This window comes from Diadema antillarum, unplaced genomic scaffold (genome assembly GCF_040938485.1).
Source record: "Diadema antillarum isolate AM-2024a unplaced genomic scaffold, OU_Dant_1.0 seq00000063_RagTag, whole genome shotgun sequence".
Taxonomy (NCBI): Eukaryota; Metazoa; Echinodermata; class Echinoidea; order Diadematoida; family Diadematidae; genus Diadema; species Diadema antillarum.
In genome coordinates, this window is record NW_027271166.1 from 80,148 (window position 1) to 144,111 (window position 63,964).

The 63,964-nt window shown below is 39.3% G+C and overlaps 2 protein-coding genes across 2 annotated transcripts; one reads left to right on the forward strand and one right to left on the reverse strand.

Moving 5' to 3' along the window:
* Nucleotides 1-11,311: 11,311 nt before the first annotated feature.
* LOC139725839 (short transient receptor potential channel 7-like) lies at nt 11,312-52,945 on the forward strand. Its single transcript, XM_071636918.1, has 14 exons — nt 11,312-11,360; nt 39,730-39,982; nt 41,698-41,931; nt 42,728-43,018; nt 43,784-44,011; nt 45,712-45,876; nt 46,552-46,837; nt 47,551-47,796; nt 48,276-48,528; nt 49,011-49,251; nt 49,991-50,197; nt 50,766-50,828; nt 51,503-51,578; nt 51,915-52,945. The coding sequence occupies exons 2-14, from the start codon at nt 39,785-39,787 to the stop codon at nt 52,943-52,945; spliced, it is 3,519 nt and encodes a 1,172-aa protein (XP_071493019.1). The 5' UTR covers nt 11,312-11,360; nt 39,730-39,784.
* Nucleotides 52,946-56,860: 3,915 nt separating this feature from the next.
* LOC139725840 (uncharacterized) lies at nt 56,861-58,015 on the reverse strand. Its single transcript, XM_071636919.1, has one exon. It carries the CDS (start codon nt 58,013-58,015, stop codon nt 56,861-56,863), a length of 1,155 nt encoding a protein of 384 aa, XP_071493020.1.
* Between the last annotated feature and the right edge of the window lie 5,949 nt (nt 58,016-63,964).

A 63,964-nucleotide genomic window follows, 5' to 3' on the forward strand; every position in this document is an offset into this window, starting at 1 on the left:
AATGACTGAATACTCACCAGCCATAATACGACATGACAAAAGAAATGATATGGAATGAGATAACGAGGGAAGCAGAGAGTAAAAAGCAATAAAGAAGAGGAGGTAGCATGTTAATATTCTAGGGAAAAAAAGTGTCATTTAACAGTCTTGCTACTAACTTTTTTCCCTCTACCAGCTTGTTTGTTCGGGGTGCTAAAATCTTTGATTTTTTTTTTGTGTGTGTGGCCTGAAATTAACACACACTTGAAGATCTGCTTTGAATTTAGTTGCCCAATCGGGCCACAAAAAGATAGCCTTTTTGAAATTTTGACGGCCCGACATCTTTTAATGGTCCAGGGCCACCGGGCCAACGCTGTAAATGCCGAGCTGCGGTCATGCATTGGGCATCATTCATTTACAAGCACAATCTGTGACAGAACTACAAAAGAGATTGATAAGCTAGAAAGCGGACGAGTAAAGCTACAGAAGACAAACCACTCAGAGGTAAATGGATACACACTAGCAAACACACTCACACACAATACACACATATATATTTTCTAAAACTCCCCCACAAGTGAAACCAATCAAGCAGAGTGCCGGCGGTGTATCATAATACACTGTACTTTATTGTGGCCTCGTAGTGAAAACTTTGCGCATGCGCATTCTTCTCAGTCATATCCACCGTCTGCATGCAACCGGTTTGTAGCTTCCACTAATTCAATGGTCAGAGAGAAGCAAAGCCCAATCCACGTTTTAATCATCTAAAGTAGGAATCCATCTACTGATGAGACGACACCAGACTATATATATCTGCACTTACACCATATTCTTCGCGTCCACTGGAATGAAATAAGGCGATAAACAGATGACCTGCGTTGTGCGATTTTTAAGCAAATTCCCAACGCCTTTATAAGTTGATCATCATCAAACCATTGTGAGGGAAAAAAATACTATCATTTTAACGAAACGTTTTGCCTGTGATTGCAGCGCACGTCTTTATCGCGCTTCTGCAAAAGTGAATAGAACGTGCCTATATTTATCGCGTAATTAAGTTACGATATAGACCGTCGATCAAGCGTATGCACTCTCTAATGGGCAATTAGCAGAACAGAACATGACCGTGCGGCTGCTAACAAATTAATCCATGCTGTAAAATGTAGCCTGTTGCCTCCTCCTCCTCCTCCAACAGACCGAACTGATGCAAGTCATTTTTTTTTTTCATCTCCCCTTTCCCGGCGTACAGCGTGGAATTTCATGATAGCACTGTGTGGCATGGGTCAGACATGCGGCGCCGTGCGACATCATTCCCCCATGTGGATTCACAACTGTTGTTATAATACTCTGACCGCTACTTGGATTTGGATGAGGATTCTACCATCAGTATCCTAGAGGTTTCTGTGTTTCTCGAAGAAGCTTGGAATCCTGTGACGGGAACAACCACAGCGACCTGGCCAGAGTAAAGACGATCGTGTGCCATCATCCTGTAAAATGCCTTTCCCTCGACTTCACGGGTTACCTGCACACGTTGCAGCAATGTAAGTTATCAAAATATTTTCTTCCATTTACGTGCTGTATCATATAGGTCCTATGTATATGTTTATATATATATATATATATATACATAAAATACATCATCAAAATATGAAAGTTCTGCGTCGGTGTGTAATAAATAGATATCAAGAGTAAAGACAGTCGTATAAACACAACAGGAGCCTTTTTTTTTAATACGACTGTCTTTACTCTTGATATATATATATATATATATATATATATATATATAGTGTTTGTATCTCAGAGATACACTCAAAATCTGCGGAGTTCTAAAGACAACGTAGAAAACAAAAAAATAACGTTGGTAGAGCGAGCATTTGCCAGCACAGCTCCCAAATTGTGGAATGACTTACCATAAGAAGTCACGATACCGTCAGTCTCAAGACACATTTTTTTCACTTATTGTTGCATTATTGTCAAGTATATCAGAAACTTTTGCAGCGCAGAAGTATTTCCAGATGTGCATAGGTTTTGCGCTTTAATAATTGATTATATATCTATATGAATATATAAATCTTAATATGCTTACAATGTCTGGTTTACATTGTGATTTCGTTTATGGTCAGACATCAAGTTCAGATATGCGTCAGTGCTGGGGAAATTGATTAATTCGCCGAGCTGTGCATTTGGCTGTTTAATTGCAAGGTCAAAACAGGTATAGCAAATATGATTGGAGTGGACGCTTCATGAATAAACAATATACATGTGTATATATATATATATATATATATATATATATAATGTTTTAAAGAGCTGTGGAGAGTGCACGAAGAGACAAAGATGAACAATAGTTTGTGAGAGAATGAGATTCAAAAGCGGGTTTACCCATATGATTATGTATGTAAAATTGTTATGATTTCATTTATTCGGTTCATACATTTTGTATATATCTATATAGGGACTTCACACATACAAACACACACAAACGTCCACACACAGACACACACACACACATATTATATATATATATATATATATATATATATATACTATATATATATATATATATACTATATATATACATATATATATATATATACTATATATATACATATATATATATATGTATATATATATACTATATATATACATATATATATATGTATATACTATATATATACATATATATATATATATATATATATATATATATAAGCTTGTTTAGATTTTATGTATTCGTTTCATGCAATCACAAACACACACACACACACACATAAAATATACATGTATCATGTAATGTAAGATATGACGAAAGAGAAAAAGAGAAAACACAAACAAACACCTGGGCCCCATTTCATAAAAGATGTTAGGATGACAACTCTTGCTGGAATGACCACTTTCCACAGCAAACAGCCAATCAGGAAGTTGTATTCTTGTCGTTACCATGACAATAGTCATGCAAAGAGTTGTCCTCAAATAAGCTCTTTATGAAATGGGGCCCTGATATCGTACTGTTTCGTTTAATTGTGTTGTACTGTATTGTATTGCATAATGTATATATATAAGTATATATATATATATATATATATATATATATATATATATATATACTATTGTTTGGTGATCAGGGATGAACATCGTTACATTTTGTGCATGAAGTAGGCCTATACGCTAGATCACTGCCAATGGAAACACTTTGGGCACAGGGGGGCTGCTACTACACTTCACGGACGCATTCGAGATCAGAGTCACGTTTATTTTTTCATCAGACATTCAATTGCTAACTCTCTTGGGGGAGTCTGCGCCTTTGAGTGTTTCTATTAAAAACAGATATATGCAAATGCTGTGGATCATCATTATGACCATCATCATCATCATCATCATCAGACTGGTACATAATGCCATGCGTGCCAAATATCTCCGTCCATCACCAAATCAGCGTTTGCATGTCGACTATTTCATGCCCAATATTTCGTGCAAAGCAATCAAAATAGTTTCAGAGGGTTATCCTCCTCTGTACTTATGGGCAGGGTAGTCTTTGGGAAGTGACATCTGGGTACCGTTTCATGAAAGTTGTCAGCGCTGACAAGTTGTCAGTCTCTGACGATCACCATGGTAACAGTCAGTGACCAGAGCATCTTAGCCAATCAAAACCAAGGATTTTGCTAAAATTGTCAGCGCTGACTGAATTGATGAAACACCCCCAGATATGATTCAGTTCAGTTCAGTTCAGTTCAGTTCGTTTTATTTTTCTCCATTGCAACATAATCAATAACATATATGCACAGCGTACGTAAAAGTGAAGAATTTCAACATAAGTAATGAATGAAAAGGGAGGCACATTATACTTTAGAAGGGGATCAAACAAGCATTATAGTGATAAATCAGAGGATGGAGATGTGGGACCCACTGAAAAGCAACGCTTGTAGATTGTGGGCCCCCAGTTGCAATATACAATGTACTTACGGAAAAAGGAAGACATTCGTGGTCACCAAACCCAATTCATATTTCTTAAACAACTGAACAGATTAAACATGAATGCATAATAAGTTTGTATTTATTCATAGGGCTGACACACTAAATGAAACGCCAAAATCAAGCAGAGATGAGACTAACAGCACAAACAAAGACAAGTATACATGAACTATCAAAAGACACACCGAAGTACGAACAAGAACACTCCAATTGCAACAATACAACAAAAATAGGGACGCGTGTTGAGAAAGGAGAAAAGAAAGAAATTTTGTTCCTTGGCACGGAAACAGTAACCAGCAAATCGTGTGTTCTATTACGACTTGCTATACAATAAAAGAAAAGGATAATGGTTATTATCTCCATACATCTCTCCTTATACATTGTGCTCTCTCCAGTATTTGATGTTCTGCACTCACATAAAAAGACGATGTGTGTGCCATCAAGCCAATCTTGCAGCGTCTTTCCCATGGTCCATTCTTTTCTTCTTTTTTTCGGATTCATCATAAGAGTATGCTTTCAACAAAACCTCAAGAGTTTGTGTTGTTGGTACAGGGGATGATCGACGCTCTATATACGGATTGCTTGAATTCGATTTCTGTGTGCATTCTTATTAAGTCGAACTGTTTTACCCATTGTTTTGAGGGCGGTGAGTTGGCTCAGTCGGTAGCGCGTCTGCGTCACGATCACGCGGCCCAGGTTCGAACCCGAGTCTGGACTGAGCAATGTTGTGTGTAAGCATACCGTCCCCTCTAGCAAGAGGCAAAACGCTCTGTCCCTTGGATAGGACATAAAATGGAGGTCCCGTGTATGAGAGAGTAACAACTCATGCACGTAAAAGATCCCGCTTCATTCATTCATCGCAAAGAGCAGGGTGTTTAAAAGTTTGAAAGAAAATAGTATAATATGGGCAGACACATCATTCAGTGTGATAACTTGCAGTGGAAAAATAGAAGGAATTCCACAAAAAATCGCTTCTTTAGCATAATTAAAGAGCACTTGACCAGCCGCTTTCAGAAAGCAGGGGGAATAATTGCTACCCTTATCTTATGTCAGTATCAAGTTGATGGAATGTGTAATTTTCATGAAGAATGAATTTTTATGGAATTCCCTTTCTATTTTCTTTGTATTCTTGTCCACTCATACGTCATAACCTCTAGTAATCTCCTCATTCAGCGGTTCCAACACAAAAACTTTAAAAATTCATAACTTTTGCATCGATTGTCCGATTTTCCTCAAACTTTCACCGATGTGTTCTACTATTAAATGTTGCTGCTTTCTCTCAATCCACATTGCTCTTTGGGTTTGGGTTCCCTTTAAGTTAAACAAGACCAAATCTGTTTATATTTTGTACAAACCGTATTTTCAGACGACCTTGTGACATTTTAGTAAATCTGAGGTAATGACCACCAAGAATTCTCATACAATTTGTGGAAAAACTAGATGAATATTCTGGTGTGTGTTCATGAGGACATTGAAACGCAAACTAGATTTTCAACACCAGAAGTTCCTGAGTCATTACGAAACAAGAGAATCATAATTGCGTTAACTGTACATGGATTACAGTCATGACGATGCCCGGTCCATGTCACAATACAACCCCCCCCCCCCCCCCCCTCCTCGCCTATTTCAGGAAGATTGTTACGATAAAAATATAATGCTATTATGTTTGCATGCTATCTGAAGGGAATAGATCAAAACGAATTTATATTCATTTACGCACACACGCGCTCACACATCATGATTGTATAGACATATAAATATGATTATTGAGTTGTCCATGTATACATATATATATATATATATATATATAAAGTTTAACGTACGAAAGTTGAAGGTATCAACATAGATTGGCTTTACGATACCTCTTTCCTACGCCTAGGGCCGTAAAGGGGATGGACCGTTACCATACTTTTTGTGAGATGTGAAGCAATATTTTTTTTCTTCTTTTCAATGTTTTTTATACACACTGATGAAGATATGGATAGATTACATTTAGTCTATTAAAGATAATTATCATTTGGTACACGTATCACAGAAGAGGCAGTGCTATATAGAGCTATGTTGTGTTTTGGACTTGCTGTGTGATAAAAACCGGTCCCCTTCATCATAGGGGAACTGCTTACCTCTATAACATTTCAAGCATTAAAGAAATGAATATTAAGATAAGAATTCCTACAATATGAGACATTTCGCTCAATTCTATTATATATAATATAATGAGCATGAATAATTGAATTGAATTGAACAGAATAGAAAAGTACAACTTTCTTGACGTTCATGAAAAGAATGTCAATGAATACTTGCTTCAGTAAATTCTCTGATTGAATCGTATTTAGCGGAAGCTCCGTCGAATCTTTTGATTTCTTTTCATGAACAACCACAACATATTCTTAAATTAAATTTGATCATGCTCAACAAAAGCGTGCGGTATACGTCTTGGTCATGTTGGTATATTGTATAGTAAAACCTTTGCAGCATTTCGTTTCACCGGCCGCACGTTGGTGTGTCGCCTAGGGAACATTCTGCTTAATCAACCTTAATCATCACAAGTCATTAACGTCGTTTGTTTGCTTCCTACCCCAGGGGGATTAATCAAACATTTTTGTTCACCCTTTGTCGCGCAGTCATTATTAAACTCCGCCCACTTTACGTGTGTGTTTTTTAATTCGTTTTTCTTGGAAGTATGCAGCTGGGGCGCTCTGATCTCCTTTCTGAATTACGATAAAACGTCAATTTATCGACCTGTAATGAGTATACACCATGCAAAATTAATTACGTTATGTACGTTTGGCCATCATGCGCGGTTTGGCGTTACGTAATCCAGATATGGATCAACGCATGAACACTCTATAGAGCCTGGAGATTAGGCCAGCACATTAGCCGCGGATGAAAAAAACAAAAACAAAACTAATGGGCATGTTAAGCCTGTCTGCTCTGAGGCTCAAAACAATGCTTAAACACTAGGACCCTAAATTTGACTTATGTAATTTAAAGATCTTGTCAAACTAACAAACGAAAATTAATTGTCGTCAATTATTAAACAAGATTTAAGATGATGAGATGGGAATTAAACGAGATGCGGAAAGGCTTCGGTGTCCATTATTCCGCAGCAAATAAAGAACAGTTTATCATTATGTCTCGATAGAAGACATATTGTAAGATGAATTCAGATATTTCTAGTTATTCACTTTAATTCATGTTTATTGTTATTTCGGTTGCACATAATTATGAGTTAATTTCATACCATTTTCAAGTTTATAATATAGGGATACGGTCTTCTTTATCCAGGGTGGCCTCTTCAGTGTTGTCACTGCTCTTTACCAGAGAGAGTCCTACCATTACTATTATGGCCGGCGCCACGTTTTCAAAAGTGTGTGTGGGGGGGGGGGGGGTTGGACACTTCCGGGTTTCATGAGCTAACAAGCAAAAAACAACAAACAAAACAAGAACAAGAACAAGAACAAGAAAAAAATGGTCTTCAGCGCATAATTTCTAGTGCCGCGCTTACGGGGTAAAAAATGTGTGTGTGGGGGGGGGGGGGGGGGAGGAGCCAATGGTGACACCCTTTGGGCAAAAACACCTTGTCCAAGGACGTAAGCACTATGTCACAGCGCCCCCACAAAGTTGACCTTTCATATACAGATTAAACAGAATGGCTGCAGTTTGATTGGAATCGGACAGTGAATTGCAAAGTTTCAAATGTTTGAAAAATCAGAACAACACAACCCTTTCCATTGGTTATAAGCTAAAGCTAATCTGGAAAGAGTATAGTTTCCCTCGCAGAAATCATGTCTTTCTGCACTTATCTGAAGTTTAATATAATTATCTCCTAGATGATCTTTTAGTTTCTACACAATCAACCTTTCCACCAATCAACCTTTTTATACCGTATATGAACAGTTATGATTAACATGTGACTTTCAATACATTGTATCCACCTGTCATACATAATTTGTTAGCTCTATGTCAAGCAAACCTCTTGGTAGAATTCTTATTGTCAGGAAACAAAAACCGATGTCTTTAAAGATTTCATAGAATCTGAATATATTTACATACCGGCAGATAATTTCAGATGATAATTATGCACAATAAGATTGGGAAGGCTTTAAACAATAGTTTGCTAATGTGTCAAAATTTATGTGAAAGACTTTCACTGGGATCCATAACTTCAATTGTCCTTCGTGAATACATTTTAACACTTTCAATAAAATACGCGTTTATTCATGGTTGTTCTTGTAAAATTCTGATTATCAGCAATAACGTTTCACAAAAAGCAATGTATATTTAGACATTGCTATAACTAGAGATAAGTTCAAAATGTAGATACGTTTGACTTGATGATTTATAGTGAGGATCAGTAGACGGAGAAATCTAATTAAAGGCAAACAAAATAAAACTTTCAATAGTTTTCATAATTTGAATATTACGTACTGTAATGGGGAAAAAAGAAAAAACAACAACACGTGCAGAGTATTGGGAATTAAGTGCATTAGGTGCAACGTGTGCTTTTATTATTACTAGATATCAATTAGAACTGCGTTGACAGCATAGCTGCTGAAAAGTTAAGTTTTGAATGGTGTATCGGCTATTGATCTTTGCCGATAGAGACATGACCAATACATATTCAAGCTTATTCTATATGACACACGCACACGCACACACACACACACACACACACACACACACGCACACACACCCCTGTACGCAATCTCCACTTCATATCGCGCACGAGGAGAGTTTTGCATTTTCTTCTTCGATAATGTGCTTTATGTTTTGGAACTAGTTGATAACCTACATAGATAGGTCAATATCATCCGCATGATATTGTAATTATACTCTTTATCTGACAAATGCAAATAAAACCTCTCCTTCGGGGCCTCATAGATCTAATTTTTTATTCAAGCACTTAAAACCTCCCGCATTCACTTCATTTGTACAGATGACGGGAGACTGGCGTGTGTGAATATGTATACTGAAGTGCTGACTCGTTCGTAACCATGGAAACGGGTCGAGATGTTTAGAGAAAACGCGTGACACTGTTTGGCGGAGCGGTACGCTATGTAGGACGGAAAATGAGGGGGTAAAGAAATAAACTAATCGATTGGCCCTGTTGATAAAAAAAGAGTCATTTTGTGCTTTAGCAGAAGCTCGCACATTGTTGAGATGTAATTCTCGATTTAGGGAGAGATTGAACGAATGTAGTCTCGTAATATTTCATTCTTTTTTCTCTTACTTTGTTTTTCCCTCATCCCCTTTTCGTTTGCCATTTTTTGTTCTTAGTCCCTTTTTTCTTGCTTGTCAATCATTGTTACGGCATTATGTGCTTGATCTCTTGTTTCACTCACTCATGATTAATCAGCTGAATTATTTAGATGCATATTTCATGTGTGCCCCAGTGAAAATACATCTAAATATACACTAAGAATCAGCATAATTATGTGTATGTTGCTTAAAGTAAAAACAAAAAATCCTTCGCATATAGTGTCCTTTTTTGGTCAACATTCATGCTCGTTGGGATTTTTGTTTTAATGATTGTTATTGAGACCCTTTGAGATCAGATTTTTCTTTACATTTTGTTGTGAGGGAAAAAAAAAATATAAGAGTGATTGAAAACATTCGGCCATGAGTTCATGCATCGGTAACCCATGTACTACCATGATTTCGTTTTGCTTGCATTGCAATAATTCTTTATCAATATTTTAGTAATCACCAGCACACTGTTTGCTTGGTGGTGTATTTCAGTGAGAGCGCACATGCTTTTAAACGAGGAAAGAATTTGCACACCTGTTTCAGCGAGCAAATCTAATGCGTTAATATGAAGTTCTGCATGGGCATGTCATGAGTTGAAAAACCAACTTAACGGTGGACAATCAGTGTACATGGTCAATATACTCAATGCGCGACCAAATATTGGCTCTCCTAATTAAGTGTTCATCCTCGTTCACGGCAATATTCATCCATTCCAATCCTGCTCTCCATGGGTACCCTACAAGATCAACACATCCCATCGTTAAAACCTTCGACGTGCATCTAAATGTCGGGAAAAAAAAAGATGGATTCCAGATGTGTGAGTGGTTTGGTTGGTGCATTTCATATTGCTGTGATAACTCGGACTTGAAATTCATGCTGTCAATCCCTCGTTTGAGGCGAGACCCCACTTCCACGAAGCTGATATGGGGTGCTATACCTTGCTAAAGATTTTTCGTTTGGGAGTTGGGAGTCGAAGTATTTGTCCATTGCAAATTAACTTTCTGCTCAGGCGTGATCAAACCTGGAGGCCAAGCCAGGGTTTAATGACTCCAGCAGCTAAGGTATTACGTAAGAGCATGATAAGGATATCTGCCTGTGGCAGACCATTCAAAGTGAACTCAATTTTCTCTATCCTTTCTAAAGTTTTCAATTTTATATTCTATTGAGAAATTCTATGGTCATCCATTTTACATTTCGAACGAAAAAAATTGACCCATAAATAACGAAAATACAGGAATAAGAAGGAGAGCATTGTAGAAGTTTGTCGACACACACACATCATGGAGCTACATAGCCCACGCCAAAACCAAAACAATCTCCTCCTCTCGCGGGTGCCCCCCCCCCCCCCCCCCTGGCGCTGTGGCGATGACTGATGCTTAGATTAGGCCAGGGTCAAGAAACAGGTGTTTTATATATTTGGTTTTTAAGTCATTGATTGCCAAGATATACACTGGCATTATTTACGGGGGTGTAGCCTCTTCAAACGAGAGATTGGCGTCATGTAAACTCCGTATACGCGTTAATGTGTAAAGGAGAAGATCTGAAATTCACGGGTATAAAAAAAACAACAACAACGCACCAACAAAATCTCGCACCTGTCGGGCTTCTTGAGCCAGTTGCCATGGTGACTAATTTTTACGCCCTGAAACGATATTCATGATGGCGCATGAATGTAACTGATGCCTTGAGAAGTCTAAAACCTGTTGCCGTAATATGCTGACAAGTCAGAAAAGAGTTTCGTGCATACTGGTGTAACTCGACCAGCAACAGCACATGACTAAGTATATATATACTGTTATCTCTTCGTCACGCAGAAGACATCCCAGTATATACCTGCGGCGACATGCCTGTGGGAAAAAGTACAACGCCTATTTCCGGGGAAAATAACTGCTGCTCTTAATGGACTTGTGATGTATTCACACCGATCCTGCTACATTGTATACCTAACAGGAAAGGTCAAATATTACGCAGATAATTAATTGACTCTGAAATTCACTCTTGTCGAGAGAGGCCATCGGAGAGGGCTATACGAGAGGATCTCATACTGGCATTTTCACTGTTCATCACACATTATGCCTCTCTTGTAACTTTTGTTGTTTTTTTTTACTGTGATTTCATTGAAGCAGCACAGCGTAGCGTCACTTTTGGCGATTGCATTCAAGGTAAGGCTGTTTTCCTTAAAAAAAAAAAGAAGAAATGAAAAAAAAGTGGTATCTCGTTTTTATTCTGTGTTATGAAAGAAGAAAAAATTGCAGCTATTGCAACGTATAGCGTTTTCAGTTTTATAACAGCAAAAATGTAGGCCTATACTCACAGCTAATTAGTTGTTGTTTGGTTGCTGCCATACATGACAACCTCGTTTATCGCAAGTTGCAATTGGTTAATGTGCGTACATATAGGTCCCATTCCACCGACCACCGGAGGCTCATCTGATCCCAAAAATACCAAAATTTCGGCGTTCCGATGAGTTCGGATGAAATATGAGCCGACAAGAGGAATTTTGGGACCCCGATTTCTAGCAAATCCAACAAAGATCTGACGTTGATCAGGGTAATCGGATCAAAGGCTGGTGGCCGCCCGATATCTGTCATCTGTTCATCTGATTGTGATAGGAGTGTTATCTGACACTGACCCAACACTTCCGACAATCGCAGGACACCAGTCCGACTAATCGGTATGTAGTCGCGTGGTAATCAGACTCGGACCAGATACTGGGCTGATCTGCGCCAAAATCGGAAACCGTGTATAGGAAGCGGGTCAAAAAGACTCTCCCAATCAGTACACCTCCTGCCGATAGATCAAAGTGAAATGCCAAAATATTCAGATAACAGAAGGAAGGTAAAAAATTCAAAAAAAAAATGTTTGCATCATAAACAGATACCTGTCTTATAACGTTTTATTTTAGTTTCGTAAATTCAACTGTACTTTCCAATTATGAGGGAGCCCTTGGTCTCAACAGTAGCATTAGGGGTGACGGGGACCAGAGTTTCCCCGTCCTCGGGAGCCGCGGGCGTAGAAGTGCATAAGTACGATAGTCCACTGGCATTTTAGTTAGGGACGCAGGAGAGTCTGCTGGCACTTACAGAGGAATAAATTCAAATGTACGCCTGGATCAGGTAGACTGGTAGATGCAGCAATATTAGTAGAGAATGATAGTGAAAAAAAATTTGACGAAAATTGGTCAATCAGATGAAAACTTATGAATCTTATTAAAAGTGTCGGTGCTGCTATGAGAAGCCTATATACAACACTTTGTGACGTCGCCTATGGACAAGGACGTAAGGAAATTATGAGAAAAATATAACTTAATTTCACTTTTGTGGCATCTAATAATATCACTTTATTTACCTCACTCAAAAAACGCGCGGGGATAAATAGTTCTTATTTTCTCTTAAAATGTCAGTAACAAGTTGAGGGTATGTGAACTTTTCACAGAAAAATAATAAAACTTCAGTTTTGTGGAATCTGTTATATCGTTTTGCACACGCGACGTCACAAAATGCTGTAGTCCCCTTATCCATCATACAGCAGCACCGAAACTTTACAATTCATTCAACTTATGAACGGATCGCCCGATTTTCCTCAAGCTTTCACTGATGTGTTCAACTATATTCATTCAATCCACATTTTTATTTGCTTAAGGCATGGCTCGACACTAACTTTTTTGTTTGGTGGCCCGATGGGGCCACCAAAATCCTTAATTTCAAATTTTTGGTAGCCCGAGAGAAAAATTTGGTGTCCCGAAAAAAACACAATAAAAAACATTAAAAATCCTTTTTTTTAATGAGTCAAATATTTCAGTTTTATGATAGTAAGAATTAGAAGTTGGACATAATTATCTGCTCATAAATAAACTTCAACAAACTTGCAACACTCACTCTCAGGCACTCATTCAGTCCTTTTCATCCATCCTTTAAACAAATTTAACTGCTAATTTCCGGCGCAAAAAGTTACGAATTTATTGACATACTTTTCAAAAAAATTTATCGGCCCGAGGCGGGCCACCAAATTTGCCCTTTATTAAAACTTGGTGGCCCGACTTTCATTTTTGGTGGCCCCGGGCCACCGGGCCACCGGGCCATCGTTAGTGTCGAGCCCTGCTTAAGGTCTCATTCCACATTGAAATGTAGAAGGGGATTTGGTCGTCGACTCCCAATCTTCACACTCAGGGTGTAGCTAACGGTTATTATTATAAAAGTCTGCCAAGGCGCCCGTGTATGGTTAAACGTGGGATCACCATCCTTTTCATAGACTGTTTGCTGTCGGATATCACTAGGTTTATACGATGAGTGTACGATGAGTGTCTGGTGACAGCTGATTTGATGAGCTATCAACCCTTCGATCTCACAACGGACAGTAATCGGAATGCAGAATATTGTTTACCCTCCGATGAGTGTTGCATTCGTGCTAGACGACTCCCTAACACGGCGTACTCAATTAAAATATCAATGATAAAGGGAAGGCTATACTGCACATTCATTTCATAGTTCATTGACTATTTCTAAATGTTTAAAATGCAAAATCAAAAATTTATTTTGCCACATAGTAAAATCCCAATTAAGCGTATAGCTCATAATCAAATCCTATATAATTAGAAAGGAAATCACGTGGAGGTGTAAGGAAGCCGGAGTGGCAAAACATTTGCTCATAAGACAGTTGATCCGGTCCTATTTTTCTTGAAGGACTTAGGGTTAGGGTTAGGGTTAGGGTTAGGGTTAGTGTTGTGATAGGGTTTTAGGCTTAGTTTGATGTGCGGATTAGGATTAGGGTTAGGGTTACGTTTGTGAGTAAGAACTTATGTTTGGCTAAGCGTGCAGATATTTCATAGGAGCAACATTGTGGCAGAAGCTAATGCCATGGAACCGCTAAATACTTAACCTTTACTGATTAGAATTGAAGACTTTACATATCTTTTTTCTTTCTTTTTCACCCAAGGAAAAGAAATGTTTTAAGAATAAGTTATTTCGATCGAACATGTCATATACTTTGAGTCCTAATACACGGAAACTCTTCAGATGACAGTGGCATATAGATTGTCGCGGTTTCAAATTACTATGTACGTATTAACACCCTAAAATCACTTCTCAGTCACTAAAAAAAAAATGTACTATTTACCTACTAGTCACTATTCATTTTGTGTGGGTTTTTTTTTTTTTTTTTGCAAGGACACTGTTCTGCGGTAGAAAATACACACAAACTTGTCGAGGGACCAAATCTCAAATAATTAGATGATGATCACCGACATGAATGTAGTTTTCGAAACAGCAGTAATAATTCCAGTGGTCTCATAATGTTGTCTGATAACATTGTCTGATTGGAAAGGCGAGCCAAAATTATATGCACTGCAAAAAATTGGGTGTTAGATAATCAACACCGAGCTGGTGTTAAACTTCTTGTGCTCATTAAAAGTTTGTGGTGTCAAATTAACACCTCCGGATGTCACTTCAAAATATAAAACTAATTTTTAGATAGGTAATTATTTATTGTTTTTCTTGTTGATTTTGAACTACCATATAGACGAACAAGAACTTTCCGATAAAGTATATGATTTTCGAATAAAAAAAGAGTTGTAAGCACATTTTCACCACAGTAACACCAGTTGGTGTGGTCTCCTATTGAAGCTGGGCTGGTGTTATACCATTGGCATCAACACCAAGTAGTGTCTTTGTTGAATCAACACCAGCGCAGTGTCTAACTATCACCAGTTACAGTGTCAAATTAACACCAGGAAAGGCCAGGTAAACACTTTTCAACACCATCAAAATGTACTTTCTACATCTGTTGGCGTGGTCCTCTATTAAAACTTGATCGGTGTTAGATTTAACAACCATGGTGTTAAATCTAACACAGCTCTTTTTACAGTGTGCGCAGAATCCGATCAACACTAATTCCACCTGCCTCTTTCGTTGTGGATTTCCTAACCGGGTCTTTGAGTTATGAATAATAGTGAATCTCGCGCATCATCAAACTCGAAATTCGTGATCAATAAGAAGTTTCAGATTGCGTTTTCCCTTGTTTTCGGTATGCCCACTCTCTTATTGATCTATACTCAAGATCATGACTAATCATCGACGTGTCACTGGACAACAATACATCAACCTCGTTATCCATAGTAACAAAGTCATAATGACGTAGCCGATAGAAGCCTATTGAACGCTTCCCATTGCTGTTTGATTACCTGGAACGAGAAAGGAAAGGGGAATCAGTTCGGATCACACAAACATGCCTTTCTCTTGGGCACACGGAAATTAAAAAGATAGTCTCGGCACTGATGAACTTATTACTTTTTAGGGTTGTTACTTCACATTAGCCGCACACAATTATAGGTGATGATGTATTTTAAGAATGGATTTGTATTTTTGCTTTTTTTTTTCCTTCGTGATAATGGAAGAAGAACCTTATGTAGAACAAAGTGAACGTAGTTACGACATTCCTCACCTGCCTGATGCTTTTTGCTTTATCTTTTTCTCAAGTTTGTTTGAAGTAAAACGTGAGACATTCGTTGTAGGTTTGTAACTAGTAAAGGATTCTTTTTAATATGAAACCATTTCATTTATCTGCGCCCATAAAGTGAAAATATATCGGCATAGTTCAAAGCATTGTCGTGAAAATAGATGTTACTGAGCGATTATTTGACGAATATTGTGGGCCATGGGCTCAAAGGGCAAAGGTCAAATGTCATGTGAAAATATTCAAATTCCCACATACTTTCTCTCTTAAACAATTTAGCTATCCATCCAAATTCAACCTGGTTTAAGGAAAGTAAACAGTCAACACGTGTGGACAAACATGTCTTTCATTTTTTCTTGTCAATTATGTGAAACTGTCGCCTCACACTGTCAAGACGTAGACCTACTCTAGACCTATTGGAAGAAACATGACATTTATGGCGGAGGCATATCAGTCGCCATAGCGACATTTCTAGTTGTTGTTTTTTTTAATTTTCCTCAACGCATTATCAGCTTAAGCAATTGGTTTTTGTTGATGTTCGCTCTGTTTAATGTCATTCCCTCCACATTATTAATTTCCACCTTGCTCGCAGCTTCATGCGGGCTCATGGCGCCAAATAAATGAGTATGTAATCGGATTGGGTATTAACTTACCACGCACTTTTATCCAAATCAATCCAATGCAGTGTCTCTATGGCCTTGAAACAGGCAGTGTGCCTGGATGACTGATATGTATAGAGCTTTACCATGTTAATGGATACCATATATATATATATATATATATATATATATATATATATATATATATATCTGTTTTAATAACAGGCAAACCAATAACTAGATCAAAATGGTGCTAAGTCCACTTCAGGTGGTACTCCATTTAATTTTTGTAATTGTATTTCTGTTAAAAATGAACTGAATGAATAAATGAATGAATGAATGAATTGATGGATGGATCTTTTCAAATTTCTGTGCGTAAAATTATGTCACTCGATTTCATCTGCGCAATGTCTTATGCTACGAACGATAGATTGATAAGCACCGAATAGAACCTTGCCGAATCACAATGTGAATTTAGAGCTCTGTGGAGGCTAAACAATAAAAGTATGTGAAGGATTGTACGCTGTGTGCTGAATATGTATCAGGTAGGTTGGGGTGGGTCTTCACGTTTGGTGATATGAAAGAGGAATTCTTTGTGTGTGTGTGTGTGTGTGTGTGTGTGTGTGTGTGTGTGTGTGGTGTGTATGTCCGCATGAACATCATGGGTGAGACAGTATGCGTAATCCTAACATGTACATTTTTATTAAATCATCTCCTCAATGTTGTCATACACCAAGATTTTAGGATCCATGTCCAAACAACGTAGCATAAAAAGCTTTAAATTGAGTGTAGCTCAACATTGCTATAGGGTTATATCATTTAATGCATTTCAATTCGTTTCAGATTAAAATTACATTCTTTAAAATAATGAGTAACTGACATTTCAAAGTATGATTACAAGTATACAAACAAGGGCAAAGGAAAACAAAAAAAAACAAAAAACAAAGCCAAAAAAAACCCAACAACAACAACGACAAGACACGCACACAACAAGTTAAAAATCGCGATGAATGTGGAGTTAGTGCCCGTTTCATGATGATGGCGCTGTTCAATGAACGCCCAAACGACCTTACACAAGCATTCCGTTATTATAACGAATATTGCTTGGGCAAATCCGTCAGATGTACATGGCTTGGAATGCTCTATAATCTATAGGTCTCATACAAATTTGGATTCATGAGTGGTCCCTCTGAATCTCAGCTCTAACTCCCAGCTCAATACAACCTGTCATTTCTTATGTCATTTCTTATCCTTTAGACCCATTATGCCAATTTAGAATATTGTATTTCTTTTTAAACACTGTGACTTATTTCGACCATAACTGGGGGGCTTCTGAAATAAGAAGAAAAGACGATCCAGTGGGCCATGTAATGAATCCGGTACATTGCTATGTCAGTGTATAAATCAACTATTATGTTAGGCATTCTGAAGCCCGCCCCCCCCCCCATGACTTCAATAGACATTAACATAAAAACAGCCCCCAAACCGAGCAGGTTAGTAGAGCTAATGATCATACGCTGATAATATTTCGACACGATCTGCACAAGCAATGCATTCAGGCTGCGACGGCGCCAGGGAGAATTTCGTTTTCGATTTTCTTCTTCGTTTAAATAGAGTTGCAGTCACAGTTGCAAACAGCAGTTAATATGTAGCATTTTTTGTTTGTCTGTTTCCATGTAATTACTGATGGTTTTATATTTCCATATACAGTGGTCTCATTGTCAAAATGTGTTTTGATTCACCATTTCATCCTATAAACAGTTTAGTTCACGCATTTATTTAGGAAGTCTTATACTAATCGTGTATTACCGATGTATATGTATGTATATATATATATATATATATATATATATATATATATGTGTGTGTGTGTGTGTGTGTGTGTGTGTGTGTGTGTGTATTCATACGTAATTAAACGCAGCGAAGTACAATTGTAGGAAAAACATTATTGTGTAGATAATCACAAATCGACTGTCTCTACATTGAATATCTCTATCATGTCTATCATGACTGACTGTTCTTATACGAGGCATGTGTTACGACTAAGATTCATCTCGCTGTGAAATTGTTTAAAGTATAAAAGTGACTACTGAGCTAATTAGAGGATTGCCTTTGATGCTCCATTAAGAATAAATTGCACAAAATAAATCACTGAAGTGATCGTGATAATTCGATGATCAGTTGATGTTGATCGGAATTGATCATGATCATGATTATGATCAGTAATAACATCGCCCCTAAGAGTTATGACAATAATACTGCCGATCACGTAACTCGTTAATATAGTAACCACCAAAAAATTAATCATAATGATAAATGTATATAAAATCATGGACATCACCGTTGTAACTGCAATTTTTCAGGTTATGATCAAATTAATAATCATTGAATTCATCAAGTCTTTCGCTAATGCTTTTCTTATCATCTTAGTACTGATTATAACAATTTTATTTGGCAAAACAAAAGAAAATCAGCGCCATCAATGATGAATTTGTTAATGATTGTTTCCCATTCAAGACAAACAAACAAATGCATCATTTATGTCATGGACGCTTTGTTTATACATTATTTTGTTAAGTTCTGAAAGATGTGGGATAAAGCTCAGAAAAAAAAGAATAGAGTGGATTAAAAAATATATATATACAAGCAATACTTTCCCCCACCCCATCCATCCCTTTAAACGTCAGTGTGAGAAAATTCCTCTTAACCAAGCGGATGTTGCATGCCGAGTTAAATAGCTTCCCCGCCATGCCCGCGCGCTTTTAACTTATTGATGCACGCATCAGCGGGGGAAAAAGATGTGCTTTCCTGAGAATTTGCCTCTCCGACATGGCTACGAATATTTCCAAATAAGGTGACAACATGCTCGATCACGAGCGTAGGATTGTAATCTGCTCTTACGACTAAAGAAATCAAACAGACATAAAACTGGAATAGAAAAAAAAAAGCACATGGATGAAATGATACATGGAAATCTGCTTTTAAAACTCTTAAGATTCCGGCGACAATATAATAAACTTCGTAATGATGACGTCATCACTATAAAGAATATTGCACTATCGCATTCGTGTCTAAAGGTAATTATTCAAATATGTATACGGTTTAAGAGAAATGTACTTCATCATTCATACCAGCTTATGATTAATACCGTTGCTGATAATTGTCGTCATATTTATGGATACATTGTGTACACGATCTTTACTATAATTCCCACATTTTAATGACACTAATGATAGTGCCCATGTAGAACAAGTAGAAATGACATTGAATTTTGTAACAAGCAGATACTGTTGACATTATCATTATCATCACTTTTCATTATCATTCTGCCTATTGTCACTGTATGATTGCTATCATTACTGTAATATAGTTCATTGTCATTTTATATAAATTTACGCCTCCATCCCTGGGTCCGGGATTAGTTTTCTGATCAACTCATGGGCACCCTCAAGGACATGAAGAAGTTTTATTTTTTTCCCTCTAAAATAAGCAGTGGATCCATTACCAGGATATACTTAACTAACAGTGTACGTTCCAAGGACAGTAATTCTGCAACGTTCTTACATCAAACCCATCACGCAGTATAACTCACTCCGGCTGGTATCTCACGCATTAATCGCCGCTGCTGCGGCTGGCAAAGTCAAGCGATAATGACACCGTACAGTCAGAGCTTGCTGGCATGGTCGTTTTAATGTTTTACTCTTTAAAAGGCATCATCCTTCCAGCGCCCCATACACACTTCCCACCATCTGACATTGATTTAGAATTAAACTAATGACTACTGGAGTCAACAAAACAAGCGCATTTAATTCAAGATTTAATGGGGGAGATGGAGCGAGAGAATCTGAGAAAGAGCTTTGAGATATGCAGGGAGATAAATCAGAAAGGACTCTGAAAGAGACGTAGGTACTAGTATAGAATTTGTTTATAGATCCTGGAAAGAGAAATAAGGATGAAATTGGAGAGAGAGAGAGAAGAAAAGGGAAAGAGGGGTAGATGGGGGAGAAAGGGAGGGAGAGAGATGGTAGTTAATGGCAAGCACTTACTGGTACATTCTATTTTTTGTATACTAGTATATCCGTGTATATACACTGTTCGTGCGCTCGCAAACGTATCATTTGGGAAATTACTCGTTTCTCGAGGAACACGTAACATGCTGTCGGCAGCTGGATGGAGGTTGTGTCGTCACTCAGAGACTAAGGGTAGTTTGACTGGTAACCGCATATTTCTCCGTGCTAAGAGAACGTATGGAAAACGCATCACACATAACTGAGAGAGGGTTCTTGTCTGCTTCTAATGTTGGGTAAGGAAATTGTTTTTTGATTTTACGCGCTGAGGGGTTTTTATCATTTCTCCACCGATATGTTGGTGGGAACACACTTATACGCGAAAATACAGTCACCTGATCAGATATACGTGCGCAAGGCAAGCTACCGACGGGATCTTTAATGTTGGACAATATCAGAATGTAGTGACTTTATATTGATGCCAAATAAAATGTGTGGTTCAGAATGGCTCTGTATTCTGATGTGACATACCCAGTTTAGGTAAGTTTAAACTATAATGAGCTTCATTTATGTATAGTCATACTTATTCACTATTTGCGCATAAGTATACACTTAAAGATAAAACAGATATCATCGTGAATTGTTGATATACTTCTGGTCAAGACGTAATTGTAATTTATTTCGATTCAATTCACCATTTTTTCCCGTTTTTGACGAGAATATAGACATTTCACAGTCTTTGTTAACAGAGAATAAGGCTTCATAAGTAAAACAAAGCAAATAAGAGGCCAAGTAATCTCTTTATGTAGAATTCCATATGGATATATAATTTCCAAATCATTCTGCAAATCTATTCGAGTGATCCTATATGATATAAACCTGAGAACTCTCTTACACACTCCTATACGCAGTGTTATATAATATTTACAAGTACATTGATGTGCTATTATAATCATAAACACAGACACCAATTTTAGCATAATATATTATATGACATATGATATGTTACATAAATGTTGAGATTATGTAAATTTGTATATATGCGTGCATGCATGTGTGTATGTGTGTGTGTATGTGTGTGTGTGTATGTGTGTGTGTCTCTGTGTGTGTGTGTGTGTGTGGGTGTGGTGTATGATACAAAGATAATCTATGTGTATTTGTATACTGCGTGAAACTCACAAGATAACGTGAATTCACAATAGACACGATAGATATGTCATTCAGTTACAATACTCCGAAATGTGCTTTGTTAGTGAATTGTCTTTTTGTTTATGCGAATACAAGGGAGCTAGCACTACCATCATTCCTTTAATGCCGAATAGACAATGTCTTTTGGTCAATTATTAGATCGATTAAAATGGGTGATTAAAATCATAGCAATCATTTTCATAACCTCCTTAACGCCAACGAAGGGGCTAAATTTACCTTTACAAAGGGAATGGTATACAAATGTATACTCAAATGTTCATGTGGATTGAATGAATGCAGCTATAGTAGTAGAACGCATCAACGAAGTTTAAGGAAAATCGGTCAATCTGTAATTTATGACTCTTTAAAGTTTCGATATTGCCACTGCTTGATGAGAAGACTACTACAGTTCATGACGTCACGTTAGCACAACGATATAAGGCAAAAATAAAGTGAATAATTCCTCAATATTTCATTTTTTTATGAAGAGTATATACACATTTCCTAGATTTGCTACTGGCATGTAACATTATTCCCCGTCTTGTTAAAGAGGAATAAGTCAAATGCTCTTTTGTTATGCGTGAAAAGTGAAAATATGCTTAATCTTCTTTATTTTTTCTTTATATTTTTCCATACATGACGTCACAATATTATATACTTTTCATCCAACAATGGCTGCATCAAAAGCTTATCCATAACTCTTCAACGGTTTTTCTGTTTTTCCTCAAACTTCGCTGATGTAATCTACTAATATTGCTGCACTCTCTTAATTCACATATATATAGGGTTTCATAATCCTTGAGTTTATAGTGAGTAAACAGCATTGTGTAGAAGACTCTTCAGGATATTGAAAACACATGCACACTACTAGGTATAGTAATGATGATGTTGAATTAAGATAATGATACGATAATAATGTGGTTTCAAATGCAACGGGTGGATGTTTACACATCAAGTGCTTTTCGAAAGGACTTTGCCATTCCCAACCGCAGCCAGACACTTTTGCACTTTTTGGAGGGCAGTATGAAAGGATATAAAACCGCCAACCTACATGTAGACGGAGAATTATAATACACTATAGCAGGGCACTAACAAACCTGTACCAAAAAAAAAAAAAAAAAAGCTAATTGATCATAAAAAACGTAGGGCCTATACCTACATACCGTAATTATATTAATATGCCACTGAGATCGAAATTAGTATTTGCACTGTAACCTGAAAATGACAATGACGACGAGGGTAATTATTTTAAAACTTCAATTTCGAGGACAAACTCATTATTAAGGTCTGCGCATGCGCATAGTGCTACGTACGTGGATGACTAACGCATATAAAAGCGTGCAATATTCGTCCAAAACATGGGTCACCCGTCACACCAGCGCTTGTCAGGGCCATTAAGCTTCTTGTAATATAATGTCCCGTGTCCAACACACAATATGCACACACTTGCACGCACGCACACCCCCAAATAAAACAATAATAATAATAATAATAATAATAATAATAATAATAATAATAATAATAACAACAACAACACACACACACACACACACTTTTTTTATAATGTTCTTTATTTGAGTTTCATTCAATGTCAAATCCATATTAACAATAAAATTAATACGTCCACCAACAAAAAAAAAAAACCGCAGCTGTATTCTTTTTTCTTGTGCTGCTAAATCATTTTTCAAACATACAGTACGATATATTTGATTCTTTTTACCAAATCATACCCTGTTTTTATAAGAGAAATGACTTGAAAATCTGCATAATTCTCAGAAAAAGCTATTTTGATCAGCCTATAATCAAGCCAATCCAAATGTGCCTTATCACTCACACACCGAATAAGAAATGTGTGCTACTCAATCACTTTTTAACTTAACTTCCTTCTTTTTTTTTTTTTTTTTGGCAGAGCACACGCTATATACATAAATACATCAGATAAAGTATAACTCTTAAAAGGGAAAAAATTCTTGATCAACTTGATCAGATTGCTCAATATCCACTTCATAACATAAATTCTCTTACACTCTCTTGAGAATACAGCATTTCCTGAAACATATCATAAAAAAGCATTCTTTACTTAACCGAATAAAACTCATCATTTTTTTTCTATCTAGCCTATCAACCTACCCCTCCCCCCGTACAAAACAAAATAACCATATGTGTATGTCATCAAAACAAACCATATTCCTGCCTAGCCCCTTAACCATTATTAGTATTCTATTATTCTACTATTGCCTAACTACATCTACCTAACCCTAACCATCCCCACCTATTTCCCCGCTAACCATTACTCTACTCTTACCTAACTACATCTACCTATAACCCCAACCATCCCCACCTATTTCCCCATTAAATACCCCCCCCCCCCGTAGCCTTCCCTCAACACACACACCCATATATGCACTAGACATCAACCAAAACAACAACAACAACAACAACAACAACATACCCACCAGTGCGCACTCACGAACACCAACATTTGCACGCCAAATTACACTATACATACTTGTGGTATCTTGGTTACCTGTTTCTTTGACAGTTAGGCACACACCAAATTAAAACCGAAGCTAACTAAACATTTTACATGGGAAAAAAAAATGACCACCATAATGCTGATACATATACCGATCCCTAAACATTAATACGGTTAAAACCTTTACTGACCATATACATCTGACTCTATGAAAGTTTCAACTGCTCCCATTTTTGCAAATGAAAACCAAGCTCACCTGCTTTTATAACCGCAACGTTCTTTTCCTCCTCTATAAAATCCAAAACAAATTTCTTTATCTTTTCCCTCTTGGGTAACTTATTTTGTTCTCTTGACCGAAATATTACAATTTTCATCAAAATTATCAAGGCATTCACGCATTTGATTCGATTTGAACTACCTCGTAAACCCGAGAAGATATCTCTCCATTGTAATTATTCTAACTCAACTAAATCATGATACTCAATAAGAATCTGCCATATCGGCTTTACTTTCACACAATCAAAAAATATATGTGAATAAGTTTCCCTTTCTAATTGACAAAAAGAACAAAGATTATCATTCACAAAACCAAACTTAAACAAATGTTCCCTTGTATAATCACCCCGTGTAACAACTTAAACTGAAATTCCCTATGTTTACTAAGTAAAGTCGTGCTTCTAGGTCTGATAAATAAATTTCTAATTTCCTTATCACTGAAATCATACTTCACTTCACCATATCACACACACACACACACACACACACACACACAAACAAACACGCACTTATGCACTTATGCGCTTATGTAAATACACATGCGTTTGCACAAGATTATAACATGACAAGGCGTTCACGTTCACAATGAGTTGCGTGCATGCGTGTTATATAGGGCCTATTTAAAGGGATTGTATAGTTTTGGTTGAGACCTAACTTCAGGTTTCTAAATTTTTTTAGTGAGATAATGAGAAACCTCTTATGAAATATGAAAGGGTATGTAATTTCATGAGGAATTAAATGATTGTTTGATGAAAATTGGTTTTGAAATGACTGAAATATCCAAAACAGAGCGATCCTAATAAAATGTGGGACCCACCTTTTATTACAATGTATTACGATCGCTTTGTTTTACCTTGTTTTCGGATGTTTCAGCCATTCCAAACCAGATTTTCATCAAATAAACCTTGAATTCCTCTTAAAATGGTATGCTCTGTACTATTTCATATGTGCTTTCTTGGTATCTTGCAAAAAAGTCAAAAGCCCAATTCTCATCTCCACCAATACTGTACCATCCCTTTAAGTTATGGGGACACTGTATCCGTCGTTATCTTTCATACATGGTAATATTGTACAAAGTAAAATGGGCTCCGGAACAGACGTGCAATGTCAAAGCTGAAGCTATTGATTGAGATATCACTCAGATGATATCTATGAATATGACACGGCCTATCGCAGATAATCATATTGATGTATCATATACCCCGATCAGCCACTCTTAAACCTTATTAAACAGCAAAGTTCACACGCATTAACGTGAGCCCATTAAGCCACTCCCCTGCCTGGAAACCGTTGACAAATTGGTGGATAGTGCATGGACGAATGGTGAAACTTGGCATGTATTGTTGTTGTTTTTTCTTCTTTTGCCATTTGCTGGACGAACGGTCACCATCACTAGTCAAGCATGCACGCTGCGTTAATGCTTCCATTGGTGATTGGTATCTAAATCGTTTTCCATTGACGTGAAAAGGTTCAAGGAGGTTCCATCTTTACTTATCTTTTCCTCCCGAGCAAGATAGCTATATGAACTTGGAGGACGTCTTTGTTTTTCTCGATACTCTGATTATCACCTCACATCAATCCAACCTCACCTCAATTTGAATCGAACTTGAAGTAATCGTTCTGAATTAGTTCATACATGTATAAAACGATGAGTAAAGTTCTTTACAATAAGAAAGTGTTTATCTCGCGTGTCTTTTACCTTGTGAGAACGTCTGATGGAGTGCCATGCATTGCTTTCAATAGTTGCTGCAACAAAACACAAAGTGAAGAGGTATATTATGTTGTTTGCAAATAAAAATGGGACTGGTCTACTTACAGGTTTTGACAAAATCTATGAAATCATGTGACCTACGTTTCTTTTTCTACAGACATTAATGTGACAACGTAGCTATGCTGTTTTAGGCAAGACTTTTCTGACGCCATTTGCCGAAACCTTCTCTTATTGTACGTACTAGTATACGATTTTGCTCTCCGAATGCATGTGGCGCTTCCATATTATATTACTTCCTCTCCTCTCTCTTTGCAGTGAAAGAAAAGTACAGCGATATTTTTAGGTGGATTCCCCACCTCGGTCATAATCCCATTATACTTTACGATCGACATATCATATTTTTGAAGCCCTCTGTTGAAAATAATGATGATTATATAGGGGTAAAAAGCAGACCTATCAGACATGCGCGTCTCTATTCAGGTTAATGTACATTCATTTTTATCACTTACGCCCGAGTAAAATTTCCCGCTACATCCGACATTACGAGGAAGCTGATATCGATACCTCATATCATATTTTTGAAGCCCTCTGTTGAAAATAATGATGATTATATAGGGGTAAAAAGCAGACCTATCAGACATGCGCGTCTCTATTCAGGTTAATGTACATTCATTTTTATCACTTACGCCCGAGTAAAATTTCCCGCTACATCCGACATTACGAGGAAGCTGATATCGATACCTCAATATCGGATATCTCCGGCGCGATTAAAACGGACAAGAAAAAGGGACGAAGCTTGTCACCATCACCGTGTATATAGTAATTGATCGCACGCATCTGTGTTTGTTGATAGTCATCTTAAAGGCAGCGGTTTTGTATTCAGCAGTACATAAACAATGTCTGCAGACTTTTTCTCTTTTCTTTTTCTTTCTTCGCGTTTTTCCCCCTTTGGGAACGACAATGGCCATCAATGTAACAGAGATTGTATTAAAGCACCTCTAACTCCTCATTTCAATATCTATGTGTCTATGTCTATGAATTTAGCTACGATAGATGCGCCACACTACATTAAAGAAATGATACTGCGCATTTTCACTACAAAATTAGAGTAAACGTATGGTCAACGCTTGGTCAAACCTGTCTATAACGACTGCTCCGGGGAAGCACATTTTCCTGTGGTCGTTACAGACAGGTGGTCGTCGTAGACATGTTCGATGCATATAGCCATTGTGACATACACGTTGGATATAATTATGTGCTTACATGCATGTTCTGCACGATATACTACATTGTAATTATGGTAATACATACACAAAAGACTCGACATTAACTTTTTCTTTTAGTGGCCCTTCAATGAAATTTGGTGTCCCGATCGGGCCACCAACACACACCTTTCCTTAAAAAGTGATGACCCGGCATCCATTTTGGTTGCCCCGGGCCACCGGTCCACCGCTCATGTCGAGCCCTGTGTACACCTTTACAAAATAAGAAGTGTTGTACACCATATACACCTTTACAAAGTAATAAGTGTTGTACACCGTATACACCTTTATAAAATAATAAGTGTTGCACACCGTATACATCTTTATAAAGGAATAAGTGTTGTACACCGTGTACACCTTTACAAAGTAAGTGCTGCACACTATACACATAAAAATTTTAGAATCATTCATATTATCCAATCACTCTGCCCCGAAAGCAATCACCGGTTGCTTTAAAAGAAAAAAAAAACTTGCAGTCGACAAAGTTCACTGACATATTTTGTTGATGCAACAGCCAACAGAGCTACAATAAGCTTCGTGTCCGGTTGGGCAGTCATTGATTGGGACATGGCTGTCGAGCAGAAGCCAAATCTGGGGTTGCTGGTCGCGTTGGGCAGATGGTTGCCTTGCTCAGATTATGATCTACACGTTTTCTTTTGCTTGGGATTTCCACGTGGTTGCAATAAAAACAGACATACATTTTAGATAAATATGTTCTTACGTGTACTCAGTGGGTGCATATGTGTATGAGTGTGTGTGTGAGGGGGGTGTGCGTGTGTATGTGGGTGTGTTTGAACAAATGTTTGGACAAATTGATGAATAAGGTCAGCTGTGAATAAAAAAAGATACATAACGCATAATAATGATTCACCCCTTATGACGTAAATCAATCGCTTGGTTAACATTACTGAGTGAAGTCTTTCACGGTGCCAATCTTTAGCACATTGTAATGCACGGATGGTCGTGTCTCACAAGTGAGCTACATAGTTTACGCATATAGCTCGAGCAACAGTGATAGATCACTTAGTATACTCCCCCATCTCCCTTTCCCCCAACCCCGGAGGTGACCTGGAAGATGACCCTCGGGTTTCCAGGGAAATTGACATGGATAAACAATGCCACGAAGCTCTCATCATATTATGTTTGTTTTTACTTTGTTTGATTTCATTCTCATTGTCGTGGAAATGTTGTGCAATTAGTGAAAGTTGCGATAATTTCAGGTGACCGCGGCATCGATTTCAATACTCACATCTGATTGGTTGTGTCTTTGCTGTTGCTATGCAACATCTGCGACATGTTCGTGACTAATAAGGATATTGCAAATTTCTTCAAGTTCATGACAATTTAGGGCCTGAGTGTGGGGTAATTTGATAATCTGTAGAATGTTCCACAGAAATTCTATCTGAGTATATAGCCATAATGCATATTGAGAAATGTTGGGGAATATGTCGCAAATAAAAATGCAATGTAATGTATGTATGCAATTCTTAATAGATCGTGGTAGTTTCTCCAACTTTCAAATTTAGACCAGTGAAAAGATTGAATGTTTTGAATGAAATTGGAGCAAAGAAGCGCTTACTTACACATCGGGAGCCGCGGAACTGGGGGTCGGGGGCCGAAGCGCCCCCCCCCCCCCCGGCTTTAAAAATGAAAATGAATAAAAAAACACACACACAACAACAACAACAAAACTCATGACTTTCTGAGGGTTCCGCCCAGAAACACTTCTCGTAGAAGCGGCGGGGTGGGGGGGGGGGGGGGAGGGAAGGGTGCGCCATTGACCCAAGATCAAACCACAAGCACTACCCTGGACTCCCCTCCATTCACACACACACACACACACACACACACACACACACACACACACACACACACACACACATATGTATATACAAACACACACTGAAAACGTATGAGTATGTCTCAACTCAGTATTACATGGTACTGTATTACATGAACATTGAGATGAATATAGTATGCCTGTACTTCCTGATTTAAAAGAGAAAATAAAATGCTATAGATTACAGTTCCTCTTCCTTTTTCTCTTGATCCGTAAATTCAATGTCATTTTCATTCTATCTATTGATCTTTGACTGTTCATTCTTTTTCCTTTCCAAAGTTCCGTTCGGATTATCTGATCGACCTACTCTTTCTGTAATGGGTGTACTGGAAGATGATGCGCTAAGATTACAGAAAAAAAAAACTATGCCAGAGCAATACAGACGATATATAAAAGCTGAAGGAAAGGTCAAGGTCGTATGCATTCAATACTATTTCCGGGAGCCGAGGATCACGTGATTTTCTACACCTGGCGTGTATTTTTGTGTCAAAGCAAGTAGCTTCAGACACAATCAAACTCCGTGTGTGGCTCAATTTCAGAACTTATGCGGATGGGGCAGGCCTATCTCTGGAAGGTGCTCATGTTCTTATTTTCATTAAGGGTTTAAGACACTTAAATCAGAATGAAACAAAACAAAGGGCTTTTGGAATCTTCTTTCTTCTGACAAAACTTGATGGGGGGGGGGGGGGGGGGGGGGCTGAGAGAGATAATCTATTCCTAAATGGTGCATTGTCTTCCCGGAGTGTCTAGTCTAACACCTTCAATTTTTCTCTTAACCTTGTGATAGAATCTGGATTTACAAACACGCCTGGATAGGCATTATATTGCCTTTCAAAATCGCAAAATTTCGGTTTATTTTATCAAACATGGCTTTCGCGTTTTGATTCCTCCAGGGAGGTGAGACGAATCACCTCCTTGATTCCCCTAGGAGTCGCTCGATTGTCTGCAGGATCAATGCCTTTTAATCGACAATAACTGCGGTGATCAATCAACATACCAAGCAATCAATCAACGACAAAAACAGGAAACTGTCCAGATTTTGACCGTATACCTTCTATGCGTGCGCGTTGCATAATAATGACGTCCCCCGTATAGTACTGTCGTGTCGTATCGCATAACCATTTGACACACAGCTTCAACAGCTGTATTAATTTTGATAAAACGGTATTGTGTAAATGTGATGATAAATCACGACTGGAAAAAAAAAAGTTTGAAATTATGGATGATGGCTTACCTGATTGAAACGGCAGTGTTTTGGGAAGGGAAAAAAGTCAAGGCAAGCATTGTCGCAACAACACTACAATAAACTACAACTGCATCGCATTAACACAAGTTGTTGCAGTCGGTATGGTCCTGTAGAAAGAGTCTTTCTCGCATTAGTTGTCTTACATTTTAGTGAGAATAGTCGCAGTGAGCAAATATGAGAGCGATGATAAAAACTGCGCTTTCCCATATAATGTGCACTCACACATCAAGAAAAGCAGAAAAGAAACAATAACCTGCGGCTTCTTTGTATCTCTATCTTCTTCTATCATCTTCCTTTCATTCTCGTCCTACCTTCGTTTCTTCCTCCTCTTTCCTTTCCTTGTCCTTCTCCTTGTCTCGTCTTCTGGCCTCTTCCTTTTCTTCTCCTCTCTCCTCCTCCTCCTCCACCACCTTGCACCTCTCTTTTAACGTCCGTCTTTTCAATCTCATCTTTCTCACCTATACTCCTCTTCCTTTTCATTCTTCTCCTCTTCTTTTTCTCTCCTCCGCCATGCTCCTTCTTTTCTTTCCACGTATCCTAATACCCTTTTATCGTATAAGCATTTATTCATTTATTTATTTATCTATTCATTCATTTATTTATCTATTCATTCATTTATTTATCTATCTATTCATTGATTTATGTATTCATGTATTTTTTATTTATTCATTCATTAATTTATTCATTTATTTATTTATTTATTTATTTGTTTATTTATTTATTTGTTTATTTATTTATTTATCTATCTATCTATCTATCTATCTTATCTTATCTTTCTATCTATCTATCTATCTATCTATCTATCTATCTTATCTTATCTTTCTATCTATCTATCTATCTATCTATCTATCTTTCTATCTATCTATCTATCTATCTATCTTATCTTATCTTTCTATCTATCTATCTATCTATCTATATATCTATCTTATCTTATCTTTCTATCTATCTATCTATCTATCTATCTATCTATCTATCTTTCTATCTATCTATCTATCTATCTATCTATCTATCTATCTATAGTATTGTTTTCACTGGGTGGCTCCATCAATGAGTTGAACTCTTTTATTCATGGAGGCCCTGCATATGGACAATACACATATGTATTCATAAACATCAAAACAGCATAATTTCAACAAAAACAATTATAGCGCACGTAACATACATAATATATACTACATGTAGTTCGTGCAGAATGAAACAAGACATACCTAATCGTAGAGAATATGTCGCTGCAAAAAGCGTGTATTTTATCAACGCCCCTTTCCTTCTATCACCGTTAAACCTCTCTCATTCTCCCCTCCCCTCTCTCCTTCTCTCTCCACCGCCTCTCTCTCTCTCTCTCTCTCCCTCCCTCCCTCTACCATCCTTCCTTTTTCTCTCTCTCTCTAACTCCCATTTCTACTTTGATGTCTTTCCCGTGTATTCCTCATGTTTTCCATTTCTATTTCATTTTTCATAATCCCAATATCATTGTTTCTACGTGGTTGCCTTTAATTCTCCTCTATCCTTGTTGATCGCGCTGTGATTAAAAGCATTTCCGCGGTCATGCGAGCGAGTATTTACAATCCACTATACCTACGTCATTTGTGAGATTATACATGATAATTATCAAGTTAGCCGCACTCAAGTGGAATGTTCGAAATGACATATGAAAGAAGCAATTTCCATGATTATGTGCTTGTGATTATGCTCTTGTGATTGTATGTTAAGTCTACCAAACGTTATATCCATTTGCACTCTTTAAAGGGATCGTATAGTTGTGGTTGTGTCCTAACTTCAGGTTTCTAACTTCGGTGATGTAATGAGAAACCCCTTATGAAATATGGAAGAGCATGTTATTCCAAGAGGAATTCAACGTTTATTTGATGAAAATTGGTTTTTGGAATTAATGTCTGAGATATCCAAAACAAAGCGATCCTGATAAAAGGTGGGACCCATCTTTTATTACGAACGCTTTGTTTTACCTTGTTTTTTGGATGTCTCAGTCACTCCAAAACCGATTTTTATCACATAAGCTTTGAATTCCTCTTAGAATGGTATGCTCTGTACTATTTCATAAGTGGTTTGTTGGTATCTCGCCAAAAAGTTAAAAGTTCAATCCTCATCTCCACTAACACTATGAAACCATCCCCTTTGAATAAAGGATATAAAGGAAGAATACTCGATATGACGTTTGAATACAAAACAGAAGCAGAAAGCCGTGGGCAAACCGAAAAAAAAAAACCAAACATGATATAATGGCGAGGTTTATTGTGTTTTGTTTAAAAAACGGATCCACACACATTCTGAAGCTACACTCTTGTTCCTGTTTAAATAACAAATATTTAGTACGAGCAAAGATAGTGGGTATAAGTGCTGATATTAACTTGCTTTGGGCGGAGGTTTACCCCTTCCATCAAATTCGACCTTCGCCGTGTTCGCAGTGTTCATATAAGCTGCCACCATGATAACATAATGGTATACAGGGAAATGTAGACAATAAAATCGCAGTCCTATCCAATAATGTCGTCGCGTTTTGATCACGTTTTTCTTCTTCAATCTTGAGCTTCCGCAATACCAAAATGATACGTGGTATATTATTAATCCGGCATGGCCTCGTGATTAACACGGCTTCATGCGCATCGCCCCGAAAAGAAATGAATCTTGTAGATTTTGTGTCATGGCCATTGAGGGTATAGCGAAGAATATGAAGAATTTTCGTGTTTCCAACATGAGTCTAACCTCGCTTCGTTTATAGCTACACAAGAAAGTTATAAATTGGGATCCCAAGTTTCCGTAGAATAGGGTCATCTCTTTAGACTGACAAAGGTATATAATGATGTCATGATATTGTTATGTTTTATTTGAGTATTTCATTGTTTATTTAATTATTTGATTATCTAGTCATTTAATCATGAGAAATATAAAGACGAAAGTATTATGACTGTATATCATGTATAAATTATTGAAATTTGTGTTATTTGAAATTCTTTACTCATGTAAGCGTTATATTATGTAGGCCTATATTACCTTGTATTCCTTTATATGGGAATAAGATTATTTGAAATGAATTGAATTTAGAATGCATGCATTTTCATGCCATATTCTGTAAAGAGGAGAAAGAGTTAAATGAAGTTTAGATGAACTTATTACTTGAAATAAATTGAACTGAGACCAAAGAGATGCATACCACTATAGCCTTCTTGAATTGGTGTATATCACCTGTATATGGTTGATGGAATCAGTTAGATTCCATGTTGGCGGTAGAGGTAAACGTATGCCGGGAAATCAATGTTGACCCTTTAATCATCCACAGATTGTACCATGTTTACGTCAGAGGAAACGAGGCGAGCTCGGAGCTCGAATACACGAATTATCATGTGGGATCAATCTAGAAAATGATGGCTTATCTAATGTATTTTGAGTGTGTGTGTGTGTGTGTGTATATATGTGTGTGTGTGTTTGCGTGCGTGTGTGTGTATGTTTGTGTTTGCATGCGTGTGTATGTGTGTGTGTGTGTGTGTGTGTGTGTGTGTGTGCATGGGGGTGGTCTATGTGCCACTCTATAAACGGGATATCATCGCGATTTAATTCACGAGTGCGATATCATGTAACCAAATGCTGACATTTTTTTCTTCTTCTTAGCATAACATTTTTAAAATGTCCATATAATTTACAGGCAGTCTATATTACTGAATTGCATTCTATTCATGAATTTGATTCTATGGTGTTTATTTTACTGAAAAGTGAAAAATATGAAATGTATATATATATATATATATATATGTATATATATGTAGCCAAATGCACGTAGCCGAGTGCATGTTGCACAACATTGTGAATACCCGAGGATGCGCTGCATTTAATTCCATTAACATCACGAACTTGAACCTGTGCATTATTTGTTTTATGAAACGGGTCTATGAACCATGCTACTATAATTAGTATATACATCAGCTATTCAAAACTTTGTATTTCACTACAATGGGGCTGCTCTCCGATTGGTCGTGGAGACGACCGTGTGAATCAAAGCGATTGTATAGTTTGGGTTCGTGGCGCGCGCAGAGGTATAGATGCGCTGCACAGAGCAATCGGTAACCTTGAATCTTGAAGTTATCAATCTCTGTTACAGCTTTCCACAGGAAGCTATACAGGGATCGTGCTATAGGATAACCCGTCGTGCAGTTACTAAGTATGCTTTTTTATTTGACACTTTTTTGCAGTCCCGTGTATTAGCGAGAGATAGAGAAAAAAAATGAAGAGCACAAGTATGCCTACTCATTTCAGAGCTTCTGATTGGCTACATACATTCATTTAGAAGTAACAACATCAGCAGCTGCAGTCTATATGCTGTGATAGCATAAGTAGGTATAGGATAAGAATCTGTAGAAATGACATGAGTACACTATAGCTCTGTATGCGTGCACATTTTAATATCACCGTCATCGTCGCAAACCTCAACGTTCTCATGGTTTTGTAACTATGAATGCGTTATGTAATTCTGATTACCTTGCATAATGGATTGATGTAAACCATATAACTTTTCTTTTTCAGTGGACTCTATGCATTTGCCTTTCCACTTTGCAGTCAAGCATAATTATACTCTAATAGAACGCACTTTGCGTAAAATATTTTGATTGAAGCCGACCGTGGAGTATGATGTAGTCGTAATGACGTCGGCTTATAATTTGATTTCGGGATTCCTTCACATCCAGATTTGTCCTGCACGTGAAAAGCTCTTTCCTCAGAACACACAAGTTGCGAGATCGCACCACCCCCCCCCCCGCCCTTTACTATTTTTCTCCATCGTCTATTTAACGACAGGTTGGTTACAATGGTGGCGTCGATATGCTTTCACCAATTTGTTCACACCAGCTGTTGTTGCAGCAAATTGGATTTACCCAACAGAAATTCTCTCGCGGGGAATTTGTCTTTCTTGTCCTTCATACTGAAACCTTTGTGTTTGTTTAATATTGCATTCCAGATGTAGTGGAAATCAAAATTTCGTTGATTTCTATGCAAACCGTTATACAAAAAGATGAAAATAAACTCGCACGACTATAATCTTATACGACAGTCGTACAGAAAATAAGGAAGTAGGCCTAATAAATGCAGACATGTGTGTGTCTGTGTGTGTGTCTGTGTGAGAATGTTAGCGTACAGTGTACACATCACACATTCACACACACACACACACACACACACACACACACACACGCACACACACACACACACACACACACACACACCCGCACACACACACTCACATGCACACACACCCGATTGATTATCTTCGTATTTAGAATATAGTAGTACTAATATCTAATTCTCCTATACGTACGAGCGCGATGACCTTCAACTTCCGAAAGCAACGTTTTAAACAATGTGCAACGCTGTTCATTTTAGGCGCAGTTTTGATTAAAGTTTTTAGCTCTGTGTGTGCATATGTTATAAGAGACATTTTGCCGTGAGATGAGACTGTTTTATTAGCTTCTTACATGGACAGTCTTTCCTCTTTACAATTTCCACAGGCGTTTAATGTAATTAAAATGCATAAATTATTGAATACAAATAATGCAAAAAGGAAGTTATGATATACAATGTTGTTAATTTTAGGCGCCGTTTAGCTCTGTATGTGTAGGTATTATATTCTGAGCAACATTAAGAGGTGACATAAGAATATCTTTAGCTTCTTAAATGGACGATCTTTCCTTTTTATAATATCTACAGACGGTTATTTTTTAATCTTAAATAGTGTGCTGAACAAGAACTGTGGTGAAAAAAATGAGTTATGACATATAGGCGCAGATGATACTTTGAAAGCAAAATGAAACCCTCAAACATCAAAACGTGTACCCCATTTCAACAGAAGCAATGACTAGCAACAGGGTACAGAACGCACACAAATTTCACTCGGAAAAGCGTACCAACAATATCGGCATGATTCTTTATAAACAGCAATAAATCACTTGCTTGGTTCATTACCACCAACAGGTAGTGGCGTCACAGTTTGCTTTACAGCGTCATGAACATGATTTACATTGGACTTATTGCTTCGTTTTCGTCACGACTGTACGTTGTACGTGTTGTATAGGCAACAGCAAACAGACCACAAAAATTGACATCCAGTTGGAGAGGGAGAAAGAGAGGGGGGAGAGAGGGAGAGAGGAATGAATACTAATATTTGATGAAAATATTGCCAATTTGAAAGCATGCGTATAAATACCCCGCCCCTTTGCCATACGCGAAAATACTTCCTCATGCGAAAAATAGCTTTATTCGTTGTTCACCTATAGTTCTAGATTTATACGAGTATGCGCTTCTCCTCCTTTTCCTATTTTAACCTCTCTCTCTCCCTCTCTTTCTCTCTGTTGCTTTTATAGAAAGAAAACAGCAAACAAACAAACAAACAAACAAACAAGCAAACAAAGAAACAAACGCACAAACAAAGAAACAAAGAAACAAACGAACAAATAATTCGCATGTCTTTGTGATGAAGCAAGCCAATATCATTTGCGCGTGTATTGTTGACAAAGGTTTCGAGTATACAGCTGGGACTGGGATTCAAAGAGATTTTGTGACGAATACCCTTCTTTCGTTTCTCATTTTTCGTTAAGTTTGTTTTCACTTTAATTGACGAATAGAGCTATACAAAATCTCATTAAATTGATAGATAATTTGCAGGAGAATACAGCAAGCTACAAAAAAAAAAAAACAGCACTAAACTAAAATAATCTGCAATATGATCTGGGCTGCAAGTGTTCCACTTTTTTTTTTAGAACTATTCTAAATACTTCTCTGATGATAATCCAAAGTGATGATCAGAAAAATTGGCTTTTATTGTCCAGACAGACACCAATTGCGAAAGGCATTTTATACCTTTCCTTTTATCAAAATTGAAAGTGCTGTCCAGAGAGTTCTCCCACATCCACCACCCCCCCCCCCTCCCCGTAATTACCTCCAGCTCGATCCATCGATCAATCGTCGTGGTAAGCGAGACTTTCTTCAATCTAAGCCAGTGCGTATAGCGTAACGGTTTCGCGTGACCCAGATAGAATATGATGGCTTTTGAAGTGACAGAATGGTACACGTGCTTTCCATTTGGCAGACCAAGAAGAGAGACTCACGACACGCCACATTTTGCACCCGGTGCTTACCCGGTGATTATCTGCATTTTTTGCATCCTTTCTTTCGAAAAAAAGGAGGAAAATTACTTTTTTATGTGACAGTGAATGTGGCTGCTGCCGGCTTAAGTTACATCAGTGAACAGAGCTGCCCCCAGTTATGACGTTCGCTCGGTCAGGGAAACGCACCACTGATTTCCCGGCGCCATTGCGATTTTGATATACAGAGGATCTCATTACTTACTTTTAATATACCCAAATACATCACGTCTACACCAACTTGGGGAAAGTCGTACAGTATTATAGTTACATTTTCAGGAAATTTTGATGGAGGATATCGGCATAGCGATCACTGATCTTATATTAGATATAGATGGCGCTTCACATTTTAGGGGAGGCGCTCAGCACTAAAGAGGCACTCATGCCTGACTGACAAAGCCTGAGGGGAAGCAGCTTCCCCTGAAATCCCTCGTGGTGAGGTCCCGGGCAGGCGCGTATTCCTAAAGGCCGTGTCACACCATAACGCGGGCTTGTGGCGAGGAGGTAGTTTCCAGCACGTAGAAGATTTTCAGCGGGCAAACAAGAATGTTTGCAATTTTCATTCATGCCTTGTCATACCGTACGGGGGAACTTCTGCGGCTTGACTTGCGGGGAAACAAATGTACTCCAAGTAGCTCTCCGCAGTTGGTCCGCACCTGACAGTATCTAGCGCGTAGTTGCCCGGAGGTGCTCACGCAAGTCCGATTTAACCGCAGCCAAGTTTTGAGCATGACCAAAACTTTTTTCCGGGTGAGTCGCGGGAATGCCCGTAGAGGTCCACGCAGAACGCCAGTAGGAGACCCTTAGTGGCAGTACTTCCCAGGCAATTCCCACGCAGGTACTTCGCAGTCCCGTATGCAGCCAAGATAATGAAATTCTGTGAGATTTCAGCCATTCCATTAGAGGAATTCCTTCACTGAGTTGTCAGCCCCCACGCGACTGGTACAAAGGTCACACAGTATACTCGCAAGTATAACGCGTCCAGCAAGTAAGACACATGCGCTGACTCGCACAAATCCTTTTCCACCCTCAGGAATGTCCGGCATGCTAGAAAATCCCTACACATAACAAGCCCGAGTAGCTTGCCCGGAAAGGTGTGACAGGGCCTAAACACGGTTGCGGGTAAAAAAAATATGCGTGCGCACCTCCGGGCGACTACTTTTGAGATACATGCTAGGTACTGTCATGTGCGGATATCTACGGGGACCTCCGGGTAGTCAAAATTGTTCTTTGCAAGTCGCACGCAAGGCTGGTGTGACACGGCCTTTAATTTAGGAATGCCGGCCCGGTGCGGGCTCGCAGCTCTTGGGGCGCTTTCTACTGCAACACGGGAAAAAGGCGCTTCGCTATGGTGAGATTCAGTGTGTGTGTGTGTGTGTGTGTGCGTGTGTGTGTGTGTGTGTGTGTTGTGTGTGTGTGTGTGTGTGTGTGTGTGTGTGTGTGTGTGTGTGTGTGTGTACTGGAGAACGGTCAGCTAGGCTGGAAGTTTTCCTTATAGGTACTTGGGAGTGGATCCGTGTACTACAGGTGCAGGGTTTGGTTCGAGAAACAAAGTGAAAATAATGATTCCATCTGCTCAGAAGTCTTTTTTTAAGTTGTTATTGCCGGCGTTTGTTTGTTTGTCTTTCTGTGAACGATGTCATTCAGCAAGTTGCAAACGGATTCTTCGTGAAATTTTCACGAGAGATCCGTCTCCATGGTAACAGACTGCCGCCTGATGAGTTTTTGGTGGTGATCCGAATCAAGACCTAGACCCAAGATTGTTTTTTTTTTTTTTTTTTTTTTTTTCAAATCAGAGTGCGTGCACAGATCTATGCCATAAGTGATCCTGTACGGCCTTAATGGCGGATATTTGCGATCTCTCATGCCATGCATGTGGGCGCTTCTTGTCTATGATGCAAAGCACCTTAGAGCAACATCGTGGAATTACATTTCCATGCAACGGGAATGTCATGGCTCCTATTGCTAACATTTTTCTCATCATCATTATCACCAATGTTCGATTAATCGCAATCATCATCTCCTATTACAATTACACATTAAAAAAAACAACTATATGAACAATCAGCACTAAGTGTTTCCCTTATGACAGCGTATGAGGAGTAAGAAAGAGTGCAACATTGCCATAGCACACTTCACAAAATATAGGACGTGATGGCTAAATGTATAGCCTTGAAAATAACAATGTATATTAATGACGTATTAACATATTTTGACTTCATGTATTATATTTTTGAAGGTAGCAAAAACAACAACCACAACAACAACAACAACAACAACACCAAAAGTTAATGACCTTTCGATCTTCGACCTCTTTTATCTTAAACATTGCAGGACAAAACGACGGGAGGGCGAAAAGAAGCAGACGGGCGACCGCGCGCTGAGCAACATGCGTCGGCGCGCGTACGACTCGTTCCTCGTGACCTCGGGCGCCAAGGAGCACGACCTCCTGTCCAAGGACGAGCTCAAGTTCCTCCAGGCGGCCGAGATCGGCGACTTCCCGACCGTCAAGGCCATGCTGGAGAACGAGGAGAAGGCAGCCAAACTCCTCAGGTGCACGGATTACAAGGATCGCACTGCTTTGGAGGTAGGCCCTATATGATATTATGTGGACATTCTCTAATTAATACACGCACGTGCGCGACAATTTCCTCCTGTATACGGCGTGAGTTAGGCTTTACATACCGGTATGCCTTATGTCTCCCCCCCCCCCCACCAAAAAAAAAAAAAAAAAATAAAATAAAATATAACGAGACCCTCCGCAACGATAACTTTACAAAATACATGTAGTGAATATATCCAAATACAACTTCAGGGCATGAATCAATTTCAATTTCAATTTCAATTTATTTTCATATTTCTCGATGAAAAAATACATCAAATATAACAAAATTAAATGAAGTACATGATATCAAGCTGGAGACATACATAAAATATTGCAAACATATAAAACATATAGTGGTCGATCTATGTAGTTTGGAATCTTCAACTTATTACCCACATCTTACAGGAAACCCCATCCAATTTGCTTCAGTGGTCAAAGAGATATGAGGAGATTAAAATTGTAGAGAATGTCTGGTAGTCAGGAATCCCTTCCCTCCATGTCCTGTCCATTGTGTTCACACAATAATATGCAGTTCCAAGAGCATCCAATTAAGTGCTAAACTTGGAAGAATCAGACCCATGACATGCTTTACAACAATCCACATTTCTCTATGATCACTTAACCAAATTCAATGGAGTTTTATGCAAAATATGGGCAAGATGTTAGATTTTCAGACCCTGAAATACCATTGAGACAGTTTAATCATATTGGAAGTTATCAATGCGAAAATCCGATTTTTTTTTGGGGGGGGTGGACATACTGTAGTCTTGTTACACGAATCCTCACGTTGTTGGTAGAGCAAATATATAAACAAAAAACAGAAACCGAGAGTGAAGCTTTCTTCCCGCTCGCTTGACTCGCGAGACTGATAAACCTCCTCCTTGCTTCTTTTCCAGTTACATGTACTATTGATAACGAGAGGGCCTTTACGATGCCTTGTAACGATCGGATGAATTATAGACTCACAAATTGCTGCAAAGCTTTTATCAAACTGAGTTAGTGGAAAATGCCTTGATAGACAACAGGTGTCTAATAAATCCACATCAAAGTATACATTTTGCGACAAGAAGAGATAGGAGAGAATCCCTCCCACACACGCAAAATGGCAAGAACAAGAAAGGTTAGACAAAGTGGAAACAGAGGGAGAGTAAGGCGAAAATTATAAACAGAAGATGAACAGAAGAAGGAGCGAAGAACAACGAAGGAGGTAAGAAAAAATGGAGAAGTGGAGAGGAGAACAAGAACAAGTAGAAGTAGAAGTTTAAAAGACGAAGAAGAAATTGAAACACGAATACAACAACGACCCAAGTCCCTTACAGACAATGTGGAATAGCTAGAAATCACTAGATAGTTTCCTAATATTGTTGTGGGGGGGGGGGGGGGGAGGTTAGTGGAATATATCATTTTATACAAATTTAGATGTAAAGCAGTCGTTTGACTGATTACCTATCTCTGGATCACTTCTTAAAGGGCTCCCAAAGGCGATAACCGAATTTGGATTTGGGCCGTTTTTATGTTTACGTACTATAGTATTCAATTAGACGTGGTGGAAAAAAAAAAACAACAACAGTTGTTCTTCCAACGAGGTTGTGAAGAATGACGAGAATAGCTATTATGAGTTACTATGATTTTGTGACTTTTCCTCCCCCCCCCCCCCGCCATCCCAATCATGATACACTTTGTTTCGTCGTCCCCAGGTCTCCACGGAGAACGAACACCTCGAGATCGTCGAGCTCCTCGTCCAGAGGGGTGGTCGAAAACTCGAAATCCAGTGCATTCACGAGTCCCTCATGCTGGCCATCAGCAAGGGCTACCTAAGGATCACGCAGGCCCTCCTCAACCACCCCGTCCACCAGCGGAGCAAGGACAAGTTTCGGCTCGGCAGCCTCACGAACTACTACCAGCGGAAGAACAACTCAAAATTTGACCAGGTAATAGAGCGGAATTCTGTATACCGTTTGTTTTATTTCATGCGAGTGTTTTGTTTTGTATCTTTGTTTCGTTTTGCTTCTTTTTTCGCCGCTCTAGACAGGAGCGTGGGCTCAGGCAGAGATCAGTTCACATTATGCCATGAAAACGTAGCATTATATGCACTTTATGATAAGGAAAAATGCATAATGAATTACTGTGTTCTGATTGTTTTGGCATTCTAGCTGAATACAAACACCTAAACAGATGTCGTTCAGTATGATTCTATATAATCATGCGAATTAACGGGATATCAAAATGATATACAGCGTGTATGATATCAACATATACTACTTTGTATCATTATGGCTAAGTAGTCCTTTTCTTCATCAAATGATGTCATAATAACGCCATACTTGCATGATAAGCAGACTGTTTCAAGGTATAAATGCTCGTTTCAAAAGATATGTTGAACAATAAACTCGACCGAATTGGATTCAACGTGATATTGTCGTCATAACTACAACAGCATGAAAAGTGGGGCAGAATATAGAATATGCGGGCCGGATGCTGTCATCTATATTAACATGATTTCTGAACATCTTGAAAACATAACTTGTATAATGTTGATGCTCTTAAGAATGAAAGAAAGACACGAACATTGAGTGAGGACCTGAAACACACAGTCATATACGTAACAAATTCGTTATGCACACACCCTCACGTACGCATAATGCAGAAACAATATACGCTTTATATCATACAATCAATCATATGAATATAGAAGCTGGGCTGAAATTTCGATTCGATTTCTGACAGGATGTGACGCCGCTGATGCTGGCGGCGCACTGCAACGAGATTGATATCATTCGGCTGCTGCTCAACCGGGGGGACTCGATCAAAAAGCCCCACAACTCGCTGTGCCAGTGCACGTACTGCAGCAACAAGAAGCAGTTCGACCCGCTGAAGCACTCACTGGCCGGGTTCAACACCTACCGCGCCCTGGCGAGCCCGGCGTACATCGCCCTCACCAGCCCAGACCCGATCCTCTCGGCTTTCCTTCTCAGCCAAGAGCTGGCTTCCAACGCAAGAATCGAAAAAGAGTTCAAGGTAATAGTCGACAGAAATTTGGCGGCCCGCAGACAATCGAAAATTCTTTTAATTAATCTATTATCTGTTCGGTGAGAGAATGGAAAAAAATATAACGATGATAATAACCATAATAATAATGATAATAACAATAAGAATTATAATTATAATCATAATAATAATAATAATAGTAGTAGTAGTAGTTATAATAATAATAATAATAATAATAATAATAATAATGACAATAATAGCAATAATACATAATTCGATGTTTTGTTTCTGCATTTTACAACCAATGTTATTTTCATTGTTTTTATAAGCCGATACAATCATTGAATTATGGTACATGGAGCCATGAAATCTGACTTACAATTTTGATTACCATTGTGTGTTTGACTTGATATCCAGCATACAATATTGTCTGTGGAATGATGCTTGACACGACTTCTTCCTTTCATTGTGTTCATTTCTTCTTTAAAATGACTCCAAGTGTGGGATGGGTTTTCAGCCCAAGATGAGAAATGGCAATTTGTGATATTAAAGTACGGCGTTAAGTAATTCGGCACGTTGAAGAAAAAAAAATCTAGCGTCGTCGAATGATGTACACGTAGCAATCTAATGAAGATATGAACACATGATAGCAGTTTGTCTTCACCATCTTCTTCTCCTCTCTTCTCTTCTCTTTCCTCCTCTGCCATTCCCCTCTTTTTTTCTCTCTCTCTTTCTATCTCCACGTTTATATCCCCTGTTCCTCCTTTTCTCTGTGTATCCCTTTTATGACGTCAGAACGAATACCGAGATCTCGCGAAGCAGTGCAAGGAGTTCGCCTCGGATCTGCTCGACATGTGCCAGAATTCCGAAGAAGTCCGAACGATTCTCAACCAGGGGGCGACGACCATGGAGGAATCTGAACACGAGAGGGCGACAAGCTGGCTGAAAACAGACCCCAAGGAAGACAGTCACGTGCCTTCGCTGGCCCGACTGAAGTTAGCAATAAAACTGAGACAGAAACAGGTATGTTTGCCCTCTCATGTTATCTATCTCCTTTTAGATGTATTCTCATGGTCAGGTACACGTCACTTCCGGTAGCTTGTGTGAAAACAGACAGTTCCCCTACACGCATGTGCAGAGTTTGAACGTGGTTTCAGGGTAGGAATCTGTATAGTATGTTGATACAGACAACACAATACGGCATTTATGAACTTGGACTGTCGGCGTTCATAATCCTCGATCTACGTAATTGTGCTTTTCCGAGATTTGTCAATAGAACTTCTGTTGGCTATCCGAAATGTTTAGATGGACCATATTTGACGGCTTCGTATAATGTCAAAGCCAATTAAGGAAGAAACGTAAATAATTCCGTCTCAAAAGTACGCCGATCGCTCGACTATAGGATTACTTTCACTCAAGCAGCCGATCTCCATGATCCTGTGTCACAGTACCCGGATGTCCGACCATGCACGTGCCGTGAGAATAAAGGTCAATGTACTCCCATGCGAAGCAACTTCACCATGAAACTACGTCATTATACCACTCATAACAACAACAGTAGCAAAGGAGTAGCTAAAATCATGTAATTACTCATGTAATATACTAAGAACAGACGACACTAGAAAGTTTGTCTGCAAGGAAAGATCGCCTTTTCCTTTCCCTTTCTGACTATCGTTCTCTGTATCTTGCCTTATAACTATTCATAAATATGAAACATATTATAATCATACGTGTCACATATCACTTCTTCGAACGATTCTAGCAAAGCATACACTTATTTACACTGGACCAAATTATTGGCATTTCCTGAATCATGATTTAAAATCTGCTCCTTCTATATACTCATTTAAAAGGAGATTAAAGTCTTTTCTTTTACAATCTTATAATGACGACTCCCAGAATCAGATTAGTTTATAGGCTTACTTTGTTACCCGTCCGCAATATCTGCATTGCCGTTCTCTTTATTATTGTTACTATTGCTTAAGCCTTGACTATGAGATCTTTGTTGAAGGGTTTGTTCTATAGTCTTTTTTTTCTTCTTTTTCTTCTTCTCTTTCTTCCTCAAACCTCCGAGGATCGTTGTCTTTGTCTTTGTTGCATATTCCTGTCCATTCTGTTACCTCTGTATCACGCTATAGTCTTGTTTCCTCTTGTGTCGTCTAGTCAGGTTTTTTTTTTTCTATAAGTAGTCTTGTTGCTGTCCCAGTCCTGTTTTATGCTCATTACTCTGTTTGTTGTTGTTTTATGTATAACTGTTTGTTCGTCTGTCTCTTAGTGGGCTGCCAAACTTTTTTGTGACAAACTTTTTGTGCCGATTTGTTGTTGTTTTCAATTCAATTTTTGCATCGGGCTTTTAATACAAGAGGGGCCCACACTCTACAAGCTTTGTCTTTTTAGTGGGTCCCTCCGGGTTTTTTTTTTCACCCAGTGCATATATTGAAAACTATTTCACTTTCGTTATCTTAGCAATTATTGCAATGTATCGCTACTGTTAGTTTTTTTTTCTTTTATTGTTGTCTTCTTTGTACAATTGTATGCATTGTTTTTGTCACTTAAGAAAGTGAGATTTATGTTAATGTTTGTATATAGTGGGAAAAGCGAATAGATATATATGAACTATGAACTATGAACTATTCAACATAGTTTAAGAATACCCACATTACGAAAAAAATACATGCACATAAATACATCTCCTTCTCCCCTCCCCACTGTTCTTACGGTAGTTCGTGGCACATGCTCACTGCCAGCACGAACTGGCCACCCTGTGGTACCGTAACTTCCCCAGCTGGCGGCTCATGGGGCTCATGAAGAAGATGTCTGCCAGCATCAGCATCGTACTAGGTCTACCATTCTTCACCCTCGTCTACTACCTGGCGCCCCATAGCAAGGTAGGCCTACACAATTAAGAGATCTTCACCCCAAACATATATCAAATATATAATATATAATAATCTGTAATATATAATATATAATATATAGTACATAATATATGATATATGATATACAATATATAAGATATAGCATATATAGTATATGATATATAACATATAATATATATCATATAATATACAATATTTAACATATAATATATAACATATCACATATAATGTATGATATATATCATGTATATTATATGATATATAATATGTTGTATATAGGCCTATATATATATATATATATATATATATATACGTGTGTGTGTGTGTGTGTGTGTGTGTGTGTGTGTGTGTGCACTGACTGCAGGAGTCGACAGTAATGTTAATAGAGCATATTGTCAGTAAAGTTTGTGGGAAATTAAATGGTCCCTTAAAAAAAAAAATGTCACTTGTTTAAAGTTTTGGTGCCGTCATCGCAGCATGCATATAGGAAGACTGAAAAAAATGTCTTCCTTTGTCAAAATTGTTAGTTGAAGCTGCAGACATAACGATATCGCTATACTCTAGACGAAACACATCGCTAGGCTTGTTTATTCACAGAAATACACCTCTATCTGCACGATCTGTTGAATGAGTAGAAGGCGATGTGTGACGTCAGGCCATTTTCCATTTTATTTTTCTGTCAAGTGTGGCGCCTTCGTGAGCAGCCCCCTGGTCAAGTTCATACTCCACTCCGCCTCCTACTTCCTCTTCCTCCTCATCATCTTCATCGAGTCCCTCTACGCCCAGTCCTACAACAACTCCGCCCCGAAGGAGATGGAGCGGAGATTGACGTCGGCCCTGCGCGATCGCGGCAACACCTCCTGTCTCCTCGAAGTCTTCCCCGACCTCGTGAAGGATCCCGACTACGTCCTCAAGATCCGCTTCAACTCGCTCACGCCGCTGGAAATCCTCGTCATCATATTCCTCATCGGTATGAGCTTGCCATGATATTCATGTCCCTGTGTCATATGTAATGCATTCCTACTCCCTAAGAAAAGATTATTGACCTTCCGTTATGAATTTTGTATTTATGTGACTTATATCATACCAAAACACCACAGCATTTTCATATTCGTCACTTCTCAAGTGTTACCTGAAACTTTGGTCTTGTATATTAGTATGTAACTTCACCAGGTAGAGCACATTGAAAAGGTTCCCGTTGTTGCTTTTGTTCTAAAACTGTGTCAATAAGCAGAACATCATCAGGATGGAATACAGCAAACAGTAACACAGGAATTTGTCATTTTGATGATGATGGTGATGACGATGATGATGATGACGATGATGATGGAGGTGGTGGCGATGATCTGGTATGAGAGCTTTGTGGCAGAAGAAAAGAAAGGAGAACCAACCTACCGGAAGATCAAGGCTAAGATTGCAAACTGACTTTTTTTTTTTGGGGGGGGGGGGGGGGGGATAGCACAGCATCTTGATAGGATTTGGGAAAATAAACAAGTTACACCTACATGTTGAAGGAGAGATGTCCTGATATCTTACAAGCCAAAAGTAATCCAATCTTAAGATACCTAATAGCGTTTGACAGGTTTTCTTTTTCTTTTTATGCTCAAAGTTGATATAGCATTTTACATATGTCATGGTATATGACGAGTGTTCCTCGTCAACTTGATTTGCTCTGCGGTGCAGGTTTCCTGTGGGGCGAGATAAAGCAACTCTGGGCCGAGGGTCTATGGGTGTACCTGTCTTCTGTGTGGAACTGGATAGACATCGCTATGTTGAACTTCTACCTCGCCTCGTGTACGCTCAACATCTACAGCATTATTCGGGCCCAGATGGCCATCGACTTCATCGAGAACAACTTGAACGCCACTTGCGAGTACGCTTCGGGTCGGAATGAGGTCGCCAAGAGCCACTTCTACTATTTGCAGAGAGGTACTGCTTGTTTCAACATCCTCAAATTGGCAACAAGAATGGTGTACATGTTGTTGTAGTGGTGATAGCAGATCAGAGGAAGGGGCTGATGTACGAGAAGTGGATTGAAATGTAGCAGTAGTGCTGTCTAGGGACGGGAGTAGCGTTTGTCGTCGTCGCCATCTACAGGAAAGAAATAGCAGTAATGGTGGTGAAAGTAATAGTAGTAGTAGTAGTAGTAGTAGTAGTAGTAGTAGTAGTAGCATAATAGTATAGTAGTAGCAGACCATGGTAGAAGAAGTAGATGTTGTTGTAGAATTGTAGTAGTAGTAGTAGCCAGATATATTGCTACTCTGAACTTTATGTTAGCTGATGCAAATTTATACATCCATTGCAAACCCGTCGATATCCTCGTGTTTTCGTTTTTGCCTCTCCCACCATCCTCCATCCCCTCCCCCTCACCCTGCCCCGCCCGCGCCCCACCCACCTCCATCACAAAGAACGAGGAATGTGGCAGAACAATGATCCCGTCTTCGTGTCCGAGGCCCTCTACGCCATGGCCAACGTGTTGAGTTTCTCCCGCCTCTCCTACATCCTGCCCGTCAGCGAGTTCCTCGGTCCGCTCCAGATCTCGCTGGGCCGGATGTTGGGAGACATCCTCCGCTTCGCCGTCGTCTTCTTCGTCGTCTTCCTCGCCTTCTTCTGCTCGCTCTTCAACCTGTACTACTCCTATGAGGACTCCAAATTCGGCGAGTGAGTATGATTATGAGAAGTCGATGGTCAGTCAGATATAGGTCTACTTAATAAACTTGCCCCCTCTCTCCTTAGTTACCTTTCAACCAACCAATCATTCAATCAAGATATGTGTATATATATATATATATATATATATATATATATATTGTGTGTGTATGTATTATGACATGTTTATCTTGGTTTTTTAAATATATATACAAACTACTTAACATAACAATGTCGGAATTTCCGAGCTTGGGCAAGTTGGGTCAAGTTCATCGTGTCACTGCCGGCAACAAGGGATAACCTGGTGGTAGTGTCGCTGCCCGCAAAGCAGTAAATGACAGGTTCGATTCCTGATGGTTCCTTTTCCCCCCGACATGTTTGTTAAAAATGTAGATCAGCAGTTTCATTTTCAAATTTCATTTGTACAGAGGGAGACAAATAGAAGAAAACTCATACCCAATATTGTCTGTTATTTATCCAATCCGGGTAATTAGCTTTGGTACAGCGTTTCTCACGCTCTTCTGGGCGCTCTTCGGTCTCGGTAACCCGCTCGACCCCCGGTTGAACGGGACCACGCTGGCCATTTCCGTGGACGAGTTCGGCAACGGTAGGGGAGGCTTCCTGATCACCGAGTCGTTCGGAACGATCCTGTATATGACCTACTACGTCGTCATGGGCCTGGTCATGCTCAACATGCTTATCGCTATGATGAGTAACTCGTTCCAAGAAATTAACGTGAGTTCCGTTTGTGGATATCAATTGCTTTCCTAGAGAGAAAAACTTCACTTAATGATCAAGTTGAATTAACCTAGCATGATTAAATCAAATCAAAGACAACAGAGAATACAGCACTAAAGTTGGACACAGAATGAAGCTATGGAATTTAATACATGTACAAAGTGTATCACTAGGGAGTCTTCACGAAATAGGGATCCCAGCCATCATCTCATGATCTCACACGCAACCCATACTTGCAAAGAAGATAACGTTACGTGCGTTGTGAGATGATGACGTCATTTCCATTAGTACGATATTACACAGATATTGCCCTTTTAGAGGTGTAATATAACACTTGACATCCCCGATGGAGTTACATTTTCGCCAAGAGATCATATTGCCTCCAGGGGGAAATATAACTCCGAAGGCATCGTCAAGTGTTATATTACGACAGACAAGGTGATATTTCTTATATCATTATGATCTGAATAAATGTACATCATTTTAATCTTGTCCCATCGGCAGCAAGCCAAATTCTTGAATTATATGACCTGACGTGACGTCACTGCTGACAATGTGACGATTTCAATCCTCGCTGCATTAGTCATTTGAGTGTCTTATGACCAACCACAGGCCAGTATTTATGTAGACCATTGAATATCATCATGCGTGTACAGCCACATGCAATATTATTCTGTGATAGTGTAATAACGTCATGGCTCTTGGGTTTTATATTATCTGTGCGTCTGCTGTGCAGAGCGAGCAAGACGTGGAGTGGAAGTTCGCGCGCGCCCAGCTCTGGATGTCGTATTTCGACCAGGGCGCCACGATACCGGTCCCGTTCAACCTCATCCCGTCGCCAAAATCCTTCACGCACTTCTACAAGTGGGTCGCCGCGCGAATCCTCGAGTACAAGAACGGCCGGTCCAGCGGGGAGAGCACGCAGGTGCCACTTGGAGAGAGGGTGAGTCTAATAGTGCCTGACGTGTTCATGCATGTTTGAATGTTCGTCGGTTAATGTTAATGCTATTGCAAATGTTCCGCCGCACACTATACGACTTTCGGTCGCAGGACTAAGCGACTTTGGATCTGAAATAAACAAGCGTGTTTATTCTGAGGCTAGTGTGATTTTTTTCTGATCCAAAGTCTGTCAGTCGTGCGACCGAAAGTCGTATAGTGTGCTGCGAGCTTTATTCGATTAACTCTTTTTCTGTATCAAATCTGATTTTAAAAAATAACTCAGAAAACGAAACGTTTCACTTGATTTCTGCATGTCATTACTTGAAAGTGTTTTACGCGTCTCACAAGCCAAACTTATAACTATTGCTGAAAAAGTGTTGTTCAATATTTTATTCTTTATTATCATTTTGATCAGAGTAAATTCCAGTTCTAATCAACTTTAATTCTTTTGTCATTTAGGGGGGTCTATTGGAAAGCAGGTAAATGTTAAAAAAAGCAACAACTGATACAGCTTTTTGTTTAGATAAATGTAATCATCATCTCACCACATTTTTATTACAAAATTTCCACAGCGGAACGGAGTCTTTAACATCCTCAATCGCCTTGAGCTGAGGAGAGAGGAGAGCACACATGAGGTGAGTGACGCATGCGCAAGACACCAGCCATTAAATAATGTTCACCGACGAGGGCGCTTTGTATAATTTCCCATGTAGGCCTACACATCCCTTTAACGTCGGCACATGCAGCCACGATGATCATGATAGAAACATAATTATATAATCGTATCTTTCGGTATTATAGGAGGTACGTTACGTCATGTTCAATCGTGTAGAATGCAAGTGAAGAAGTAGTATGACAAAAGGAACAGAAGAACAAGAAGGGGGGGGGGTAAGGAGAGAGATAGAGACAAATTAACGAGAAAACCGAGCTTCATTTAATGTAAAAAAAAATCATGGGGAAGTACAGATGTGCACATACGTATTCAGTTTTATGAAAGACAAACGCATATAAGAGGAAACCTCCCAATGGACTTGCATCGGATTAAACTTGACATTTACTATTTACTTTTACTGAATAAGATGAAGTTGGTTCCTTCTGGCATAGATTAACATGTACATTGTAACTTGCAAGGTGTTACATTGTGCTATTTGCAAACGACCTTACAATAATTTTCGAATGCTTTCTCTTGACTGTGTCTGTAACACTGCACTGTGTGTGCATTGTGAAGATAACAATGATGATATTGATGATATTGATAATGATCTACATATTCCATCTATTATCGCTGATTGTTTGTATCTTTCTACAGAGCATAATGAAGGGAATTATCAAGCGGTACCTTTTCAAACTGCAACGTGAGAAGGATAGCGATGAAGTAAATGAAGGTAAGTGGATTTCATTTACGAGTCATGTTCAACACAGTCATGTCACACATTCAGAGTTACAGTGTCATTAATTCTATTAACCGCAAAGAATAATCACAGCAACAGCAACACCTGCACAATCACATGGACGTCCCTGAATTGTTTCCATTAGCATGATTAGATATGTCATTTGCTTGGCTTCAGCTGTTTGACTCCCTTCGTTCCTAAGCAAGCTAAGCAAAATAAGTGTTGTTGTCAGTGCACACAATAGCATGAGGGCCTTGAAAAAAAAAGAAGACTATTATGTACAGTATATCGCTCGCTCGTTCTTACCATAGTTTGTGTATTGTGTTTCAGGCGAGCTGGACGAAATCAAGAACGACATCTCCAGCCTGCGTTTCGAGCTCATGGAGCAGCTGAAAACTCCCCGGACGCCGTTCGTCCCGCACGCTCCCGCAAGCGCCCCGGCATTCACATTCTCATTCCCGAGCGGGCATCCCGGGAAACCACCGAAGACATTCACCGATCCAAACGTGGAGATTAGCGCCCTCAGACGACAGATCTCTGAGCTGAGCACGTGCATAGAAACTCTAACCAAGGCGGTGCTGTCGAAACCGATGACGGCCAAGGAAGGCTCCGCCGGCGCTGGCGACGTCGAAAGGACGGATGTGGTGCTTGGTTGCGAAACGAGAAGGTCTGAAAACGATGATACCCATTTGGAATACGATCTGGTGAATAGGACAGCTGCAACGGGAAGAACGTTAGACATGGACGATATCGTGGTGACCTATAACTCCGACCATCAATTGAACAGAGAGATGGGCGTGGCCTCAGGTACTCCGAGTCACCGCAGGAACCGATACGAAGCGGACCACGGCAGGGATTCTTTACGGAGGGCATACGGCACGTGTGATGACGTCAGTACGATGGATCAAGACAGTGGGTACAACCACAGGACAATGTCTGGTAGTCGACCCGGTGATCACAACCCTGAACACAGGCGATGGTCGATGTCAACGTCCCCAAATAATAGCAGGGGTGGCACCACAGCAGATCTTGCAAAGCACGGCATCTCGCGGACGTTGAGTCGTGGCAGCATCCACGTCGGCTTCGATCTCGAGACTCGGCACGACCCCGTACTCAGCGTGCTCGAGGAAGCGAACGGACTGCGGAGGGAATTCGAGCCCCAGACTTCGCGCCCGAGCGCCACCGCGAGAACGCCCGTCGGCACACCGGGTCTCGACAGACGGGACTACGACGGGCACGCTGATGACGCTTATAGCCCAGGGAGGGGAGTGCGGAACAACAGAGTGAGATGTGACGTTGAGGACGACGTTCCGTCGGCGTCAGCAGCACATTATAACATTGCATTCTCCCTTGACGCGTGAAACTTTCTTCACAAACCACAAAATGTCTTCTGGCAAAGTGGCCTTCCCGCAAAATGGCGAGACAAAGCCTCCAGTACGAGGACAATTAATTGCAGCATTTATACTATAGAGGTCATGAATGTTAAGAAGCGCACGAAACAGCATAAGCGACCTGGAGTGAACATATACACGATACGTGGTCTCCGTTTAGACGCCCAGCATGTCCAGTGCGATTGTCAAACAGCTGGCCGTAGCCTGCGTAATACCGCCGAATACAGCAATCCTTATATATACGCTGTATAATTATTAAGACGTGAAACTTGTATAGCAGCTAAAGAGAGGGAAGCAATAACTCGGCACATGGTTGTAGATACACAATATTACATTGTTTGATTCGATGTAATACAAGGGACTTTTGAAGTCATGTTGTGCTTTTTAATTAAAAAGAAAGATAAGAAAAGACCTACATGTATGCTAACTTCAGCAGCTGGTGTGAAAATTTTCCGAATTTAATTCTATAGTGGACTAATGTATAGGCACTGAGACATAGCGGACAAGGCTCCTGACTCCCAAATCGAAGGACTCGAGTACGAATCCAGTCCAATCCGGTGCTTACTTTCTTGGACAAGATATGTTTACCCCAAAATGTCCCTCTCGATAGAGGTGTATAAATGGGTACCTGGCAACGCTGGGGTAATAATAATGGCAGGGTCTTCTGGTAGAGCAGTGGCAACATTGAAGAAGCTACTCTGCACAAAAAAGACCATAATTATGTAAAATGTATGCCCGATTGTACGGATCTATAGTGTTACTGCCAAATAACGTTTACTATGTCCTTAATGTTAAGTGAAGGAAGTGTTTTTTATCAGTTGAATTTTGCACCTTTTTAATATTTATAAAGTATGATAAAGACAACGCAATGAAAAAAAAATGCGAGTACATTGTTGTTTTTTAGTAACCACGTCGTCTTTTTTCAATTTCACTTGTTCACTTTCAATTTCACTTTCAGTTTTTTTTTTTTTTTTTGTCAAATCGTTTTTTGTTCGCCACTTCTTGCGGCCGCTGTGTTGAATTTCATTTGTAGATTTCCTCGCTGTATGACGACATATCTTTGGGTTGCCAATACAGGACGGGGCAGGTCCGTCCTAACTAATTGAATATCTCTCATTTATCCCGATGTGAATTTCCTAGCCATACTTCTGTTCTAGTCAGGTCAATTCGTCTCATCATCCACTCTTCATCCCATCCATATCTCATTCTCCTCCTCTCTCTTCTGGTATCTTTCCATCACTCTTCTTCCTCTCCCCCTCCCTTCCTTCTATTTCGCTGTCTCTCATTGTTAGACCGATAAATCTGCCTCTTTTCCGGCGGCATCTTGTGAACTGTATGGTTGGAAATATGGTGAGCGTGCCAAGTTTTGTGATCTCTTATTATAACGAAAAATCTGTCAGTTGCGAGGGGCCGACCGTATTACCCCACCGATCAAGAGGCAGCTTTATCGGTTTAATAAGTCCTCATCTGATTCAAACATCACATTGGAGTAGTGGATCTTCGATGTAAGCCGAAAGTGCGAGAATAAACCAGGGTTATGATGGACAGGGGGGATTTAAAAATTCAGGGTCTACAATAATTCTCTGATAGGCATCGACGAAAATTGTGAGGAATTTGTGTCAGTGTTCCCTGCAACTATACTCACATAATTATAGTCAACACAATATAAACAAGACGCGATTTTCGATGAAGGATATTCATGTAATTTATTGATCAAACATTAAAACAGTAAGAATTATCCAATTCACATGATAGCATTTGTTTTCAAACGTGAAACCTACGTATGCGTGTGCTTTTGTTTTGTTTTCCAGAGAAAGTTCATGCAAATCATTCTAAATGGTTGACAATGCAAGTGTCAGTAGGTATATTGAATATCGAGACCGAATTTATATGAGAACTTGCTAAAGATTATATGCGATTAACATAACCAACGTGGATGTAGGTGCGTGGGACAAGCATGATTGTAACAATGGCATTTAGCAACAATAGTTATTCCTGAAACCATATTGTTACCCAAACCTCTGTCGCGAACTGTTTGTTAATGACTGTCAAACACTGAAAGAGAGCAAAATAATCCCATCCCAGGCCAATCTGAGACAAGCTGCCTAGAATGTTATGTTCCAAATGTTTCACAATTCGGTATATATGGATAGTAAATAACCTTTAATGATCTTTATATTCGACATATGTACACAAGACGTAAACTGCTTACCCTGAGGGTAACTCGAGGGTTGATCACCATATTGCTGAAGTCCATGACTCGATATATGAAAAACTTATACCAGCAAATATACGTGTACATTTCCATGGCAACGTTAATATTACGATAATTGTTTGTTTTGCGTTCATCTGGTCGTTTGTTTACAAAGAAGTACATGTGCAGTGTACAGTTATTCCATTAATTTGATTTGCAAAACTTGAACTTGAAGCACTGTTCTCGAATTAAAAAAGGATATTTCCAGAACTCAAAACACGGGTGATGTCTCTTGTTATGAAGTAACAGGACAGTTGAATGCTGCAGTTGATTGGACGTCCAAATCATTTGTTATACGAAGGATTACAAGGACACACGGCATGGAGTGACATTGCGTAATGGTGACGACAATAAGGTTATATCGACACGAATGGTAATAGTTTTATAAAAAAAGGCAATAATGACTGAAGTATCCCGTTTTCAAATACCATTGACATTAACATTTTGCTTTGGAGCAAACAGGTAGGAACACAGGAAAGCAGAAATTAAGTATACTGGGTTTTGCAGCAGTTTGGTACGGCATATATAACTATTGTGAAGGGGTATGAAAAACATGATTCAATAACTTGTGAAATTTGCGGTAATTCATACACTGTATTTACATTTCAATGTAGGTTGAATTAGTAGGGGTTTTTAAACTCATTTTAATTATTCCTTTCCGGTTTGTTTTGCGTATATCTGATTTCTATGAGATCAGTGATACAGTGAGGGCCTTTATAACATATTTTGACAATATTTGATTACATAGAACACGTCGAGGCGCACATGCGTCTGCAAGCAGTATGTATATAGTTGCCTAGCATGTATAAATGATTTTTCCACGTTGAACTACAACGCAGCGATACCTTGTTCGGTGAAAAACTGTTTTACATAACTTTGTAGTAGTCACACGTACACCATTATAGCCGTCTCATGCCTATCCTGGTGTGCAAATTTCACGCTGAGTTTTTCTTCTATGTTTCTCAACGTTGAAAACTTAACCGAAGTCAGGTATCTTAGGAGTTCAACCACTTTCAACTGTGTTTTCAAATATCAAGTCTTCAACATCGTTAAACATTGACGAGAAAGAACGATTTTCTGAGAGAGATATCACACCTCGCTTAATTTCTTGAGAAGTAAGTACGTAGCACAGACACAAATTTTCACGTGTCCTGGCCTAATTTCAAATTTTATAAATCGTGAATTATTGCTATCAATTTGAATTGATTAAAACAGATGCGATTACTTCAAGGACTTCATGACAGCTCAGAACAATCACATCACGATACAATTTTGTAATCTGTAACATTTACAATCATTTAGAGCGAAAATTCGCAGACAGACAGACACACACACGCGAAATAGTAACTGCATTCAAATGGGATGAGCGAAAATGACGCAATGTACACGTATGTCATAAAATTTACTTCATAAAAATGAGCAGCAAGTGATCGGGGAATAGTATTGTACAGATTAGGTTTCTACATTATCATGATTCATATCTCCTGCTCTTGATGTATAAGTTTCCATTTCCATGATTACAAGAGTAACAACATTATGGATAACACTATACTCGTCACGCAGTCTTGTGGTAGCAGCCTGGTAAATGTCAATCAATACAGTGTAATACATGCCACACTCATAAACTTCGATCAAACCGATAATCCAATCAAAAAATCCTCCTCTGTTATCGACATCCAATCGGGGTCAACGGTCATGAGCTCCATCAAGATATCAAATTCCGGTTCCTTCGGGTCCCAGAAGCTCACCTCGTTGAACGATGATGACGGGAATCGTGACGACTTACATTCCGATGACCATTGTCCAAGACCAGCATCGTGATGGTCAAGCATTCTTGAATTGACCACCCCACCGTATGGCATTTCGCTTTGAGTTTTGTGATCGATGTCGTTTTCGCTCACGCTCCAGAATTTGTCTATTGGATTTGAATCTTGAAATACGGGCTCCTCTTCATGGGCAAAAATCGGCCCCACACTGATGTCGATTCCGGGAGAACCGATCCAAATACTGGATGTGCACTTCTTTTTCGGCGTGACGTTGATGACCGGAGCTGGAAGAAATATGTTTTCGATGCCCGGGAGCCTCGGGGGAGGGGTGGGCATGCGAGAAGGTAACGGTGCGTCGATCTTCTCAAGCGTTTCTACTCCGAACGAGTTGCGTTCCGCCAGCGGTAACCGCTGTATCATGCGAGACGCCGCGGCGGATCTCAGCTTCAACCGCCTGGCCCTGTCGCGTTTTCTTCGCTTGGCGTTTTCCCTCTCCTTCCTCGCCTGCGATTTCGATTTATCGCGCTTCCCCTTCTGTTTCAAACATTCGTCGTCTGCTACAGTCTCCCGGTCGAACGTTTTTCTTCGGGCCTGCAGAGCCTCGGCCTTCATCAGTGTCGTCTGCCAGTCGCCGGTCAGTTTCCAGCGGTAAGACCCGCGGGACGTCTCGCCGTCAGCTCCGGCGATCCGCTGAAAGCATCTGAACACGGTCAAATTGTGTCGTACCGAGTTCTTCCAGTGGAGGCGATTTTCTCGATAGTATGGAAACTTTTTCGTGATCTGCTCATAGATCTCCTTAATGGTTCCCTGGTTGTCCTCGCACTCGAGGAGGGCCAGGATGACGAGCCTGACGTACGAATGCGGTGGCCTGGCGTGTTCATCGTGATCGTGGGCTTTCGTCGGAGTTTCACGCGGGGATGGCGGGGGTGTAACCGACGTGAAAGCCGGTGACATGCAAGTGGGGCCATCAGCGCGTAGCGTGGTTGAGCAGGTGATTTTGGAGAGCTGTGTTGTATCCATGCTGCTACCTTTATGACACTCCGTTCAGTGTCAGTTACCGTTTGGAGGGTTTGTGAATGGTGCAGACGTTACATTCCTGTTCAAATTGATGCTAAACGAAGCGGACGTTACAACAATTTGTAACAACTACTAAACAGCAGCATTAATCTAGCAAGGCCAATTAGATATCAGTTTTTGACCCTGAAACTTAACAAAAGCTCAAGGTCGTCAGTGGGGTAGGTTATTCTTATTGTTCTCATCTTTTTGTCGTTGGCATCCTCTGCTTAGGAACCACGACCCCCTCACTAATCTGGCATGCTGTATGATTCAATGTTCTGACTCGCTAAGTTGAGCACGCTTTTCTTTTCATTAGTTAAATGAATGGTCCCCGCTCCAAAGTGATTTCAATAGACCCTGGTCCAAGGTACGTGAATAGAACATGGGCTGCGGTCAGCTGGTCAACCCGGATTCAGCATGACCATATTGACTAGTTGCCAGGAGACGCGAGACAATAAGGTTACCCAGGCAACCGCCAAACTCAAAAGAACGGATGCCCATAGTAACTCCATACTTCACGGGATTAAAAGCGCATCTTCGCAGCTGCGCCCGATGGCATATAGGATGAAGTTTATGGACGCAATGGTCAACGGCGTAGCCAGGATTTCATCTTAGGGGGGGCGGTTAGTCTGCGAGGGAGCGAAGCGACCGAGCCCGAGCGAGCGGAGCGAGCGAGGGGGGGAGGGTGTGGGAGGGGGGTGTCCCCCCTCCCACGGTGAGAACTTTTTGCATTTCGATGTTGCAAATGGTGCAACTTGATGCATGTTTTTGCGTGTTTTAACGAGTTGAAACACTCCCACTTGTTTAAGGTTGCAGTATATTTTGATGTAGATTATCATTGAACAATTTGCCTATAATATGGTATGATTTAAATACACTTCTTGTATCAATTCTTTTCACTGAATATCATGAACGCGACTGAACCCGAGCAAGCGGAGCGAGCGAAGGGAGAGGGGAGGGTGTGGGAGGGGGTGTCCCCCCTCCCACGGTGAGAACTTTTTGCATTTTGATGTTGCAAATGATGCAATTTGATGCATGCTTTTGCGCGTTTTATCGACGTGAAACAGTAACATTAGTGTAAGGTAGCAGTATATTTTGATGTAGATTATTATTGAACAATTTGCATATAAAATGGTATCAATTTGAATAATCTTCTTGTATTAATTCTTTTCACTGAATATCATGAACGCGACTGAACCCGAGCGAGCAGAGCGAGCGAAGGGGGAGGGTGTGGGAGGGGGTGTCCCCCCTCCGACGGTGAGAACTTTTTGCATTTTGATGCTGCAATGGTGCAATTTGATGCATGTTTTTGCGCGCTTTATCGACGTGAAACAGTAACATTAGTGTAAGGCAGCAGTATATTTTGATGTAGATTATCATTGAACAATTTGCCTATAATATGGTATGATTTAAATACACTTCTTGTATTAATTCTTTTCACTGAATATCATGAACGCGACTGAACCCGAGCAAGCGGAGCGAGCGAAGGGAGAGGGAAAGGTGTGGGAGGGGGTGTCCCCCCTCCCACGGTGAGAACTTTTTGCATTTTGATGTTGCAAATGATGCAGTTTGATGCATGTTTTTGCGCGTTTCATCGACGTGAAACAGTAACATTAGTGTAAGGTAGCAGTATATTTTGATGTAGATTATTATTGAACAATTTGCATATAAAATGGTATCATTTTGAATAATTTTCTTGTATTAATTCTTTTCACTGAATATCATGAAAGCGACTGAACCCGAGCGAGCGGAGCGAGCGAAGGGGGAGGGGGAGGGTGTGGGAGGGGGTGTCCCCCCTCCCACGGTGAGAACTTTTTGCATATTGATGTTGCAAAATGGTGCAATTTGATGCATGTTTTTGCGTGTTTTAACGAGTTGAAGCAGTCCCACTTGTTTGAGGTTGCAGTATATTTTAGTGTAGATTATTATTGAACAATTTGCCTATATTTAAATACACTTCTTGTATTAATTCTTACACTGAATATCATGAACGCTGTCTGTTCAGCAATCAAACAGAAATAGCATGCACACGAGGTTGTAGATAGGGGCATATCCCCTCCCACACGAAGGGGATTTTGCGTTTTCAGACCTGAAATTCAGCGATCTGGTGCAAATTTTTGGTGCAATACTTTTTCATCGAAGTGTTAAAATCACGGAATTTAGCTCTTATTCCGAATGTGCACCATCTGTGTGTCAGTGTATAAAGTCTAGTGAGGTAGAGCTTAGGGGAAGGGGAATTCCGCCTCCCGCTCGCGGAGCTTTTACGTTTTTAGAATTGAAATAAAGCGATCTGGGTATAGCCACAGTCTACTTATATGCATGGCGGAAGGGGGGGGGAGGAGGGGCGGGTGAGCAGGGAGAAGGCGTGGGCGAGTGTTATCTTCACCTTTCCCTTCCGATGGAGCTTTTGCCTTTTTAAGGTTGAAATTGAGATATCTCGTATACGCATAGGCCTATTTGATGGAATCAACATTTGGGAAATAAAAAAAAAACTGATGGGGGGGGGGAGGGGACTGAGGGAGGAAAGGGTCGATTAAGAGGGGAAATTCCCCTTATACATGAGGGAACCTTGAGTTTTTGGAAGGTATGTGATAAGTCTTGTGCACTCAGAATTATTCATAATTTTTTTTGTAAATCTAAAAAGTGTACTAAGCTAGGGAAAGAGGCACAGAGGGGGAGGGTTTGGGAGGGGGATACCCCCTCCCAAGCACGAGAGATTTTGCATATTTTGAATTGAAATTCAACGATCTGGTGCACACTTTGAGTGAAATATTCAAAAAAATATCTTATTTGATGAAAGGTTGCAAAGGAGACCCGCTTCATGTGCATGCATACAGTATACACGCATTTTTTTTTTCCGCCTCCCAAATCCCCGGTCCAAATCTTAGGGGGGGCGACCGCCCCCATCGCCCCCCCCTGGCTACGCCAGTGGCAATGGTGTATGATGAAACAGAACTAACGGGAATGTATATTTTATACTCAAAGTGCTTGACTTTCATTGAAAAGAATGCAAAACATACTGGTAATACTCGATCTCTTACGCTCCTTCTTTATATACTTCTTTAGTTCTATCATTTTGATAAACAAAGAGACACAATTATAAAGATAATACGATCCAGATAGAAAGCTTGTGTAGCGTGAAGTACACTTACATATTGATACTAATCATTCTTATTTTGTATATAGATAGCTTGAAAAGGCCATAAGGCAAATGAAACTCCGTGAGAGATAGAGATGTACTACATTTTTGCACATAATATAGGCTTTTGTCAAGTTACTGAAAAGATATACTTTGCCGATAGTTGTCGTTTTTCAGGAAGAAAAGAAAGAGAAAAAAAATGGGGCCCTATACATCAAATAATTTGCCCCAGACAATACTAATATAAAACAAATAAATCTTAGAGATGTTAAACGATAGTTTCTCAATAAACGATAGTTTCTCCATACTCATTCAAAAGCTCTGAGCAGCGAACCACACTTTGAGATAAATACCTACCATAAATTAAGAGGTATTTTGGTTGTTCTGTGTTTTTGTTCTACAGAAATAGTTTCTACCTATACTCTCCTTTTCAGGGAGTGAATTAGGCTAGACTGACACACATATTCACAAGCACACACACACACACACACACACACACACACATACACACACATACATTGAATGGTCACTCATACACGACACAAACACAACATATAAATTCTATTACGTACACACACTACCATTACGTATACTCTCTTGGATAACAAATTAATGAGGCTGCAAACTGTATTGTCATACTCAACAATGATACCTGTTGGAGATGAAAAGTATCATTATAAATGATAATCAGTACTTGTATCTTATATATATATATATATATATATATATATATATATATATATACATCTTTTTTTTTTTTTTTTTTTTTTTTGGGGGGGGGAACAAAATTGTCACACATCTCATTACAGAAATTCACTTCCCTACACATGAGTAATTGAATCTCCGGGTGTGGTCATGAAATCACGCCAAACACATACATGTATTATCATTTGAGGCATCAAATAAGTTAGCCTGTATTTATTCCAACTTGAACAAAACAACAAGAACTTACAAACCATTCCATTTTTCCTTTCACTGGTGCAACCGTCGCAAAATACATACAGAGTGTGATAAATCTAAGACAATTTTACTACATGTACACATAGGAAGATCGATTCAGTGACATTATCCAAGGAAACGGCTAGAACTTTACACATAATTTGCGTGAAATTCTGCACCAAATCCAAGTTAGACATAGAAATATTACAATTAATTCTTTCATAATAAATACCTTTCTCTGCAGTAACTTCCCTTTTTCCCCCACTTGCTTACAACAGCACTTAACTGTCTCTGCTTCAGTCAGCTCAAAAAAAGAGTAATATTACTTGAATTTACGATTCAAAGGTACACATCCAGTAGAAATGTTTGTTCTCAGTACACATGTTTGCCATTTTAAACTTTGCTCTTCACAACAGTGTGTATATGAGATATACGTAGGCTTACTTCATTTTTTTTTTAAACACAAGTTGACGATTACTCTTTCTATTCAGTGCAGGATGAAACAGCTAAAAAAGACAAATACAGCGTACATAAAAAATGAGCAGATTATTCTTCAAACTGGCAAAAGTAATGCTGTAAGACAGGCTATTGTGGCACACACAATACACATATCATTTTTTTTTTTTAAAATTTAGATTAGCAAATGACTTCCTTTTTTTGAGCTGGTATGAGGGATGATTAAAAAAATACAAAAAAAGGAAACAAAGGAAACATGTGGAAACAATAACAAACAAATGAAAATGAAATGGAAGAAGAGTAAAAGACAGAGAGAGGGAATTGCTACAGTCACAACAAATACCCCAAGTGAGTTACTGTTCTCTGGTACCAAGTGCACATGTGCAACTAGGGAAAACATAGGTGAGATGCAGTATTGGCAAGTTGAGTCAAACTCTTCCAATTTGTAGAATCCACAGGAGCTCATTTTACCATCAGTGGTCAAAGGTCACATGGCCATGGGTCACTTCATAATGCACAGCTTCGTACTGGCATGGTCAACTCCAAAATACATGGACACTTCATTATCATCTTGCTTTATTCCTTAAAAAAAAAAAATCAATGAAATACCCACATTGATTACACTGCAGTAAACACTGCCCAGGTCATATCTTAAAAGACAAGCATATTGAGGGCTGCAGCTAGATAATGCATCTTTTGATATAGAGTAAGCTTCCATTTGCTGTATATGTAAAAGACAAAGGACTTTGGGGAAGTATGACATTGAACAGGTTTTTTTTTTCAATGCAGGAGGAGGTTGAGTTTGGCAAACTCAACAACACCTCAGCGGATGGAACAGCAATGACCAACTTTGGGAGTTGCATGTCATATCTGGGCTTGCTGGTGAGAAGAAATTACAAACACAACAGAAAATAACGCTCTTCTGTTGCAACACTCACAGCTGCAAGCATCCCGAAACTTGCTTGCCAGTTTAGCGAGATGGGCAATTCTTTTCAACTGTTTCCAAAATGCTGTGAAACAAACATCCACTGGTAACAAAGATGTTAATGTCTACTACTCACAGTATATTTGAACACAATGGAATTCTAAGGACAGGCAAGGATTTCCCTGTAAGCCGAGCTTGTTACATACAAATTTGCCCTGTGACACTCGGACAGAAATGGGTCATTTGACTCAAACATAGATATCGAGAGTACTATTAAGAGAAGAGTTGGGAAAGGAGAATAATGATTAGGCAGTCCAGCACAGGTGCACAAATATTGTTGAGAAGCCAGGCTGTTGAGTTGTAATACATGGGGACCTCATAACGAGAATGCAATAACCACGACAATTACCATGTATATCAGGTTTCTCACTATATTATGGCACAAAAAACAAAC

What these genes read in the sequence shown, in the direction of transcription:
- LOC139725839 (XM_071636918.1), top strand. Translation starts at nt 39,785, where the DNA reads ATGCGTCGGCGCGCGTACGACTCGTTCCTCGTGACCTCGGGCGCCAAG. An exon ending in CGTCATCATATTCCTCATCG is followed by an intron (nt 46,838 to 47,550) that starts GTATGAGCTTGC and finishes TCTGCGGTGCAG; the next exon opens with GTTTCCTGTGGGGCGAGATA. An exon ending in GAGAGGAGAGCACACATGAG is followed by an intron (nt 50,829 to 51,502) that starts GTGAGTGACGCA and finishes ATCTTTCTACAG; the next exon opens with AGCATAATGAAGGGAATTAT.
- LOC139725840 (XM_071636919.1), bottom strand. Translation starts at nt 58,015, where the DNA reads ATGGATACAACACAGCTCTCCAAAATCACCTGCTCAACCACGCTACGC.